This window comes from Chlamydotis macqueenii, chromosome 5 (assembly GCF_036417535.1).
Source record: "Chlamydotis macqueenii isolate bChlMac1 chromosome 5, bChlMac1.mat, whole genome shotgun sequence".
Classification (NCBI taxonomy): Eukaryota; Metazoa; Chordata; class Aves; order Otidiformes; family Otididae; genus Chlamydotis; species Chlamydotis macqueenii.
This window is the reverse complement of record NC_141560.1, coordinates 6,366,517-6,438,605: the sequence shown is the minus strand read 5'-3', so window position 1 is coordinate 6,438,605 and position 72,089 is coordinate 6,366,517. Positions and strand designations below refer to the sequence as shown.

At 41.5% G+C, this 72,089-nt stretch overlaps 1 protein-coding gene and 1 long non-coding RNA gene across 3 annotated transcripts; one reads left to right on the top strand and one right to left on the bottom strand.

Annotated features, from left to right (window-relative positions):
* Positions 1–33,153: 33,153 nt before the first annotated feature.
* On the bottom strand, positions 33,154–68,207 carry PPM1A (protein phosphatase, Mg2+/Mn2+ dependent 1A). Of its 2 annotated transcripts, XM_086750012.1 has the most exons (6): positions 67,834–68,203; positions 52,469–53,320; positions 50,629–50,746; positions 45,526–45,634; positions 42,992–43,049; positions 33,154–40,658 (listed from the first exon to the last, which is right to left on the bottom strand). In XM_086750012.1, the coding sequence occupies exons 2-6, from the start codon at positions 53,300–53,302 to the stop codon at positions 40,629–40,631; spliced, it is 1,149 nt and encodes a 382-aa protein (XP_086606138.1). In that variant the 5' UTR covers positions 53,303–53,320; positions 67,834–68,203; the 3' UTR covers positions 33,154–40,628. The 2 variants fall into 2 exon arrangements, with proteins under 2 accessions (XP_086606138.1, XP_086606139.1); XM_086750013.1 differs by lacking the exon at positions 45,526–45,634 and having other exon boundaries at positions 67,834–68,207.
* Positions 68,208–68,830: 623 nt separating this feature from the next.
* Positions 68,831–70,981, top strand: LOC147600465 (uncharacterized). Its single transcript, XR_015258792.1, has 3 exons — positions 68,831–69,070; positions 69,646–69,725; positions 70,784–70,981. It is a non-coding gene; the product is annotated as an uncharacterized LOC147600465 (long non-coding RNA).
* Positions 70,982–72,089: the final 1,108 nt, after the last annotated feature.

Here is a 72,089-nt window from a genome sequence, read left to right as displayed (position 1 = left end):
TATTAAAAGCAGAAGAAGCTGAGAGAGAGCTTGGAAACCAAGAATGTGGGGGAGGAAAGGTGTCAGATGAGAATAGAGGTGGTCTGTGCTACCTTTTCTTGCTGGAGAGCCTGTTTTTCTGCAGTAATGCACTTCTGGTGAAGGCAAACATGAATGGGTTATGTGATGCTGCGGTTGCTTTCTCTGGGGTTAGAGCTTGCACTCAGGAAAATTACAGCCTTTTAGTTACTTAGCAGGAAGATCCCACTTTTGTCTGCTTTGCCATAACACTTGTGTGTCCATCACCCTTGAGAGTCAGGGAGAGAAAGACAAGAACTTGCTTGTGTACTTAGAGCATGAGCCCGAGGCTGGGGAATGCCATGAACTCACCCCTGTCACTAATAGCATATAATTTAATCATCAAGTTTTCAATATCCATCAATGATTGTGAAGATTGCAACTCAGACTAACTAGTGCACCTGCTTGAATTCATAACCAGTCCCCCAAGTAGGAGCACGGACCCAACTCACCTTCTCCAGGTGGCTTCAAAGAGACTATTTACCTGAGTAAAGGGAGCAGAACTTGATCCACACCACCACACAAAACAGTCGGTGTTTGCTCTACTTGGCCAAAACTCACTGCAAAATGTGTCAGCACAAATGTGGGTGACATACCACTGTGAAGAAATTAGGACATGCTGAACATCACTCTAACAAAACCGTATTGCCACAATACGCTGTACGTGATGGCCTGCCCTCTGGACAGTGCAGCCCACCCCAACCTGCCCCAGATTTGTATGCCTGTCCCAGCACATTTGAACCTGGTACAAAGGCTGAAGAGCAAACTCCGGTCTCAGAGCAGTTGGAAGATCATAAAGCAAAACTGCTTTATTCAACACCGCTGCTGGCTTCCTTGTACAAAAAAAAGGATGAAATTGCTGCAGTTCAACTCCAGACTTCTGCCTTAACTGATAAGATCTTTATATCCTTTTTTTATTTTTTTTTTCTGTCTCCCAAGAAGCTCGTAAGAGTGCAACTAAATGTGTACTATGTTTGGGTTGGGAAGCCTCGGTTGAACTGGTCAATCATTTATGGGTGCTCCCTGTGCGCTTTCCCATACCCCGTGTTTCAAGGCTTGGGTACCAACACGTCCCGTGCCTGTGTCTACTCACCGTTTGCCCTCTCCTGGGCCTCCCTGTTACTGCGTGTGCTGCTCCTCCACACACTTGGCAATTTTTTTTTCTCTCCTTCTCCTCCAGTACGAAGCAGGACTTTGCCCTCGGCTGCTGGGCAGGAGAAACACCACCAAGGTGGTGGGTGAAAGTCCCTCTGCTCACATTCCTGGGCTACAAACCTGAAGTTGGAAATCATGGACATTAAGACGGTGCTTATTATGCTACCGGCCCCCAGTGACCAAATCCGCACTCGGTGGGCCTGTGTCACAGAAGCTGATAGAGCGCGATATAATTTAGAGCTCCTGGTATCAGTAAAGCCTTTTGCACTGGTGAGGAAAGAGTTCCTGCTCAGAAACAGCTACTTAACAGTCTTTGGGATTTTTTTTTTCCCTTTAAATTACCCAAGTTCAGCACTCCCCTGAGCAAACAGGGGACAGTCCCCTCGCAGCAATGACTGCCACCCATTTTCACCAGCAGCACTTCTCACATCTACTTGGCTATTCTTCTTAAATTGCTGTCTAATTTTCAGTATAAAGAGTGGCTAAGGTACATGCTTTCCATGATTGCAGCTTTATTACAAACCTGCAAGAAAAAAAATAAGAGCTTTCATTGTTGTTTTGATTCCTTTGAACTTCTGAATGCAGGTTCCCCAAAACACATGCACATACAATGCAGGGAAAAAAAAGAGCTATTTCAAAGAGCGCCCAGAATAAAGATTGATATGTATTTTCTTGTTATGTTCTAATAAAAACCCAAGCAAATAATCACCTTCCTGCAATTAGGACATTTAGTAAGGGTCATGTATTTTATATCAGCTGTTGGAATAAAAACTAAAATTAAAATAAAAACATTTCCGGAGCAACTGATGGGTGTAAACCAGGGATGTAATTCTTGAATACAGATCCATCCTTGGAATAACAGAGAGCTTCACAAATGTGATGAACGGTTGATCTGCGCATGAAAAATAAGAGTGAAAATAAGCAGGGTAAACACTGTTGTTTGGTAGACTTCTGCCACGACAAATCTAGGCCAGATGCAGCCCTGGGTTTCCAGTCGTTGAAGAAAGAGAGTCATACAAAGAAAATCTATTTTGCAAAATACACAAGTGAAAGAGCTTGGAAGGTCACCAAACCTAAACAGTTAAAAGCAATCGCGTTTCAATTAAGTTGAACTGAAACAAACAGGCTTTAGAAAGAACGGTAAACACAGAAATGTTTCACTGAGCATTAAGATGAACAAAGAGCATATATCTTCTGAGATGCCTTTTAAAAGCTGTCTCAGCCCGGCGCAGACATGAGACATTGCGCCGCACGAAGCTCCCAACTTCTCCCCGCCAAGCGAAGCACAAAAATTAAATAGTTTTTTCCTCTCCGTTCGAGAGTCAATAATGGCAATACAGCCGTCTGAAGCAAAAAGGAAAGAAATGGCTGCACGGTATTAAGAGAGTTAATTATAGATGCAGATTAAAAGGCAAGACGGAGTGGTGGAAGAAAAGGGAAGAGTAACCTCCGGCGCAGAGATACTGACATGCAGCAGTTGTCAGTCACCTAGCAACAAGTTTCCTATCCCTGCTGTGCTCTTTAATTCAGCAAATCTGCTCAGGATGTTGGGCTGTTCTCCTGACAAAACGCATTATGTAGTAGACTAAAGGATACAAAAATCCACTGTACACAACACTCTGCTCCCTATTGACCACTGATCCTTTCTCTCAACCCACAAAAGAGGCTTGCATAATGCTCTGAAAAGAGAAAAGTCTCAACAGAGAAAACATTTGCTTGTAATTGAGATTGACTACATAATGAAAATGATGTTCTTTTTTAAATTCAGCTTGTTGAGGCCATGCTTTTTGTCTCCTGGCTCTCAAAACCCATCCCTGCTGGGAAAAGGGGCAAACATTGTACAAACTCAAACCTGTGGGTTTTTTCCCTTCTTTTCACTGGAAGCACACACACGCATGCATGCACGCACACGCATTTTGTGGCTAAATGGGCAAGACCGGCTCCTAAAGACTTAAACAAGTTTGAAAAAAGAAGAAGACAAATAAGAAAATTGTGCTGTGTTTTGGCATTGGAGGGGAGCCGCCTTCCTTCTGAAGGGAAGCTGGGGTGCGGAGGGCAGAATACATTTTATAATTGTTTTGCCTAATGGAGAGGTGCCAGAAGAAGAAGAGTTGTTTCATTACTAAGTCCATGCAGTAGGTTGTAGGCAAACCCAGGAATCACCTGTGCACCCACGTACAGGCACATCCCCACGTCTGCATTAATGCCACGGTCGTGCTTTGAGCTAAAGATTGTCTGAATAGGAAGAATAAACAGGGAGGTGAGCTGAGAAGACGGAACAGTGAACTGTGTGGTCCATGGCAGAAGTTTGGGTGAGTGCTCCTCACAGAGCAGTGCCACTGCTGCCACCACCAGGACACCTGAGGGTGCTGGACCAGTGTCTTCCTGACACTTATTGGCAGGTCTCTTCTGGAGCCCAAAAGCTAGCAGAAGGAGAGAAGAAGGTAACGGGAGAGAAACTACAGCCCTATCCAACTCACATGGATGCCCACAGCAAACTCAGCAGAAGAGAACAAGCCCTCTGAAGAAGGGTTTGGGCCTGGTTGACACACTCAGCTCTTTGGGATGGAAATGGTACACTTGTCCTGTTTGTGGAGCACCTAATGCAGTGGGGGATCAGCATCCTGGGAGCTCCACAAGTGCAGATAATGGCAATAACACATGACAAGCTTTTCCGTTGAGATCAACCAGTTGACTCTGCAACCGTACAACTCCAGATAAACCAGTGGTAGCTCCAGAAATGATGTGAAGTCCCTTCTGGAATAAGACTAATCAACAGATCTGTGCAGAGCACATCGTTACATCTAAAACTGAGACTGCAGAGGAGAGGAGACTGATCCCCCCAATGAGTCCCAGAGCACAGCACAGGTAGGGAATATAATGAACATTCAGCTTCCTTGGATAACAAAACAGGCTCCCACTGGGCTGGCAGAAGCCCCATGATTTTACTGTCTGGACTGCTGGTGGTGAAGCGGGAACAGCACACCACTTTCCTCCCTGGATGTCAGAACCACCTTCTCTTCGTGCTCCACAGTATAAAAAAAAATCATGTGCCTGTGCACAAGGAAATGCAGCAGTCAGATTTCTCCCCCTAGAAGCTATGCAAGAGACTGAAAAAACATCTTGGTGCCCCAAGATAAGAGAAGATGGGAAAGGCAACAACGTAATTTATAATCTGGTGCTTACAGAACAGCATCACGTGGAGGCTGTAGCAGTCCAGGATAAGGCTGATGGGTACAATACTTCATCCCACCAAAAGAGACCCACTTGGATTTCACTCTAGCTCAGCTGTTTCCACCCTCTGCTCTCCTAGAGAGGGAAGGGATGGAAGGCAAAGGCCATTGTTTACCCAGTGGGTATTTCCAGCAGTGATAAAACACACTCTCTGCTTGTATCTACAACCCCTGGGTGCCCATTCCTGCCCAAATGCTCCCTTTTCTTCGGGGGGCTGAGCACCACCAGGCACTTGCAGGGTGTGTGGCCACCATTGGTGACTGCGAAAGGAGAGAGATTTGGCCTCAGCTCACCTTGTCCTCGACTTTGCTCTGCCCAACCAACCGTCCATATACCTGATGACTTCAGCCATAGAGCCCAGCTTGTCGTACAGGGCTGCTCCGAGCCAGAGCAAGTTGGGGGAAAAAATCGCCAGTGGACGTATCTCAGTTGATAACTTGCACCCAGATATCGGGGTTTTGTTGTGTTCAGCATGGCAGAGCCAGGGGCAATTGGTGGCTTTTCTTAGGGATCATCTCACAGAATAAGGATAATAGCGGAATAACATGTCACTAATAAGACATGGGTAATGCCGAGTTTATTCTCTGGCTTATTGAAACGTTTAACAATTTCTCTTCCATATCAATGCTTTTGCCAGTCTTTTGCATTGTTTTGTGTCTCAAATAACAAGATGAGTTCTTTGTTTCCTTTATTTTAATAGCCATGGCTCTGAAGATAAGGAGGGTTAATGTAAGCAGTATTTACTCCAATGTGAGTAAATACACAGCCTGGTAAAAAATAAAGGATTGGGAAGTGCTACCATGAATGTGTTGTGCACCCAAAACCAATAAAAAGTAGAGGTTTAAAACTTTCTGTCTTAAAAAGGATTGTTCCTTTGAAAAAAAAAAATTAATTTTCAAAATTTTTCTTCCCACTTTTAAACAGAATAAAAATGTATTTCCAACCAGAAAATACAAATTGTGGAAAAATTATGAAGATAATTTCAACTAATAAATATGAACTTAAGGGAGAGCTTCACGAAGCTGGGAATGATCAGAAGGTAAGGTGCAACAGTAGGAAAGTGGGTTGTGTGAACCCTCCCAAAGCGATGCTAAAAACTTGGAATAGTAGGTTTAGAGGAATGGAATGGAAAAAAAAAAAAGCAGAAGACATGAATAATTGTGGTGCTGGTAAAATACATCTTGCTATCTCTAGAAACAGCGTAGTGTTGTTTACTGTAGAATTTAAGGCTCTCTGTCACTCAGACAGTGCCGGCAGATTTCGTAGGAGTTACAAAGAAAATCCCCTGTGAAGGACTTGGATGAAGCGTAGAGTATGTAGGAGTACAAATTGGTGAAAAAAGAGGAAAAAAAGGCAAATATTTAGGCTTAGAAGAAACTCCTAGTACTATAAAATGAAGAGAATACATAGAAGTATTTACACCCATTTCTGGAGCTTTGTAAATATGGCCAAGAGGGCCATTTCATTTAAACCTGCCTGCCAGAACAACCTGAGTAAATCCTGCCCTGGCTTAACTCCGCGTCGCTCCTCTCCCGCTGAGCCAGCGCACACCAGCTGCGGAAGGGACCTTGTCTTCCAAGCGCAGAATTCCTGTTAAGCAGGCTATTTAGTTTTCAGGTACAGTTTTTAGAAAAGTTTTATCTCAGAAAAGATAAAATTAAAGTGGACACTGGGGTCAATGCGGAATAGTTGGATCGCGCCCTGCCAAAAACAGGAATCGCAAGGGATTCTCCTGTTGATATTTTAAACTTTTGTTCGTGCGAGTTTTAATCAATTAAAATGCATTATCTACCCTCTTAACTTTCTCAGAGAGGATTATCTGACATTTACTATTCACCAGTTTTGCTGAAAAGGTTAATAGTTCACAGGCTGGAGTTAGAAGTAAACAGAATTGATCATTCCTGATGCTTTGGCTGAAGCGGAGGGGCTTTGTGTTGACAGGCTGGGAGATGTAATGAGCCTCTAGTACATTCTTAAGGCTTGTTTCATTCCCTGGGTGAATGGGGAAAGTAAAATTATAGTCTATAGGTGTTTTCCATGGTTCTTTTATAAGCAGGCCTCCTGACACCAATTAAAGAGATTATGTCATCAACTGAAAAGAAAGCTATAACCTTGTATGTTAATGCCGTGATTACTTAAGACAGGGTCACTGGACCCAATAGAACAGGGAATGACCTTGGTGAAATTAACTTCGGAGCTCAATTCCTAATTAACTGTTTTCAATGAAAGAATGTGTGATTTCAGGCTATTGGTCAAAATATTCCTTTTTTTTTTTTTTCCTGTACAAGGACTTTGCCACCAGAAGTTCGTCTCCGGTAGCATGAAAAAAAAAAAAAACCAGGAACAAGATTAGGAAATGGCAAACAGCATGTCCAGAGCTTTATGAAAGCAGATATTGTGCCCTGGATATTTTGCCTGAAAAACCTTATTCTTTGGAGGCTTCTTTGCCCACAGTGCAAAAATTACAGTCCTCAGGAGGAAACGACACATTTGAACACACATCCAGGACAGATGAAAGTGAAAAAAAATGGCACCAAAATACTAAGTAGTAGCTATGTATAAAATATAAGATTATATTTATAAATTTTATAATTTTACAATTTTAGAAATGGAACTGCAGCACATACAAAAATCTGGTCAGGGAAACTGTATTTTGTAAAGTCGGAGGAGTGCGAAAAGAAGACGGGGAAGCATTTTAAAGCAGCTCTCTCCCTTCTCTCTTGGGTAAGGTTAGTGATGGTCCAAAAGCAGGGTAGGTTGCCAGGATAGCCCTTGACTTTGTCTGCCTCTAATAATAATCTGATCTGCCTGTAAAAGAAGTCAGTTTAATCTGTCAGCCTTTCAATACTTTCTTAAATAACTGTTTTTAGGTGTGGTCCAAGTCATATTCAAAGAGTCCAAGTTGTGAGGATGCTGCTAATCCAATGCTCCAGCAAATTCCCCTTCAAAATTGCTACAAACTTAATGGCAACTTGCTTAATGTGCAGAAAGACTTTGGATCTGAGCTACCCATATAAACACATTCTGCTTCCATGGGGCTGAATTTGCAGCGTCAAATGTTACGTGTGCCAGCTCAGAGTATGGCAGAGGTTTCTTGCTGGGGGGCTACCCAGGGTGTCGTACTGTCCCCAACCCAGGACGAGGCGTGGGGGTCTGGATCTGCTTCTGCTACTGAATCATGCGATGGAGGCGATTCCTCTCTCTGGCTGCTGTGACGGGATGAACATCAAAGTAGGTCAAGAAGGGGAAGCAAGGACCTCTCCCATCTGCCCACATCTAATTCTACAAGTAGAAGTGATGAGAGAAAATGTCCCAGAGAAAGCCCAGAGTACCTGGTGCTGAGAGACAGCAGAGGTATCTGTGTGCCATGGGCAAAACCCCAAAGGGAGCCTGTAGCAAAGCCAAGGAATGAGCCAGCTTCCTGAGACTCCATCTCTGTTCTCAGACCACATTTGTGCCAACCATACAGCATCGCCGGTTGACCACCGGGCCAGCTGCTCCTCTCCTCACGTAGAACGAAAATCTGCCTGGGCTTGGACACAGACATTCACTGTTCGTGGGAACACTCCGAAATGTCAGAGCGCAAAAAAAAAATCTTTTCCCACGGTCACCAGGTTATAAAGCGGCATGCTTAAATGGGGATCCAGCTCTAGGGGATAGCTTGGGAGGTGAGGGAGATGCACTGGAAATTAAACTGGTGCGATCTGGGTAACATCGCTGACACCTGCCTGGAGATACAGCATGTGGATGGGAAGGCATTAGTTAAACATAAAGCTCTGTGAAACCTGTGACCATGTAATGCAGGTGACACAAAGGATGAAATTCACTTCAAATCTGACCAGATGTGGGCAGCTTCTTTCTCTAAGAACTACGAAAATGAAATCTCGTAGAGCTTTCTGCCTTTATTTCTGTTGCAGGTCAAAAATAGACCTCTCAGCCTGGGCACGAACGTAACCAAGCAAGGCCCAGGGTTGGAGATCACCAACCTCACCGCGAGTTTGGCCTCCCAGAGCACCCTTCAGCTACCCACCTCTCACACTCCGGCCCCTGCCTGACAAGCGGCAAAGGAGCGCTGAGCAAATTCGCTGAAAGGTGCAATTAAAAGCGATAGGGACATTCTGCCCTCTGAGAGCGATGTATTCTTTACCGCTTGTTTGTGGAGGAGGGAAAAGAAAAGGAAAGGAAAAGATTTCTCCCTTCACTCTGGACCACCCATGAAACTTTTTGTCTCCTAATTTCTGACACCAGAAAGAAATGAGATACTCGTTGCTTCCAGCGATGCCTTGAGCTCTCACGTGCGTTTCTCTCCATACAGTAAGGCTATGGGGAGCTAACTGCATGAACATGTTGTCCGAATCAAACCAGGTGTTGCCACACCTGCATTTTCTAAAGCTGAATTTTATTAAGAACCCTTGCATTTTTGGAGGGTCAGATCTTGTGGTTTATGCAGAGGTGATGTTTAAGGGACTGGGGCTGCAGAGAAGCACTGGACAGGAAAGGTTAATAACTTGTACCATGAAACTCTCTAAGTTATTGCCGCCAGACCTAAACCCTGGACGGTGCTGAGCTGCCTGCAGGAATTGGGTACGGGAGCGATTTTCAGAGAGTGGCAGCAGAGTCAGTTGGTGGGATCAACCTCTTGGCCCATGGTCCAGCCTTTGCCTGGACCCGATGGCCATGCTCAGCGCTTCAGAGGATGCAGCGCCTTGGATAAGGCCTCTGAGCCTGTGGGACCAAAGCCAGCAGGCTCTTTGCCGCCATCTTCGTTCAGACGCCAGGTCAGAGTGAACAAGGTAGCTTTTAATGAATAAATATTATGGTTGCAAAGAACATGACAGCAACAACGCTAAGACTGGAAAGCCTCGCAGCTCCTAGGATTTTCTAGGAACAGGTTGCAACTTGTGGGCTACAAATGCTGAAGTGGAAGATCTACTTACTCACATGAGTAAGGGCTACTAGCAGTAGAAAGGACGGCCAGATTAGGCTCTTAAGGGATGAAGTGCTAGTGGGTCTGACGGTGAAGTGGCTCTGCAGTTGCTTACATGGCTGAGGATACGGCCTGCGACGTAACACACTCAGCCATGCAAGCTTCATGTGCACGTGTCCATGTCATAATACCAGCAACTTGCTAAGTGCACACAATCCCTCCCATCAGAGAGTTACCTTCTTGTAAAAAGCAAGTTAAAATCCTGAGAATATACGCTGCCTTGTGCCAACACGCATTCGTGCATTGAATCATGTCGGGGCGGGGAGATACATCCTGGGTGAGATACCCGTACTTCAGCAAGAGCTCTCTCCACCACTTGTCCCTGTTTGCTAGCGTGTTACAGAGTCAGAGCAGCTGGGAAAAGTTTGAAAAGCTCTATTAAATGCAGAAAGATGATTTCCGCGGTGGAGACAGCAGAAGGTGGCAGAGCATCCCCCGTCCAGAGACAAGTTCTGGTGGTGAGGGGGTCCAGAACAGAGATGTTAATGAGGCAAACCACTGAGCAGAGCTGGGTGATCACTAAGATAACTTGGAGAGCTCATTCAAGCATAAGTGGAAATGGAAGGTTTCCTCCTCATGCTACCGGTCCAGGGTTGAGAACATTCAGAAAGTAGTTAAAAATCAGCGTTGCTATGAATGCTCTGTGAGCTTTGGGGAGGTCCTTTTGAGTACCAGGGATGTATTTCATGCAGTGCTTCAAATTAAGACTTAATACTTAATTCTCTTAGTCTCATTATTATTACTAGCCTCATTACTCACATCCAGCCTGATCACACTCACACTCACACTCTACATAAAGTGCTGCACAGTTTCACTCTGGCTCGCTACAGCTTTCAGCCCAGTCAAACCTTTTGCTGAAACTTGCCAGCGGCTGCAAAGAGAAGTGCTTTTTTTTTTTTTTCCCTCCATCCCTCCTGGGTGCAACAAGTTGCCAATCTGGAATGCAGTGCTTCTGCGGGATGCCTTTTGCCCTGGACACACAAGCCAGAAACCCATCACAAGAGAAATAATTTAATTACTTGCATCAATCAAAACATTTATGTTAGTATAGCACATAAAAGCAGTGGCAGGCTCTAAATGACTTCCCCAGAAGGCAGATTTGCCTTGTAATGATTTTGGAATAAAATTTTCCAAGGAGAAATGAGAGATGAGCAGCAGAAATGTTTGACCTCCGTTTCCTTCCTTCAGTTGTGGGCTGTTTTCAGAGAAGACTGATAATGTCTGTCTTATTTGCTTCCCCTGAAGTCCACTTATTTCCTAGCAGATAAGCAGTTCCTTCCTCCTTTCTCACTATTAGCAAGTGCACAGACCCTGCAGAGAGAGAGACCCCTGGAGAGCAGCTGCTTTCTGGGCGTACAAAGACAGCAGTGTCTTTGCACAACTATTTTTTTGCTGGAGTAGCCTTCCCAAAGCAACCTGAGAAAAAAGCCTCCAGCATGGCCAGCTCTTCCCAGAAGATGCTCCAGCAGCAATTCCCACGTGTGCTGACAACAGGAAAACATTGCTCTTGCATAGCGCTCTTCTCACCAGCAGATCTCAAAACACTTTACAATGGCAGCACTATTGTGATCAGAAGCGATCAGTGCCCTGGTCGTTTAGAAGGCCATCATACAACCAAGAACAGAGGAAAAGGCTCTTGAGTTGCCCGGCCATGGCTCCAGCCCCTAGGCCACACTACTCCTTCTCCCCAACAAGAACTAGGGAAGATGCTAAAGCTACTTTCATACTGTTTGATGACGAAAAGTCAAGCCTATGTCATCGTAGCCTTGATATTCACATTTAGGATGCCTCCGATTTAAGTCCTTGGTTGACAGGTCTTCTCCTCTGCCTTGTGGAGCCCAGCCTATGAAGGCAGGGCTTGTGAAACCCGGGAGGCTGTGGGTATGCAGCTGCAGGGTGGCTTGAGGAAAAGAGTGTGGCAGCACGGCTGGTTGAGCCAACCTTCCCTGCCATCAGATGGGATGCTGTGTCTTCCGGAGCTGAGAGCCGGCTGCCGGGGTGCCTCAAAGCCACCAGCTCTCCTGCACCCAGACAAGGCCACTGGCCTGCCTCGTTCAGAGCCGGTGTCTGCCGAGGAGATGAAGACCGAGCCAGGCTGCAGATTGCAAGAGCTGGAGCAGTCAGGGTGAACATCTCTTGACCTTTCCCTAATCTGCCAGTGTCTGAGCAGAAAACCTCAGGCTTTCGTACACGGCATGTTTGCATTCATTTTTACAGATACATTCACACTGTGATTATTCCAGGTCTTTCTGTTTCCATCCCTCAGGGACTGCCGAGCCAGGCACAGCCAAGACATCTTCTGCCAGCAGTTACGCGCTGCTCTTTGTCACCATGCTCCAACACTGCACCGTGAGGGAACCGCTCCTCTCAGCCTTGCTCTGCTCTTTTCATCAGCTGTGAATTTTTTTTTCCTGACAAAAGGAACTGGAGCCCTCTTGTGTTGAGTTTTGAAGCTTGCAACAAATCCCCTCAGAAATCCTTTTCGATGAAGCCACCCCGGCTTCACCTACAATGACTCTCCAAAATAGATTTCACCTTCAAAAGCCACAGACTTAATCATAAAACGATAAATAGAAACATTTTATGACATAAACCCAGCCTACTCCAATCCCAGCTACTGAAAAGGTGGCTTTTTAATCACTGGGGCTTAGTTAATATATGCCAACTACGTAGGAAGCATATATTAGAAAGAGCAGTGATGACCATTGGATTTTCAATTTCATTTGAATTTCAAATCTGCGTGGAATAAATCAATCTCTGTTCATACCCGCTACAGAGCTGTGCAAAATGACTGATTTCCACTGGGGGGAAACTCGGAGTGAGGTTCCCTAAACCTGAGACAGAATCATCAAATCACGGAATGGTTTGGGTTGGAAGGGCCCTTTAAAGGCCATCCAGTCCAACCCCCCTGCCAGGAGCAGGTCTTTCAGTATGTGGCTATGGTAGAACAGCACGCGCGCTTTGGAAGAGGCGGCATCTTAATTGCCAGGATTATTTGAACTTGATATAAATTTGATGTTATTTTTCACTAATTTTATTAATAAATTATGCTTTTCTGCCTCTTTTAGTGATACCAGCTTGACAGTGAAAGCTGATGCTGAAACCACTTTAAATACCACTATCAGTATTTTATTTTGAGAATCTATTATTTATGCAATCACAATCATGTCACTTTTTCAACGTTGGGGAAAACTTAGGATTGTATTTGCCTTAGGTTTGCATGTGAGGAGAAATTTTTATTTGTTGCAATCCCCTTCTGATAAAAGTTGCTATTAAATAAATCTAGTCAAAGACATTTAAGATTGCCTCTATTGCAGACTCATTTAAGACATCCTAAAAAAATTGTTACCTGTGCTCTTAAGTCCTATCTACAGGCTTCCCGCTGTTTCTAGACACGGATCCTTATTTGATATCATGCTTTTTAAGGCCATTTTATGCCTTATGATGTTTTTAGTATTATTATTTCCGGCAAATTGCAATGGTATTTTAGAGACTGGTGAGCTGACAAAGTCCCCACTCCTGTAGTGCTCATGCTCTAGGTCGGAGACACAGGATCTATGGAATAACATCATGTGGTACATGGCCTTGTAAAAACTACCCTACGGCAGTCAGCCTTGAAAGGTCCTACGGAGGAAGAAGTTTCTAAAGAGGGTTTTGGAGGTGGGGGAAAAGGGAGGTCATGTTATTAGCATGAGTGGAGCCCCCTCTGCCACCAGTCCAACACCTGGAAGAATGAGACTCAAGACTTTCTAGGACAGTGTACTCACTAGCAAAGGAGTAGATGCAAATGTTGCGCCTTTCACTGCTCTCACTGCACGTCACCATCTCACCTGTGTTTAAGTCCAATCCAAGACGATGTGTTTCCTGTGTGAAAGAGAGAACCTAAGCTTGGACCAAGATTCTCCGAGCAGCTAGAGCTTTCCAGTTTGTCAGACAATACAGGGACATGGGTTTTTTAAACTGCTGAGACACTCCCTCAAAATTCAGGCCTTTTGAAGATGATTCCAGTTGTTCTCTTGAAAAAAAAAAAAAAGAAAAAGCATTAGTAAAATGCCCCAAAGCATTAATAACTTTAAAAAAATCTGTCTGCATTTGGTTGGCAATGTGGATATGTTCAGTACAGGTGAAGGTCACGTTGGATCTTTCTCCATTTTGCTTCCTGGTTCTCACCGTATGTCAAAGATCACGATTATAATCGGACACAAAAGCATCTTCAGCAAGTGATGCATTTCCTCTGCCTGTGGTTAAATACAACAACACCTACAGACAAAATGGTATTTTATGTTTCAAGAATGCGGTCACAACAACGGGAAGAGAGAACTTACAGGTATTTCGGCTCTTACGGTCTGATTTGCAGAGCGCATTGGAGATTGAACCACAGCGTGCAGCTGCTGACTTTCACCCCGGCACAGCTGAAATGGAAATAATTGATGCCGATAGTACCTTTCACTGGGAGAGACTTCCTAATACCTCACGCAAACAGCAGCTGTGTGTCTGAGAGACACAGTGGTCAGCGAAGCAGAGAAGGAAGGCTCTGACAGAAGACATTACGGTAATGTACTGTAATGGGGCTTGCTGATTTGAATAAAGTAGCATGTTAAACACTCCACAGTCTCCTTACCGTGTGCCATGGCCCTATTTACAACTCTATATTTAAGATATTTGCACTCAATACAATTTGAGACAAGCCAACACGCCCAGATTACAGTATTTTTCCATTTATTTTACTTTTAAAAATTTAAAAAGGATGCATAGAAACTTCGTCCCTTGGTGGAAACCTGACAGCTCTGAACAAGCTTTGCAACAGCATTCACATAATTTACCTCTTGGCTGCATCTTTTGAAATGGAACGTTTGTCCCAAACTCAAGGTTAGCACAAAGTCACCTGTCACTTGTAGAAACACTACTGGTCTTAGAAAATAGCTAACACTTGCTTTTGTAGTCATTAGAGCAAGAAACGTGCTTTATTACCCATTCATAATGGAAAAAAAAAAGCAAACATTAATAAACTTACCTGTTAATAGCTGCAGAGCACCATAACCCATGTTGTATGCATAGCACTGTGCCTCAGCCCAGGCCCTGGTTGCGCACACGTGTTCCTCCTGAGTCAAGCACACACTGTAATAAAAATGGATGATGGCTGCGATGATAACGTACACCATTAAATGACGACAGTCTACTACTCCCCTGCACTGCAGCACTTTGTTCTTCACCCATCTTTTGCAATCCAGCTTCTCCTCCATCCTCCATCCGTTCTTCCTTCTGCTGCTGCACACTCCCCATCCCTGAATATCTCCCTCCATCACCTTCGTCTTCTCAAACATGGTTGTCTTCACCATCGGTACAGAGTCACTCGTGGATGAGGTGCGACCTGTAGATGGCTGACCTGCAGGAAGCTGATGGGGCTACTCCCGCTCAGCGCCCTGAACCGCTGGCCTTGGCCAAGGGAAGAATTAGACCCCAAGGGCCTGATCCTCTTCTCATCCCCTCCGTCCCTTTAGATGGCAGCTTGTGTTTATAAAAGGAGTCATTTTTTTTTTAAGCTACAGATTCCATTTGTAGTTTTAATTGAATCACGTGTTTAACTTGGAATTCGAACTTTTGTTTTCTTCAAAGTTCCTTGGCATAATTTTCCTTAAAATTAACAAAACTTAAAATGAAAAATTCTCAAAGAAATTGAAATATTTATGTTGTTAATGGCAAAATGGCTTTTTATGAACAGCTGTGTGATTCACAACTTTCTGAAATAGCTGTACCAGTAATTATTTGCTTATTTATTTGATATTTGTCTTGGCCAAGAGATTCTGCAGCTGAATCTTCCTCTCTGTTTTACCTACAGACCCTGCTGAGCTCTGCGGCTCAGTGTGTCAGAGAGTCATAGAACCACAGAATGGTTTGGGTTGGGAGGGACCTTTAAAGCCCATCCAGTCCAACCCCCCTGCAAGGAACAGGGACATCTCCAACCGGATCAGGTTGCTCAGAGCCCTGGCCAACCTGGCCTGGAATGTTCCCAGGGATGGGGCATCCACCACCTCTCTGGGCAGTGGGTCAGTGCTCCACCACCCTCAGTGTAAAAAAATTTTTCCTTATGTCCAGTCTCAATCTGCTTCCTTCTGTGTGTCCTGTGTCCTGTTCTTAAAGTATCTCTTGTATTGTCTCCCTGCTCCTCAGACACTGGTTTGTCTATGAAGCTGGCATCTACTCCTTAGTTATTTGACTTTGTTCTGCCTGGTAGGCGCCGTTTAACACATCAGAAGCTCAAGAATGATGCTGCTGGTGGAGTGTTTCTGCATACATATTTAACATCCTCCCTATAGGTCCATAGATTTCCTAAAATACTCCAGTGGAGGTGTGGATTTGGTTGGTCCACAAGAATTTGATGGCTGAGGGTTGTCTCTGGTGCCTGTAAACCAGGAATTCTTGGATTAAGAAGACTGGATGGAAGAACAGGATGCTGAAACCTACCGACCATGGTAAACTAAGAGGAGCTCTGTGTCCAATATTTCTGCCCCTTTTGAGGGGTAAAGATAATCATGAGCCGACACCATCCCTCACAGGATACCACGCCATGTGATATAAAGCTGAAGAGGAGGGCTAACAGCTTGGCATGCCCCACGGAGGCAAGAGTTGGGCAGGACCACACAAGAACCCGTGGTGTGGTGGTCTCCAGCTGCTCACAGCTTTTCTGCTGCGCAAGGAGCCTTCTGCAATGTGGAATAGGATGGCTAGCAGCATCTGGCATGGGGGCGGGGGGAAGCCTGGAAGTCGTGGAGAGCTGTGACACTGCGCTGCAATGTCATGAGCTGCTACTGCTCGTAGGGCCGTGGAGAATACATGAGAATTGACAGTGAGGTCAGGGAGATAATATGAAGGAGCTAAAGCGGCTGGAAACCTGGAGAGAAAATGACAAGTTCTTTTGCACTTTTTGAAGCTGAACCTTATTTACTTCTGGGGACAGATGATCTGAAGGACTGATATAAACTAGTGGGTAAGTTAGGAATTCCAGGAAACGGAGAGAGCGTCCTCTTACAAACATGTGGGTAATGAGTAGCAGAGGGAAAAGAGGCAAGGATAATTTTGGATTTAAAATCAACCTTATTAGAAATTTTCATTTGTTTTAAGGAAATATATGCAGAAGATATCTCATTGGTTAAAAAACCCAACAACAATACAACCGAATGGATTCGTGTGTGACTAGACCTGAAGTGTAATTCTCTCAGTGACACGGTGGTCACCCTGGATTTTTTTTAGCGTATATGGGGGAGGAAGGAGACAGAAGTCAGCCAGTGACAAGGCAAATCTTTCATCTTGCATAAACCTAACGTAATTCCCTTCTTGCCACAGGAACCGTGCCGTGGACACTGAATTCCTGGTTCGTAATGCTCTGTGTTAGAGGGCAGGAAGCGCTCGGCACAGGTTGGGTTTGATGGAGAGGCAATTTGCCGGGTGTCCCCTGTTTAAGCGCATCATGTTTTAAGTTCTGTAAATGTGGGAATGCAAACTGGCTGACAAACTTTTGTGAATTGGACCACAAGTCATGATTAATTTATCAAGCTGTTCTAAATACATCAACTAAAATAATGGAAATATAAACAAAAGTTATGTAATTCCTCCTTGCCTCTGCTTGGGCCCTGCTCGTGATGGCGGAAATATAAACTGAACTAGAGCGTATAAAAAGATTTCCAAGAAAAAGCCTTTGTTTAATGTTTCCTATGCATCAGATATTCCTCTTGCCTCCCAGACGCATATATTCTAAATCATGCTTTTGCTGTCCACAGAAAATTCCTCCATCTATTTATACTTTCAAATCTGTGATCTTATACATTAATAAATAGTAATGAAGTCCTGAAGTAAATACCAACGTTACGGTTTCACTGCAGATCTTGCTGACATTTATAAATATCTGCAGCTTTCATGGTTCAGGACACTGGCAGAGCTTACAGATTCTGTTAAACTTTATCGCGTAATTGTACATATGGTCTCTCTTTTACAAGTATAATGCATGGGGTTTATAGAATATTTCTGTTAGGCAGCACTGCGTGTGTTTGCTCGCTTTATCGAAAGCCATGTTTCTGTGTGGGTGTATCTTAGCTGGCCTCCTAAACCCGGCATTTTTCATCCCAGCTGACATCAAACAGCACACATAGTCTGGACTTTCCCAAGCTATGGAAATATTGCCCTGTTGTGATTACTCACTACTCTGAATTAGTCATCCATTTATATGTCTGTCCATTTGTACGCGAGGAGATAATCCAACAAGATTAATAGCCACTTCACTTCTTGTGTATGCCTTTGTCTATCAACAGGATTACAGGACTTGGTTCCCCGTGGTGGAAAGTTTAGCTCAGTGACCCAAGAAATACTTTCCAATTGAATGCTGTCGTTGCCGTCCTCCAAAAGGTAAGACAGAAGAATTCCAGAGTACAGCCTGGAACTGAACCGGGTGTGGGACAGTCCTGTGCCAGGGATTTTGCTGCTGGGATAAGACCAAGTTGAAGAGCTGAAGAAGCGTTGGTACCAATTGGTTTGAGTCCAGCTTCTCCCACAGATGTTTAAGTGACCAAGAGCAAAGGACTTGGGATGGAAATAAATGTCAGCCTCAGATTCAGGGGTAGCACAGTGATCTCTGAGCCACTTTCTTGCCGAAAGCTCCTAATCATGAACTACTGCCTAACTCTATGCAAAAATACAGATGCCACAACATACATTCCTTCAACAGACAGAGTCCTAAGTACCCAGTATCTTGCATTTACACCAAAAGATGGGGAAGTGGGAGGGAATCCTCCACTCCAGAGGACTCTGTCAAAGTACAGCTTTGCTCCTTGTACAACAGGGAATATCCCCGCTGTCTTTGCTCTCCCAAACGCCCTCCCATCCAAGCAGGAATCAAATAGCTGCAGTCCCTGTTCTCTGCTAGAACTAGTAGGATAACTGTAACTTTCAGGATAAATAAGGGTTAAAGTTCCCTTTTCACATAGTTAAACTTTCAAACTCCAAAAGAATCCCATGCCCAATCGTCCCTCGTCTAACATTAGATTTGATGGAGGCCTCAGGACAGTCAGAATGAGAGGAACCATTCAGAAAAAACTTCCTTGGTTTGTGTGCAGAAGATGTCATACAGATACAGATGCTCCCAGTAACTGCAGTGCCGGCCTGGGCCCCAGACGAAAGGAACTTCTTTCATTTGCTAAATGGATTCTGCCAGCACTTCTGAAGCCCTAACACTACGCACAATTAGAGGAAGGTAAAAATGTTCTGGGATATCTTTTTGGGAAACTTTTAATAGATGAACCTCTGGAAACAGCCACCTTGATGCCCTGCCCAGTCACTAGTGAGGTAAGACCTGTGATTGCCACCGCTGCTGCTGAGGATGAGACCTTGAACAGAACAGTCAAGGCAAGCAGGGTGGACAGCTGTTGAGGTAGACACTAGATCTCAGAAACAGGTGGGATTTTGCTTGCAGGCTACAGGCCAGCAGCTTTGAGCATGCCATGTAAAACCAGCTTTTTAAGAGAATGCATGAAGGACCTTTACACTCTCTTCTCTCCAGATTTCTAGAGATGTATTTATACTGGCCTAAAATAAATGTAACACAAAGAAAGGGAGAACGGCTTGCTGCATATGCCACAATACAGATCAAGTCAAGCGAAAAAGCCAGTGTTGGTGGCACATGAAAAATTAGCTCCCTGAAGCAAAGTAGGCAATGACTTATTTATGCTGACTGGAAAAAACCTGCTTGTTCCATACACTTTATCTTTTCCCACCTACAGCTCTTCCCAAGTAAGGCTAACTGGCCTGGTGATTTTGCGTAGAATCATAGAATGGTTTGGGTTGGAAGGGACCCTCAAGGGTCATCCAGTCCAACTCCCCTGTGCAAGGAGCAGGGACGTCTTTAACTAGATGAGGTTACTCAGAGCCTCATCCAACCTGGCCTTGAATATGTCAGATCTTTTTATGAGACACAATGATGTTTGTAGATGATGGCTAATGTAACGTGGGAGTTAAAGCACTTGGCAGTGAATCATGGGTTAAAACACGTAACTCCATTCCCAATTATCCTTGTTGTGATAAAGGGAGGAAAAGCAGTGATGAAATAATTGTGTACCTAAAGAAAGGCTGTAAGGTCATGTTCCGATCCATATTTAGCAGCGCTAAATTGCAAAATAGCACAATGAAGTCTGCTTACATTCAACAAAAAACTGGAGACAAGTATTTGCCGTAATGTCCAACTTCAAGGACCTGAGAGAGGTTGTGTGGAAGAAAATAAATAACTAAGTTTTTATGTCTGTACAGTTACCAGGAGCTGGCCCAGCAGTGAGTTGAAACTGAGAGGAAAACATCTGAACTGCTTTCAGCTTACACAGTGAGTTTGGTAGGACCCCTGCCACTGCCTCTGCTTTGCCTTCTCCATGGCTGAAGACTTTGTCCAACACACAGACATGTTGTGTATGTCCCCATCGAATCCTTCATGGCACCACGGGGTGCAAAGATTCCGTCTGAGACCCCAGGGCTGGGAGAGGCGGGCACAGTCCTTGCTCTGAAGACCAACTGGTTGGTTTGAAACCAGCAAAAAAAAAAGCGTAGGGTAATGGGAGTGGGAGGGAAAGGTAAATGCAGCTGGATGTGTGATCTCTGTGCCCAATAAAGGGAAAGCCAGCTGAACATTGCTAAAAATCGTAGCTGGAGAAATGAATTTTAAACATCTTTATGTGAACTCATTGAATTTGCACACTCTTTGCTTTATTGGTTGGAACATCTCACTGCTAACCCAATCATTTATTGAGCTTTTGCCTTGCTAACAAGTATAATTACTGCCAGTCCAGATAAGCCCAAAGGTAACGAAATAACATCCTTTCCACTTTTTTTTTTTAATTTTGATTCTCCGGAGACGAGGTCTTTTAAAGGTCATATCTTGACAGAATTCCTTTTTTTTTATCCCCCCTGTTGTGCTAAAATAGATCAGTATTATTGACCTTGACAACAATGCCTGAAAGGTTTAGTGACAGTCTATTCTATATCAACGAGCACACAAAACTGCTTTTATGGGCTGGGGCGCTCTCCGTGTGTGTGATAGCGGGCAGATCGGCTTTTCTTGACAAGGCATCGAGTACAAAGATTTAACGTACCCATCTCGATGTGAATTGGATTGTACCCTCCTGACATGAGATCCCCAGCCCCGGGGAGAGCCGTGCCCAGCGCTGTGTTGCCGCATTAGTCACTTGTAATGGCTACAGGAAGAAACAGAGCATGACAAGAGCTAAATAACATCGTGAGCGGGGAAACGGCCAGGTCTCACCAGCCTCTCTCTGCTGTCCCAGACTTTTTAAACATGAAAAGCAATAAAATGCTTTTAAAGGGGGCTTATTTTTTCTTTTGAAACCGCTCTTTTTGAAGGAGGCTTTGTAAAAGTAGACGTCACACGAAGAATAAGGCAACCACAGGTTCTGTTAAGGATCAGACAAGACCTCTACATTGGCTCTTTCAAGTGGCTTCAGCTTTGGGGTGGTAAAGCAGCAGACCCGCCAACGTTTAACTGCTCTCCTGTTCCTGACTCTGGTTTCCAAGGGGCCAGCCTTCAGTCTGCACACGCTCTTACACCTGCTCTGGGGCAATAGGTCCCTCTTACTTGAATTTTTCCAAATTCTTTTCTTCACGGATGCCCACTCCAAAATAACCAACAAAAACAGAGTTTAAACCCTGTGTTGTGGTGAAACTCTGGGCCAAATGAAGGCGATGCAAACGTGCCAGTGGTGTCAGTGGGGGCAGGATTTCACTTGTTTAGTTTGAAACAGGTTTTGCCAGAATCCTGACTCTTTCCCCTTGAGTTACGGTGATTACTGGGGGAGAGGGGAAGGGGGGAGGGAGAGGGAAGCGCTATAATAGATAAATAGATGAATAAACCATCACACAGTGGGAAAGTGTACAACGGCTGTTGTTCTTCTGGTGTTTTATACTAAAATTTGAAAAGCAAGGCCCATGAAGAAAAGATGAAAAGATGGAAATTAGGAGTTTTGTTTCAGAATTTACATTTCTCTGGTTTAAAGGGTTATAAATAATCCTTGCTAATGGGCTGAGTTACCTCCCATCATTAGTCTTATCTCCACAATGCCTGTTCTATCATGTTGTTCATTTCAGGGTCAAAAAATTCATCTGGAAAAGCTACAACAGAGAGCAGATTTCCCTGAACCCGAGCAGGGAGATTTGTTAACCTGTCCTTTCCCCACTCCACCACTGGGAAGCCAACCAGCGCCTTGTGTATTTGGCCTCAGGGTGTTCTCCCCTGTATTACTGTGCCCCGAAGCGGCGTGGAAGCATCATAGCAACTCTTTGTGATCTCTTCTGGAGATGCAGGATTGCAAGGCAAGCTGGGATTGTCCATGGACCAACAGCTTCTGTATCAGTCCAAAGGCAACCGGTATAATTGAAAACAGCACCTGGAGAGAAAAGGTGGAGCTCACTGCGGCACAACCCCCAGGACTGGAGAAACACTGACTACAGGTACACCGTTCTTCCCACCTGAGTGGGGATGAGGGAGAGAAGCGAGATGAATGTTTGCCTGCGTGCACACGCATCACTGAGCACCAGGAGTTATGCAGAGACCCCTAAAAATCCCATCCTCCGTTCCTTCTCAAAAGAAAGAGCACAGCGTTACTCTCCAAATAAAGGGTGTTTCTGTATTTCATATTTCACCCATATGAGCTTGTTTGATTCCTGCAGTGGCAGAAGGCACAGACAGTTGCCAAAAAAGAGCTTTGTTCATGGTAAGCTCAGCTGTATTATGCATCTTGGTGCACATCAAGGACCACCACCATTGCTCACAGCATCAGTTGAGCGCAGCGTAGTTGCTACAGGTCTAAGAAATCCAACTCAGATGGCTGATAAAGCAAATCCACTGGCAGTCAGATTCCTGCCTCAGTCATTTAAGGGGTAGTTTGCAGATTAAAGGGGTCTTGGAAAAAACAAAGACCCAGGTTATTTGAAATACAGCCTTGGCTGGAACAAGCCACCGCAGGGTTCCTTTCCTTAAGGCAGCCCATACCTCCAGGTGTTGCTCTGGGAATGAGAACAAAAGAGGGAGGTAGTGGAGTATGAACAAAACCCCCCAAAAGTCAAGGAAAGAATGAGGAGGAAAAGAGAAAAGATTAATTGTCCCATCACCAGCAGACTCCTGAGCAGGGCATTTGTTCTTCCTGCACGAAAACTCCTTCCTTTGCCATCCAAAACAATCGCCTGGCATTTAGCTTGGCTTTAGCCCTTTTCCCCCATTGCAAGCATGTAATTATTTACACCAGGTGCGTTGCTTCCACCCATCTCTTACGACCCCATTCACCAGCAAAGGATTGTAATTTGCCAGCCTGCCCTGAAGTTTCTTTGTACAAGTCTCCTACCCCGGGCGTAACGTTACGTTGACAAGCGGCACGGCACAATGGAGAGGGAAATAGAATTTGCCGGGTGAACAAAGGGTATGAGTGCTCCCTGCCTCTCACCCCAGGGGACTGTACAGAGCTGACTGCGGGGTCTCCGGCGAGAGAAGGCTCGGCTGGGATAAAAACGGGGAGTGTGGCAGCAGCGGTGGCGGCAGAGAGCTACACCTGCAGTGGGCCACGCTGCTTTGTGCCGTTACCTCGGGTGAACGCTGAATTAAAATGAATGAAAGATTTTAAGCTGGCAGGGTCCTCGGCGCTGATGGAGGGTATTCAGCTGAAGCAATGTTCACCCTCTCCCATCCCAGCTGCTGACAGAGATTGCCCCGTCGCTGCTGGATCCCGACTGCGTGGCCGGCTTTTTGTGCACAGAGTCACCTGAGACTTTGCTGATGGCTGCACTCGGGATCAGGTGCTGTGAAAACTCAGGTCTCGTGGTACCCGTGATGTCGCCTTTTTGTTTCACTGAAGCTCCCGGAATTTGCCTGTTGCACCCACGCAGGGCAGGACCCGGCCTTTTGTGCTTGGCCAGGAGCTCTCCCTGGCCAGGGCTGATCCATGATGGATGCCCCTGGGCTCTGCTGTAAAACAAACAAACAGGGACAACCATAACGAGGGGAGAGTGAGGAGCTGGGTTATTTCCGTCTGAGCTCCTGTCCTTTGATTTGGTTTGATGTAGCAAGTCCAGCCACGGACAAACCAGGGGATGAAGGGAGTCTGCATCCCCCCACCCTGGCTATGTAACACACGTGCCACTGCACACGAGGCTGCTTCCAAGCACAATCCCTTTTCACCTATCTAAATCAAAGGTTTCTCCTGTTTTTCCCTCCCAGAAAAATCCCAAGGTCACCGACTACACAGAGATGCAAATAAAAATATTGAGACAGTGATGCCAGATAAACACTGTCTCTCCCATCACTTCTCATTGCTTCTCTTCCCTGAGAAGTGTTTGCAATAACCCAAACGAGTCCTGGATGCTCGAGGGGAAAAATTCCTGCTTGTTCAACTTCAGCCTACACCCCCCAGCCTCCGTTGCCTCATCTAGACTCAGAGTGGAGGCAGTGGGAGCCCTGGTCACTTCTTTTTGGAAACAATTCTGGTTCCCAATTAATATGTGATATATTCTGTCCATGCTTTCTTGTGATCCTGCCTCAAATTTGCCCTTTTAAAAGTGCCAGTCTGCTGATCCTAGCCTGGCCTCCAACCAGGAGGCCAGAGAATGGTGCACCAGGGAAGGGTCACCACACCACGGCTCACAGGTCACACCTGAAAAAGCAGTGTACCCCAGGGGTCAATGCCATTTAACCCCATCATTACTGACCTGGGTGATGGGAGAGAGCACACCCTCAGCAAGTTTGCAAGCAATATAACATTTGGAGGAGCGGTTGGTTGATAGACCAGAGGGTTGTGCTGTCGTTCAGATGGAAACTCGGCAGGATGGAGAAGTGGCTCAACAGAAATTTCATGAAGTTCAACAATGGGAAATGCAAAGTCATGTACAGGGGAGAAACAACCCCGTGCGCCAGCACAGGCTGGGGCTGAAAGCAGCTTTGCACAGAAATACTTGTGGGTCCTGTCAGACACCAAGTTGGCCATGGGCCAGGAACCTGCCCTCATGGCACAGAAGGCCAGCAGCCGCCCGGACTGCCTTAGGCAGAGCATTGCCAGCAGGTCAAGGGAGGTGCCACCCAGGAAAGCCCCGTTAGAATACGGGGAAATCTGTCTTGGCCAGGTCGGCTGGCTGGGAGGTTTGCAGCAGCGGCAGCCCTGCCTCAGCAAAGCGCTCTTGGCTCTGCTGCCATACACCCTGCACAGACGCTTGGAGATTTCCAGTCCCACCACAAAACCTCAGCCCTGCTGACATCTGCCATGGGAACTCCCCTTGCACGGCCGTGCAGACAGAGGTTACGGGCAGCGCTGGAGGAGGGATTTCCAGCAGGGACAGGAAGGGTTGGGTGTGCTCCTGCACATATAAAAATCCATTTTTTATATTTTTTTTCCATTTATTTTGGTTTCTAATCCATTGCCAACCGCGCAAAGAAAATTCAGGGGAGGGCAGCGGTACAAAAGTCGCTTCCTCTGAACATCCCATAAGCAGTGGCTTACAACAGACCCGGAGAGCAGCACGCTGCAGCGGCAGGCGGCTTTGCTGAACTCAGCACAACCTTCTGCTAAAGCCCCTTCTGCCGTCTGACGTACCCCTGCTAGAGCACTGCTCCGGCTGACAGCAGCGTGCCCGGTGCTCGCCATGAAACACGCTACTGAGGCACCTTTCTGTTCCTCCTGCAGATGCTTCTGACTCATGCTGATCTACCAAAGATTGGGGAATCCAGCTTTTGAAGTGCTCTGAAACATGTGCTTTAAAAGAAAATTAATTAATTGAAGCAACATTGGTCCCAGCCCTATCAAGGCAGAAATCAGACAGCGGCAGGAGGAACGTCCTTGAGTTTTTTTTCCATGGCTTCCTCTGGCCCGCAGGCTGGAGGAAGAAGTGGGCAGATGTTTCAAATGGAGACATGACATCACTGGGTTTTTATATCCTCCATCTGTAGGAGCTGTAAGACACAAGCAGGGCAAGGCATAATTATCCCTAAAGAAATGAAGGCATGAGCGAGGCACCAAGGTGTAGCTTGCAATACGGGAGAAATTTGGCTTCCCTCTGGGGCAAATGAAGATCTGTCCCTCCTTCCTATCTCCTCCACCTTCTCCCTACAAACTTGCAGGTACCCGTGGAGCTCCCAGGACACCTGGCCATGCACAGGACCATCTGTGCCCTCACTGAGTTGGGTGTTCGTGAGTTAAAACCAAGAGCACTGGAACATAATTTTCTTGAGGGACGCTTTTCTCCTAGGGCATTTGAAATAACAGTCTCAGCCTTGCTGTTTGATGCAGTAGATATTTCTCCCAGGGACAAATTATTATAAATTGGAAAGGAGTAACATAAAAAAAAAAAAGTAAGAAGACCTGCCTATCTCCAAATTGGACTTGATCCCAAGCACTGTAGGAAACAGACCCACCAGTGGGAAGAGAACTCTACTCCATAGGTGAGCCACCACCAGGCTTTTCTCCATGTTTTCCCCACCTCACAACTACTTTTAGAAATTTCTCTCAGCTGCTGAAAGGAAGAGCACAGAAATGAGTAAGAGGCTGTTTTCAGGTTCACTTGGATCCCAGATGTGGGACAGCACGCCTGTCTGGCCCACTCCACCACCCCTCCACTGCCCGACTCTTCCAGGAGCAGCAGTGCAATTTTAGAGCTGAAGAGCAGAATGAGAGACATCCTCCCCTCGCTGGAGACTTCTGCTTCGAAGCATTGCAGGTGTAGGTTTACCATATTGCAACGTCCTGATTTTTGGAGCACACTGCAAATGCAGGGTTCTTATGACACATTTAGCCTGTAGATAAATAGGAGAGCACTAGGTTTTTATTTTCTCTAAGTTTCTATTAATTCTATTTGATTTTCTCTTAGCTTTCTATAAATTTTTCTATGTCAGTTTTCTATTCTGTTTCCTCTGCTATGTTTTCATCGTTCCACATTATAATCAGTTGAGCTGAATAGACAGTTCTGGCATCTTCCCATTTGTTACATGGGATTGTTTTCTTTTTTTATTAACTTGTTTTGCTGCTTTTTGTTCTAGAAAATATACCCTGTCTGCAAAGAGAAAGAGAAGGCAAGTGCAGCATTTTGACCCTTAAATTTTCACCCAAATTTTGACTGGAGCTCAGACAAAAGGCCGGTGCTGAGATTTTGGGACCTTGTCTTCATACTGGCCGCATTTTCTGCTGCTCAGTTTTGCAGCAGCCAGACTTGGTGGCAACAGCCCAGATCCAGCATTCACCACAAAGCAGGAGAAAGAGGCCATCCTATTCTAGGATGAGAACAGGCAGACAATTATTTGAAGCACAGGAGGAAAGAGGGTGAGAAAACTTCAGTAGCGACAGCCTATTTTACAAGCATTTACAAGTCTCATTTATAAAAAGATTACTGCAGGAAAATCCAGTGTTCGCAGCTGGCTGGAAAAATCCCTCAAATATAGTTTCCCTTGACTCCCTCCTTCAACAGTTGGGACTTGGTCTGAAATTCAAATTAACTTTCATACTCAGCCTACAATTCCATTTCGTGCCCCAAAGCAAAATTTCCTGCATAATTGTGTGTATTTAGGTCAGTTCTCCATTGTTTGCTTCTGCAAAGAAAATAGCTGATTTGCTAGTGGAGAAAATTCCTAACGCAGTTTTCAAAAGCACTTTTGCAATTAGAGGTTGCGCTCCTAAATGAGACAGGAACGTAGGCATGGATTTGCTTGGGTACTGCCTTGAGACTTTTTATGTCTGTTTTTTGACAGCACGGCGATTCCCTTTAAACACAGAACGTATTTGACATTTATACTGAAACAAACTGGTTTGCCAAATTGTATTTTAAAAAGTAGTTTTCCTATTTTCATACATCTATCAAATATTAACTGTAAGTATGCAATATGTGCAAATATTAATCTAACTAATTAACATTTAATCTAGAGAAATAACACTTATCTTTTCCTGTTCTCAGGTTCTTTTCACTGGAAGTTTTCCCTACACTTGATTTGTGTGAATTTCTTTCATTTCTAAATTTCTGCTGTGAGAAGTACTCCGTTAGTATCTTCTGTTTGACTGTAAAGCAGCAGCCACACACCTGGACAGATCCGTACAAACATTTTAACAGGTATCAAATTAAAACAAAATATTCTGAGCTGTGTGTAATGAATAAGAAAACTCCCTTGAATGCTCAGCTGATTGGCTTAGACCAGGGATCTACGCAAAGCGATGCCTTTATCTCTGTATCTTGCAATGACGCAAGGAGCACAACTCAAAATGTGTATTTTCCCTACATCTTAGAGACCCATGGTCTGGTCTTGTGGCTTCATAAATATTTTTGTGAATGCGCTGCCAGATCAGTTCCAAACAGTTGGAATACATCATGCAAAGGTCCCATTAGGGCTGCAATTCAGGGCAATGACATCAAAGGTTGGGCGGTGGAAAGCCAAAAGCTGATGCTACATGTACATTTCTAGGCATTAATTAAAAAATCAAATAAAATTTCTACCACCCCACACCCCCAGATGCTTGCAAGGGACAACAAAGCGTGGCAGATCTACCTCAGGATGCTGGGAGAGAGGGGAAAAACAGAATCAGGTCAAAGCACACAATATACAAATCCTTGGGATGCCGTAGGGCACAGTACGCAACGACCTCAGCCTGTTTTGAAAATTGATTACAGAAGGCCTTCAGCTGAATGGAGTCAATGACCCTATCCACGCATGGTAAGAGAAAAACAGCCACATCTTCCCTGAGCTAATACGTACAAGGGTTCCTGGCCCAAGATCCTCACGGTGGCTTGCAGAAGGAGACCTATGGAAACAGCCCTCCCAGCTGCTCTTATTCAGACCAGGAGGGGAAGACTTTGGCTTTCTCTTCATAGATTTGATTTCCATGAGATCAAAATAGACGAACCTCAGTTTTCCTCCTCCCTTTCAAAAAAACATCGCCAGCTGTGCTAGGGGTCACGACGTAACAGACAAGGAACGTGTGTAATTCAGGAACTACAACTGCCTAATGAAATATATGTCAAAAGAGACAGCTGGCCTGAAGGCTTGGGCTGCCCAGTGCCTTTGTCTTAAGGTTCTCTCTAGCTAGAAGCACAGGAGAATTGGGACTGGTGAAAGGGCATGCGTTATATCTGGTATATCCAATTGCCAATGTCTCCTTTTTTTGCAGTTAAGCTTGCATCCTTCAGGATTTGTAACTACTGTCCAGCTAAAGCTGTTCTGCTTCCGCAGCGTAAGCCACAACCAGCGCCTGAGAATGAAGGGTTTTGCTCCCAATGAGCAGAGGGTTCAAACACAGGAGAGAACCATTGAGTGTGATTTGGGTAGCAAAGAAGCAGCAACGTTAAGACTCATGATACTACAATAGACGCAGAAAAATGAGTCTTATTGTGTTACTACTTGGGAGAGACTCTGCTTCCAGTAGCCGTTTCCATCACTCTCATTAGAGCAGAAGTCAAGTTCTTGGTTCAGTGACACACATCGAGTCTGCTCTCTCCATCAGTGCTTAAAGCACAAAAGATATTTATGCTAACCATATAAAAACATTTAAAAACTGATAAAGATGAAGGAATTTGGAACAAGGTTGGAGACTACTGCTTCTAAAGAACTTGTGAATTGGAGCACAGGGATTATATCGCTGAAAAAGACACGCTCTTCAAACATGGAGCACATGATATACCAGCACCAGTTCACTAGACTAAAAACATTTTCCAGGCAATGGTGCAAAAACCTTTTGAAGTCAAGCAATATTGACGTAACAAAAAAAAAAAAAAAAAAAAGCATCAAAAGTAGCCTCATTAATTTTCTTTGCCTTAGCTAACGCAGACAGTACAATTGTGTCTTCCTTTGTTTCACTTTCTTCTTTCAGAAAAACTCATAGCAACAGTAGAGGAAATGAATTGTGGGTTTAGTGCCACAAAAACATACGAATGGGCTTACTTTTAAGCACGCGAGAAGCTCACTGGCTTCAGCTGGGACTGAATGTTCGGCATATGGTGCAGGGCTCTGCCAAGGCGGGACCTACTGGCTGGACACGGACAAAATGTCTACGCGCCGTCAGATAAGCTGAGCCAAGGTATTCACACTACAGCATGAATTAGCTGCCTGTAGAGATGGTAGAAAGAGTTCAGCTTTTAGCAGGGCATCTAAGAGCCACAAACACTGTAAGACCAGGTGGTGTGGAAAAAAAAAGTGTCCCCTATTCCTGATATGAGAAAATGTAGAGAATGCACACGGAAGATGCAAGAGGGAATATAATAACACTGAGAGGATTTGCAGACTTTGGCAGAACAGTCTTGTAGCTTCAGGCCAAAAAGAGATGGATAAGGCAGAAAAATCAAAGGGATGGAGTGTATGCGAGGGGTGGCTGAAGGAATGCGCTGCACTGCGTGCAAAGCAAGAACCAACCACAGAGCAAGACCCAACGGCTTTGTGTACACAGGGAACAGAAGAATTAGGCGAAAGGTTACAGCCTACCTAGAAAGAAGGTGATACGGCGAGCACAGACCCTTATCAAATTTTGCTATGAAAGCTTTGTATGAGCCATCAGATAATGAAAGCTGAGCTGTGGCCTGCAGCAGCTTTCTCCTAGCACTGAACTCATGCCCACGCTGAGGTTTTCAGATGCAGGTAGGTTGAGACCCTCACGCTCCAGCTCAACATCTGAAACCTGGGCAAGGTTCAGCCTCTTAGGCTGGACACCTATTAACATTTCCTAACAGAACAATAAAGTTTTCATATTGAAACTCCTGTAAGTTTTAAGACTATAAAAGCACTAAGCTAATATATTTATGTAACTAAATATTTACATTATATTATTTCAATTCATACTGTACATTTCATTGCTAACATTTTCAGTAAAAGCCTTCTAAAATCAGCCTTCTCTTTTGGGTTTTTTCTCCCACCCTGAAAATGATTCCTGGTATCTTGCCAGTCTCCAGTTCATTACTGGGAGTCGACAACAACCAACTGGAAGATGACTTTGCTTACTTTCCTATTCCAGCTGCATGTAGTCTTCTGAGATAGCTGAAGGTGATCATTAAAAACTCCTAAATAAACAAAATATTGCAGCAACAGCAAAAAAAAAAATAAATCCAAAACTGCTCTGGAGACCACATTTCAGAACACTTAAAATATGAAGTAAAACATATTAGGATTAAAACAGATTTAAATTGATTCTGTCACTTCATATTCTTCAAGTAACAGATTCCCACTATATACATGACATGCGTGAGCACTACAAAACCAGTAAATTACTCTTCTAAAGGAATACTTCAAAAGGCTTCCGGCATTTTGGAAAAAGTAATTTGGATAAGTAGGAAACGCAGAAAAAAAGAAGCACAGCTACAAAAGAGCTGGAAGACAGCCATGTCCAAATATCCCATTCCTACTGTCTAGATCTTAGTCTAGAGACTTCACAGGTTATTTTAAAAACAGACCAAAAAAGCTTTTGTTTCCTTAAATGCCACCTTTTTTTTTTTTTTTTTTTTTTTTGCAACATACCTTGAATTATTTTGCTGAATTATACACAGCTGGTTTATCCTGTACCTTCTCAGAGTTTATGGGATAGGATTCAGGTTTCAGAGGAAGGTGCCTGTTCTCACCAAGTTACACTTGGCATCCACGAGCCAGCAGCAAACTCTGACGTACCATGCCAGAGTAAAGGGGAAGAGCCGCGACGCAGCTTCAGCAGGATGATACTGCCTGAGGAGAATCAGCAGGACACAGGATACAGCATCACAGACACTTTTACTACCAAGGAGTAGAGGTAAAGACAAGAAAACACATACAGCTAATTGTATTGACCTCGTATCTGCTCTACTGTACAAATAATCTCATTGGTTTAAGTGTCTATTCAGCAAACTTTTAATTCAAGACAAGCCTAAGTGGTAGGTCACAGCAAAGTTTTCAGTCTTGTTTAACAGGATTAAAAACCTGGCTAGCAAATATTTTCTTAAAGTAGACTATGAGCACCACAAAAAGTTGCTAGTTGAGAAAATAAATCTCTCACAGCTGTGGCTCACAAGTAGGGTCTCCGCAAGACTGCAGACAATTTTAAGTCCTCCCACTTTCAGTAAAAACATTGGAAAGTTTGCACTGGAATTGGTAAGAACGAATTAACTTAATATATGAATTCTCGTTGTACTGATGAACTTCCCGTCCTGCAGGCTCACAGGTGAGAGCCGTACACCAAGCTCACTCAGCTCCCATACTCTCTTGTGTACGTGTACTTGCAGGGGTAATTGTCTTAGTTGTTTCTATCTGTAACTGCAAACAATTCTTATTGCTCCTCTTTGCCAAGTACGCCTTCATTCCTTCAGAACATCATGTTAGAATAAACTCTTATATTCTTAAAAACTGCTGAAATCTGAAACTCAAATCAGTTAGACTTAACTCAGCTTCAGGGTTCTACCTCATAAATTAGCCCATGTAAATGCTCTCCGATTAAATCCAGCCACAATGAACACCTTAAGTTAGCTTAACATTTCTAGCTAAACAGCTCTGAGGACATTAAACTTTATTATTACACATCAAGATTAAAAAAAAAAAAACAAACACATTTAAATTAACCAACAATGCTATTCAGAGGTATATTATTCTTTGGCTTAGAGAAAAAATACACTAAAATCTAAATTTCCAGTTAGATGAGATGAAACATTATTTTAATAAACTTTGAGCTAGAAAACAAAGGGATATAATTTGTCTCTCATGTTTGCTCCATTAATGTGAATGAAGGCTAACAGTCAATAACGTAACCATTTCAGTTTTTTAATCCACAGAAAATATTCCCTAATTTTGCTTGCCTTAAAGGGATGAGGCTGAATCTTTAGAAAAGACAAGTTTGCAGCAGGTCACAGTTGATAGCAGAATACCCTCCTGCCCGCTCCCCTGGTTTAATTTATACACTTCATGTCAGAATCCTACCTGCTCTCTTGTCTATAAAGATTTCCAGGGAAGGTAAATCTGAACCGGTAACCACATGAACTGATAACATATAGGCTCACTTCCCCTCCAAATCACACCGGCTAAAACCAGTGGAAAGATGATTAGTCTTTAGCATCCTTGAATTCTTACAAATTACATTACAAAAGTCCACTCTGTATTTTACAGTACTGAATCAGGACAGAAGATACAAATATATTTTACTCCTGTATGATCTGGTTTTCCAAAAGCTGGGCATCCTAACCGATCCCTAGCTCTCTTGAAAAGCCCAGACCAGGTAGTCCTTCCGAAGAACCATGCCTGGAGCCAAGTGCATGTGGCTCTATCTTGGAATTTCAACATGTAAGGGGAAAAACAGGTGGAAAAAAAAAGAGGAATTTTTATCACTGTAACCATCAAATGATCAAAATAAACACTCTATTTCATTTTAATAAAACTAGCTTGAATCAGAAAACTGAAAGAAGCCTGCTAAGTTTGTAAATAGAGTGAGAATAAAACAGCTGTGAGAACGGTTTATAGCATACCACTCAAATACACACACACAATGGAATCGCCTGTTTTATTTAGTGGAATCACTTTTGTAGACTAGAAATATTTCCAGCTCCCATTTACTGCAATGCAAGCCTCCACCATCAACAGGCAGTTTGTTCAACTGATTCCAAACCAAGGAAAAAAAAAAAAAAAAAGAAAAAAGAAAGAAAGAAAAAGTACAATCTCAAAAGTTAAGTTAGAAACTAAGTTCACACATTTCCTTTGGGACCAGGAATCTGTACATAGTACAAAAAATACATTTATTGAATTTTCTGTAAACACACAGTTTGAATTGTGTAAAACTGTAAATAGTGGGTGAACTACATGGAGAATAATTTATTATATACTGTTATACATTCTACTTCAGGAAAATAGTTATGCTCTTGTATATTACTCTTAAATTTATAAATTCCATAATGAAGCTGTGTAATCTGCAAACATGCTTTTCAAGCTTAAATCTCTCCATTCGTAACACACATTTATACAGGTCAGCAATGAAAAAAGTTACACTTGCCGTAAAATAGATATAAAGAGGTCATGAATTTTCTAAAAAGACAGGCACAGCATGTCACTACAAACGAGGTTCTTACGGTACGATGTGGAGTCAATTCTGTGAGCAGACAGGTGAAAACTCTCTAATTCAGCATGTTGTACGTGGTCGCAGTAACAAGACAGATGCTAGAAACCAAAATCTCTGCTTTGAAAGGTTTATAAAGCAGCAAACCTCACACTTTTAATCAAATATCCAGTATTCCCTGCTAGGAGAATCCAGGCTTTTCTCTCGTATTAACCCTGCGTCACTAGTAATTAAGTTTTTTGAGTAGCAAACTCCCTGGCACGACTTGCCACGAACATTTGCATAATCCAGCACTTACTCCAAAAACTAGATTCCTGGCACCAAAGAGTTAGATCCAGTTAATAAACACAACTTAACTCTTGGTACTCAAGGTCATGGCGAATCACACCACCAGCAATAAAACGTATGCTAGGAAATCCCAACTTCCAGCATCAAGTGGTTGCATGGCATTAACCCACAGAACGCGTGGCAACAGGTACTGCAGCATCTATGTACTGGGGACTCTGCTGTATTGAAAACTCCAGTTTCCAATTTAAGAGTCTGGAAATTTCAAATTGCAGCAGTCTTGCCAGTCTAGCATGAAACACTCAGCGAGAATAAAAAGTTCCCCTAAAAATGCCGACAAAGATCCTTTCAGCAGGTCCATCACTGGACACGGAAATAATGTGATGTAAATTCGGCACATTTATTCCTAGATTTTTTGGTCTCATCCTTTTATTTATTCTTTACAGCTAAAAGCACTACATCAAAGACCGAACCTCTTAAATTGCACCCTTCTGATGCCTTAAAAGAAAAAAATACTGACTTACATTTTTAGATAATTATGAAATTGTTATCTCCAATTAATCTAAAATCTTGCTTTAACATTACCACGTTCTTCCCTTTGGCTTTGAAAAGCTTTTTGAAAACCAAAACTGAATAAAGACAACATTTCTTTTTCATTCCAAGAAAAGTGGGACAGTTAAGGCTCCAGCAATACATGTGCAAACTTTATATATTGTGAGTGAAGCTCCATCAGCATCAGCCGGATAAGAAGCACAGTACGTGCCTGATTTTCCCAAGACCGCCTTAATTTAATTGTTCCCCGTAGTTTGAACAAAAATGTGCTTCAGCCTGAAATCCCAACAATGAAAATAAAATTGGCTAGTCAGTATTTCCACTGCTCAGACTGGGTTGAATTCAGTAACGCAAGTGAAATTAAACCCTGGACTCTAGTCCATAGGCCTCAACAGAAATAAAAGTATGTAATGTTTTACGACCCGCCAGTCTCAGTTTTCCCATTTTTCTTCTCAAAGATATTTCTCAAAAGAAACAACAATGGCACCTCCTTCGCTCTGGAGGCTTACTCTCAATCTGTATTGAGAGTCCTGTCTAGCTGTAAAAAAACCCCACACTCCCACCAGCTCTTCAGAGCCATACAGTTAATGGAAGCAAAAATGAATTTCAGTTTTGGCTCAATGTTATTGAGCGAGCTGAGAAGTGCAGCTGTAGTGCTCTTAACGGAAAATGTTACTGACACAGCACTCACCCTTGCAAATAAATGGCTGGTTACACAGTAGTAAGGACCCTTGGTTTTATTTTTCTTTTTGGGGAGAAAAAAAAAAAAAGTAGATATGTAGTGATAACTGAAAAAGCATTCGGGCAGGAATCAGTACAAGTTAAGCGTAAAAATCTGGCTAGGCATAAACCAATATAAACTCTAGAAACCTGACCTGCCATCCCACCTCTACTGAAGTTTTGACACTTGCAGAACAAAACTATTTCACTGATTCTATAAAAGGCATTTTTAGATTTAAGCCCACTTTCCCAAATTTTGCGGTTGCCAAGGTTAGGGGTTTTGCTCTTGTTCCATTTAAAGCGAGCCTCCCCAAACCCCCATTCCTAAGACACCGTTACCACCCCTCTTCTCTGAGCTTGGAAGCGAAGACTTTACAGGAGTGTCTGCCTGAGGGCGGTGGGGGGGGGAAGATCTGTTTTACTGCTACTCAGAAAGAACATCAGATAAAAACATACATAGAGCAAGGAAAACAGGTCACTGTAGGCCAACAACTCCGACACAATCAGGAGAGTAAAGCTCCAGACTTTTAAGAATTAAGTAAATAGTAGAAATATATGTAGATTTTTCTGGAAACAAGTACTCAGTGGGAGGTAATGTAAACTCAACTTTTAGCACGCTGTATATATATATATATTTTTTTTTTTTTTTTACTTGAAAGCATTTAGTGGTCCACGAGAACAAAGAAAAGCTTTAAGTTTTCCTACAGCTTCTTGAACTTCTGTGAACAAATGCCACAGTCCAGGTTACTGCTACCTCACAAAGCAACGTTACTAAGCAAAATAAGGCTACAGAGATGTTCGGAAGGGGCATGCCTGGGTCTGCAGGGACAGCTCAGAAAGAGCTCACCAAAAGATCAGATGCTCTGATCAGTATTTCACTGACAGGTCAGTCAAAAGTACTTAGCCCCAGACTGTTAATTTTAAGGTCTCTCCATTTTTACAGCTTACAGCTGAATCGCATTCAGTTTATGCACTACAGCATCCTAGAAATTAATGCGTGGAGCCTGTATTGGTCTATGAAAGCTGGGATTACCATCATTTCAAACACACACAGCTGTAGGAACAAGGAGCTATACTAGTCATCTAGGAGACATCGTTTTCACACCTCATGAAGCTTGGCACAGAGTAATGACACCATTTTCTACAGAAAACTGCCAGGTACAGCTCTATAGCTCTACACAGTTTCTGAACCTAGGCAAGGTACATCAAGTTTATAATAAAATACTGTATTTGCCAAATGATGAGCAAAATAGTAACATTTTACAAAAGGTTAGCACGTTACAGACATGGCCAAGTTTAAACATCAAGAAATTTAAATATACCAAGTCATCTGCACACAATAGCAATTCAAGAAGGTGTAGGTAGAGACGAAGGTGAACACCTCAGCATGACGAAATCTTGATGTACACTGAAAAAAGTAAACTGCAACAACCGTACCATTAACCTCATTGTGGCAGCCATGCCGTCTGTCCCATAGGACAGAGCCACGTACATCTAGAGAAAGCGAACACAAACTAAGTTTGTCAACACGGAACTTGTACACAAGATGACATTAAAACCCAAGTCTCACACTTCCAGTTTTAAGAATGATTACCAAGGCAAAATGTTTGTCTTTAGAGTGGAGAAAGATCTGCAAAGGCTTCGATACTCCCTACACAACTCATTTACCTGCATTTAGGGTGCGGTTCCCCAAATTGCAGCAGAAGGGGTGGTGCAACCATTCCTTTGCTCTTAGTCCCATCTCCCCACTCTGCATCTCGCCTACTATCAGCATCCCATAGCTGGATTATCAACTTACCCAGCTGAGGAGTAGGGATTCTTTTTCTTTCTCCTAACTGCACGGTCAAGATCAGCACGAGTGCTGGCACAAAAAGGGAGCTAGGGGCAAACTTACAGCAATAGTTTAGTCTTGATACAAGTGATCATGAAACCATATCCTTAGTTCATACACTACTGAAAAATGAAACACAATAGGAAGTCTATCCCATCCCAGTGAACCAAATTAAAATAGAATTCTGATCAGGGAATCAATTGAAGTGAAAACTGTTCCCCAATTTTTTTTTTTTAAATCACCTTTTTAATTTCCAATGCTTGAACTGAGCGAAATGGCTCAGATTTTAGCCTATATAGCTGAGACAGTACCAGCTTTTCAATGAACAATTTAATGGATGCTGAAGTCAGTTTACCATAAGCACAGCTGTGGCACCTGCATGAACTGGGAAGGTAAGTGCTACCATTACTCATCTGCTGCTTCATATTCATCAGGCACCTTGCTAGTACGACACAATCCAGGATTACCGTAACTCAGCGTAGTTTAATGACAAGCAAATGAAATTTCTCTCTCCGATTCTGACTTCTGCTGGAAGATTAAAGTGAATGATGGTCACGCATCAAGGTCTTTGTGGTGCTGCTTCCTGAAAGGCCCTGGCTTCCTAACTTGCACGGGACCTGCAGATTTCTGCCCCACCACACGTACCGAAGACTATTGATACAACAGATTTACAAAGCCTTGCAAATCTGGGACCCTACTTAATGTAATCCTATTTAATTAATCCAACATTGCTTTTAAAACACAGTTTAGAAGCCTCTGTCTTGAACATATTTCAATGCTGAATTAGTGAGAATTATTTGAAACAGTTGTCTATAAAGCAGTACAGGTATTCTCCCAGCAAAACATTTAATCTGACTATAACAAAACTCACAGAAACTGAAGCCAGTGAAGCTGTCAAACGTATAAGGAAACAAACTCGCATGGCACACGAAGCAAAGTAGCGTTACAAATGTCATTTCCTTTGAAAAACAAGCAAATCGGGACCATCCTATTTGAACATGTATTTAAAAACACATCTTTTAACATCACACAATTTTCATTTTTGTCACAGAGGAATCTTTTTCCAAGAGGGAAATAAATAGCACACAATACTTAAAAAAAAAAAAAATTGCTGCCTTGCCCCTGAGGTGCTAATGTCTTTAGCATTTAAAAAAAGTTTCTGGTGCAAGAAGGAGATGCACAAAGGTGCAAAAGTGCCTTTTCCTTTTCAGAGCAGTGAAAAGTACAGCTTGCCTCTTTTCTAGGATGCTTTATATACTTAATTCGTGTATTTTCTAATCAAAATCTGTATCTAAAATGGCAGTGTTTATGCATACATAATAGATTCAGTGCTCTGACTTCATCAAAACGCTGAACATAGGCGGGAGAGAGAAAGGCCTGAAACGGGCTTTCTTCCACTACCCTCAAACCTAGTTAAATCGCCTGTAGCAACAGCAGAATTATTTCCTTTCTAACCTTTAGGAGACCTTGTAAGAAGAGGCTTCAAACAGATCATTTGTCACTCAGACAGTTTACGTGATTACAGTTTGAATTATGGCTTTTCACACCACAGTTTTGCTTCCGATTTTTAAAGTTTAAAACTCAAAGGTTCCACAGTCCAGTTCAAAGTTTTGCAGTTTCCAAAACTAAACTTTAGTCTCTATGAAAAAGGACAGAATTTTATCTGCCTAGTCCTAAATCAAGTCTAGCTTTTTGCACTAATACGCCACGTATTATTAAATATGCTTGTTAATTAGGTGCCTGTGAAGCTATAACTTAACATTATCATAGTTTTGCACTCTACAACAAAATTAGACATTTTAAGCATTTATTCATAGGTAGGTAAGGAACTGGTTCTTTAAGCAAAAATTGCTATAAATTTATAAATACAAATAGTGCTTATTTTTCTTCATTCATGCTTGAACAGATTACAAACTGAATACAATGAAGTTACGTTTAAGCACCCCACATAGACAAGAGGGATAAAATAAAAGTCTGCTGGTATATACTATACTTAGTTCAATACACTATAAGTTACTTTTTCACTGTTCAGTGTTCCCTAACACTGCATTAGTTTTAAGGCTATATATACAAATATGTATATTTAAAGTTAGGGAAAGACAAATATAGCAAAATGCATTGTACTACATTTTCCTATCAAAAAGTAATTATACACCGAGTTTTGATTCTGTTTAACTGCAGTAAATGTTACAATCTACTTGTTTCACTGATTTTCCTTTGGGGAATCTGCCTACTAAATGAGTAAACTACATATTAAATACAATATTCTCAACCAAAAAGACAATACAAGGTGCACAAAACAGCAGTTTTGCAAACACTACTGACTTGAAAACTTATTTTTTTTTGTATGCTCAATGGGAGAAAGCTAAGCTTAAATCAAATTAGTTTATTATCTTATAAAATTTTAAATTAGAATTTTAAACAACAACAGTTAAATATTGTCAACATGCTATATCTCAAATCACAAGTACTGTTTAACCACTAGTCTCTCATTCTAAGTAAGTGGGTCAATTAAAAACACACACCATAAAATGTTAAAGATTGTCAGGCTTTAACAAATGTATTTTTATCAAACAGTAGGCAAATTCAAACCAATGCACATCTTCAGTGGGGAAAAAAACAAAAACAAAAAGCCTGAAAAAACCACACTTGTAAAAAACAGGGTAACAGATTAATCCCACATCATCCTCTAGCATATGGCTATGTCTTGGGCAATAGTCAAAATCCTTCCCATTTTAAAAATGGGCTACCAATTAATAAAAATATTCTTCCACAAGTAAAATATCATTTACAATGGCACTGACATTTTAAAAGGCAGGAAAAAAAGGAATTACACATTTATGGATAAATTTCTTGTTTGTTAAATCAAGCTTTATTGATAAAATGGAATTCAAAGTATTTACTTGGAACAGCAGCAGACCCAGCCAATCAGGATTGTAAAAATGCTGCAGACTCCTACTGTATGTAGAAAGCTGCCTGCTCGTGCTCAGTGATTAGTAGTTTCAGGTAAGGGTTAATGAAAAAAGAGGTGCAAAGAATCAAGGCATTCTAATCCCAAGGTTTGTATGCGTATGAACATGATACTATTAATAGGGCATGATTTAACTCCCACTGAAGTCAAAATCAGAACTCCCTTTAACTCAATCTGAGAGCAGGAGTGCGTCCAAGAAAACAAGATACGCTTGTTGAAGAATGTGCACTACTCTTAGTCATTTCTCCATCGCCAAGCAAATTCACACATTAATTTCTGGTAAGTTGCCCGTAAGTTCAGCTTTCATATAAAACAAAGTTATCTTTACAGTTTTGTGCACCTCTTGAGCACCTAGCTGGCTAGGCTGCTGCTCCTTGCAATCCAAAAACCACAACATGAATTTAAAGGGATATATATTGTTGCATCACACAAGCCAAACATTTCTTCTAACCTTTATAGTGATTTAAAGCAGTTCATAATTAAATATGAGCATTTTGTACAAAGACAATTGCACTTTACAAAAACAAAATCATACAACATAAATTGCTGGAGTCTGATTTACAACATGAATTATGGTTTGAAATCACGTTTACAGAAGTCTGTTTTACAAAAAAGATCAGTTCCTGGGCTAGATGTCGTACTGCTGTAGTCACTCTCACCAACACATCACACTCCCTTCTTTAATTAAGGTTGAGGATGGATGTTAAGAAGGGTCACTGAGGCTGGGCTGCACTTTCATTTGAAGGATGCAACGTGAACTCCACAGCTAGATGAGCAGTTTTACCACATATCATCAGTTGAGGCAGAATCCTTAAAGAAAAAAGAAGGAACCCTTTAAAGTTTGGAGTGCCCACAGTTACAGCAGGTTCTGGATAATCCAGACTGAAAAAGGTAAAGACTTAAATCATTTTAGGAGTCTGTTCTTCCCCTCCATTTCAGAAATAGCATTTAAAAGTACCTAAAAACCACATAAGCTGAATTAATGAAGCATTAAGTACCAAGACATGTCAAAATCTAACCAAGTATTTTAGAATGTCCTCACCAATCCTCAAAATAATGTCCTAGGAACGTTACTCAAAAGCGTTCCCAGAGCAGGTAGAAGTAATACAAAATGGATACACTTACGACACAGGTGCGTTGAAAGAGTAGGATGTGCCTCATGTCATTTGTTATTATCATTACCATCTTTTGTGTTCTCAGGATAAGCTCATCAACTGACACCTCGTTAGAACTCAGATCAATTTTAACACTTATAATTTAAGGTTAGAGAGGTGCAGTTTGGGCAACTGCAGGAAATCCTAATTTTGGATGGTCATAAAACCGCAAGAAGAAATGTATTTACAAAAAAACTGGAACCAGAGACCTGCCGTGCTCTAAATCATGGTCGCATGGCCACAGTACATGGCATTACAACCATGCATCCAGTACCTGAGTATCCCTAAAATTTCGTCCATTCAGGCCCACAGGCAACAGTGGATTTTGTGTAACTACCACAGCCCTGAAAAATGTTTAACTGATTCCTGTTACCAGTTTAAAAAAAAAAAACCTAGTACAAATAGAATATTTAATTCTAGTGGTTTTTTTAACCCATTTGCCTTTGTGTCATGTCCATTTCCTTTTCCTTTGCTTAGATTGTTCTATGTTCAGCTTTCTCTAACTGCCTCATCAGTTGGAAACACAGGTTAACACCACAACTAAGAGGTGGGACCACAGCTTGGTAGCTGAAGCAACAGCTAAGTCAGTAGCACAGGCATCAGGGTAAACTGCTGCTGTACAGCAGTCTTTGGTTGTTTCAGCATTACCTGCTACCTTCTCCTAAGCAATTAAGGGCCATGATGGGCTTTAACAACAGTCCATGCCGGTGCTTCCACAGTTACGCTTCCCTATTACTATTATGAAGACTGTAGGAGGTAGAAATATTACCCCTCTGTAGAAGCAAGCCTCACTGATTCCTTTGAGAGAAAAGAGGCTAATTAAGTCTCTAGCAATGCCACACATGACAATTTCTTAGCACTAAAGTTCTGCACCCTTCATTCAAACTTGCACACAGAATTAAATACAAACCATGAAGAACAGTTGGCACGGAGGTGTAGTGAAAAAAAAAAAACAAAATAACTAAAATTACTCTTTGCAAAAGTACCACCTCCAGTTTCTTCTTCAAGACCAGAAGTAGTAGTGGAGAGTAATTATATGAAAGATCAAAATGGTTGCGTTTGTGTCAAGTACAAGGATGAAGAATAAAAGCAGTAGCGAGTAAAAACACAGGAACTGCATGCCAACTATTCAGTATGCAAATTTCTGTATCCAAGTTGCCAACACGATAACAAAACAAAGAAGTTTGTGTACGGGAACATACTACAGAATGTATGTGAAGGTAAAGCATCCCCTTTCAGCTGCTATTTAAGAATTTTCTTCTGAAGATACGAGGACTGCCAAATAAACCAGAACTCAGTTGTAAAGCCAATACACAATTCTTTATGCCTGGATGCATTTCACTTATGTCACATCCAAGCATGTAAGTTAATTCTTGCTGATAGGTGAAGTACTACTTTATGAAGTACAGTACTTTTGGTGACAGAGCGTTGTTTCCAGTGATCGAACCTCAACTGCGATCACTGTTCATATTTTTCAGTTCTGGGGTTTCTTTCCATGTCACTCTGACCACCGACATCTAAGAACCTAAATGGTATGCTTGCTCTAAGACGCTCTGTGCTTAAGAATAAAAGTGTCTCCACAGTCCATTTTGAAAATTAATAGATCCTTGAAGCTGATAGTTACAAATCTGTTTAACCTACAAGTATAGCCTTTCTTTTTCGTATTTGGGCAAAAATGTCTCCCACAAGAGGGGAAAAAAAATTATACACGACTTCCTGCATCACTTGGCAGGAAAGCATTTGGAAACCCAGGCAGGATTCAAATAATGAAATTCCAGAGGACAGATGAACCAACCATACCGGAGTTTTGAGACTACGATCAGCAGCAGAAGGCAAACAATTACAAAACATAGTCCAAAGAGCACATGTTGCTATTGCTTTTTTGGGGGAAGAGGTTTTTTAACAAGAACTAGAAATATGTTTCTTTACAAAACAGCTAAAATAATTGGGGTGGGGGGAAAGATAACATAAAAGAGAGAAGATACTTACAGTATCATCATTCCTGTAGGGGTTCAGTCTGTTATAAACGGCTTCAATCACACTTCGTCTAGAGTTTAAAAAAAAAAAAACACAAGATTTTAAGGCTGTGGTTTTTTTTTTTTTAAAGTCAAGTTCTCCAAGTACAATTTTAATTTAAAACACAAACTTTAAAAGGTTTTAAATTCACAGAACCAAGATTACTGCAAGTTAGCACTAAGCGCCATTAAACATTGAACACAGCTATCATATCCTTCAAAACGAAAAACACAGCTGAATACCATTCAGAGTTCAGTGGCAGAAAAGCACAATTTGACATTCAGATGAAGCTGCGATGCCATTTGGTGATGTATCTTGACTTTGGAAAAAGGCAGAAAACTTCATGGACACTGAATGCCCTGGTCATTTGTATGTCTGATGAACACTGCAGTAGTCCTTCATGTATTACGGCACTTTCATAGGGGAATAGTAGTTTTTTATTTTCCGGGTGCACAAAAACTGCATTCTGAAGTACATTTTTTTCTCATGTTACGTTCTGAAATGTACTTTCTATGTACAAACCTGGAAAAATTATTTCTGAAGCAATAATCTCCTGCCACTTCTCAAGAAAATTTGAACGACAAACAGCAGTTCTATGTATTGTATCTACAGACTGAGAATAATTTTGTCTGGTAAAAAAATATTAAAAAATTAATTCAAACATCTTGACAGTTTTCTCCTTTTAAAAAAATTGCTTAGTAGATTTAAGATTGCTTATAATTAACTTTTGTCTCTGGGATTCTCAGATTTTCTAATGTTGCCAGGAATACTGATAGGAAAAATATTAATAAAATATTAATAGAAAAATTGCAAGCAACACTTAAACAAGTAACAGGATTTTTTTTGTGTTACACAGGGAGAGAAGGCTTTCTTGAAAACCGATACTCAAAAAAATGTGAGGCTGAAGGAAGAGGAAGCCTTTGCCTTACCCAGCATATAAGGAAATAACTTTGGAGGGGGAGTAGGAAGGAAAGAAGGGAGTAAAAGACAGGAATTACAGACGGGACTTTAAAAGCAACTTTCTTCCAGATCCCCTTTCTGCAGAATCAAGTGTGACGAAGCTGCAGACTACAGCTGCGGTACAAAACAAACTTCAAAGAACAACCTTTTAACTGCTCAGGAATGCATGCAGAGCAATCACAAAGGAGTACGTTAGAAGAAAAAAAAAGCAGATGATAGGCTTTATAATCATTCTGTAACTCTGAAAAGTCAGGAACTACCATGCAGCAGTATCAACATCATAGTGAATCTAGTGAATGATTACAGGGCACAGAAGAACAGGCTGAATTTAAAGCAATAAAACCAAGCAGTTACACACCAAGTACATGGCACATACGAACTGGAAAGTTTCCCTTGTCTTTCAAGAAATTGGTATCTTTGATTCTAAATAAAGGTATGTTTCTTGAAAAGCATTATTTTCCTTCCAAACTGGTAGTAGTGAAGTATGCTAAAATCCAATTAAATCCATACTTCTATTAATCCTTATTCAAACTAGCATCACCAAGACATAAAATTCCATGGAAATCAGACACTTCAGCACTTCCTCACAACTATGATGCTACTGCTAGCCAAAGGAGATTGAGAAGAATCAGTTTGTATCTCATATTTCATGAGTAACTGACTCATTGATACGTCAGGACTACAGCAACACATCCTAGGGAGACGCTACCATTATATATGAAATTGTATCTTCTTTTCCTAGTCAAACAGTTTATATAAGAATAATTTTGTTTTGTAGAAGTCACCTTTACAGTTCAGTTATCATTTATTCAATTACATACCTAGAGTCTTCATGTTTCTGTGTAATAATACAAAAAATCATACTCAGAAGGGTTAAAAATAGTCTATACCATACACGCCCAATCTATTTTAACACAGTACAGGTTCATGAACAACCTTTTTAAACAAAAATCCCTTGGTTTGGTGTGCAAAAGACCTAAGCACATTGGTCCCTTAAAGACTGAACATAAATTTGAGACGCCACAGAGCATGATTTTTCTTTTTTGATAGACTTCTATCCAGTTTACAGATTTGTCACAAGCAGAGAGATACAAAAGCAAACTTTTAAGCAATTACAACGATGCTTTAGCTACAGACAAGAAAAGAAAGCTGCCAAGCAAAACATCATACGCATGTCACTTCTTGAAGTGTAGAGCTACATACTCACATAACTACTAAAGTAATGCGTTATTTTTGCATCTTCAAAGGTAACCTCCCACCCAGAAAACCCAGTTAATTACAAAAAACAGACACACTCAGGCCACCCTTAAAAGAACCCTCAGTTCTTCCCAAAACTACAGCTTGACATTTAATTTTAGTAGTGATTCATAGTTAACTCTGTTCTTATGCTTGTCCTTTTCATTCAGAACAACTGAGTAATAAGAATTGGAGAACAGATCTTCACCTTTTGTCCTGTATCCTTCTTCCCTCCCCCCAGTTTTAAGAGTGGCCTTACAGTTAAGTCTCGATTTAAATCAAAAAGCACATTTACAGTGATGTGAACTCACTTGCTCGCCAATTCACCCCCCGGCGGGAGGTTTGGGATGCTCTCAGTTGCTAACGTACGCATCACGTGGACTAAGTCTGGGACTCCTTCACCCTGCTTCTTTATGATCTCTGGGAATCAGAAGTACTTTTTTTGTAAGTGCAGTCCAAATTTAACTTAAAAAGATTGAAACACTCAGTTTTATAAAAAAAGGCAGCTTAATTTCTGTTAATGTAAAAAAAAAAAAGATAACAGACCATATTCAACACAATAAATGTTAAATTTGGTTCCATACGAAAAAGAATCTTTAACAGATATGACAAAGATATACCGCTGTTAACATGCACATTGGTTTTAGAAATACACAACTACCTAACAAAAGTGGGAAAAGGTTCTTTAATGGCTTTCCTGCTATATATTAGCTGTCATAGAAGATGTAATATCTTCCCAACAAAATGCCCTGGGCACGAGGCAGATATTAACATCAGCTTTATCGCTGCAACAGAAGATAAAAGATTATCATTATCACAGAAAGCATAATATTTTCAAGAAACAAAAGGTTAGACATTAAAAATAATTCCCATGGCTGTATGTGTATTAGCCAATACTTGTACCTCACTGCATTACAGCAACATGCAAATTTTAAGAACTGTTATGTACAAATTAAAAGGCAAGGACATCAACATCGAAGGGACAGTTTCATCCTCAACTCACTTAGGGGATAGGTGAATATTGGGCAGTTATTTAAAGCTGATCCACTCCAACTTCTGGGTGAAGAGAATCTGTACTGTAGCCACAGTCATGTTTGCTAAGAAATTAATTCTTTAACTTCATTCTTAGGTCTGCTTCCCCCCCACCCCCAAGTCATAAACACATGATTTTATTTGAACTTAAAGAGATTTCAGATCATACCATCCCCGAAGAGCCACTCTTTAAATAAGGATTTTATGTAATTTAAAGAACAAGCACATGTTAAAAAATATATCTTATCGGTTTCTCTGTAAACATGAGCTCTTAGCAATTAAAAGAGGTATGAATTATTGAGACTTGGCACTGTCAATCTTCAAGAGAACACTGCTGCACACACGCAATAATGTGTGCATACGTGCATCTATATACATGCACATACTACAAGCACACTATTCTTCATGTAATAAAGCACTGACACAGCTTGAAAAGTAGTTCTAATTCATCAGTACCACTCTTGAAAAATACTCTAGCATTCAGTTTTTGCCCTAAATGATAATTTGAGTGCAGCATACCAAGTTTCCATTTTCTAATTTAATTAGTGAAATAAGGCACATTAAAAGCTTTTAAAACCAACATGTAACCAGTCCTTTTTAGATCCAAAATTAAAAACAATTGTGAATTACTTTTTGTGCATGTAAGTTTTTCAGGGCTGCCTGTGTTTACAAAAAGTATCAGCTCTGTTTTGCAGTCAGGCTGTGTAAATTATTTGCAAGATACAGTGGAAACACTCTCTAGTCCTCAACCAATGTCAAACTCTGCAACACAAAGTTTCAAGCTGTTTACTTCCAAACCTACATTTTAAATACCTACATTTTAAATACATGAGACCACACATCATCGACACCTCAAAAACTTGCCATTTCCTCAAAATCTATAGCCAAAATTCATTTTACCATCTAGTATTTAGTAAATAATCTAACACTCTTAAATCTGAATAAGAAGCAAAGATCTCAGATTTGGTTTGCCAAGTTCCTTTATTGTGCAATTTTGAACATCTAGTATATTCTACATTGTGCTAGTGCTAGAGTTCTGCTTTACAAAAATAAGTAATTTATAGTTTACCTAAACTACACAGTTTCACAACCTGTAACTGTAACATTTAACATACAGTCTCCACTAAATGAATACATTTATAATTTGATAAAACTATAGATACAGACTGAATAAACACTGAAGACACAACAAATGGAGTCGGTCTGCTAGCTGTGTTTAATTTATTGGAATTATCTTATTTCAATACATCTTACAACCCTCCCCCCAACCTTTAATTTACTTTAAAACCTTCGACACATTTTCATGGCATCAAGTACTGGAAAATGTACTTACAACCCTGAAATAAAGGTTTCAAAACATATCTGCTTATTCCATATTCTGAATGGGAATCCCACACAAAGTTCAAGAAAAAGTGAGAGCTTTGATTTTGTGAAAATATGGGAAGGAACATGTAACAGCTAACTTAAAATTATCCATCTCTGTATACGTAAAATATTGCAAGGATTATCTATTACGGAATGTTTTTATGTAAAAAACTGAGAACAGAAAAAAGCTTAGACAAGTTTCTTTTTAGAGTCAACACATCAGTAACACATATTAGTGCAAATAATAGCAATACATTTTGGAATGACTCATTACTTCTACCACGAAGTTCACGTGATATTTTAGGAGTAACACTGATTTATTGCAAGTAATGGCACAAAGACGCTTCTCCACACTTGCTGCTTCTTCCATTATTATTTATTGTAGCTGTAATTCTGGACCATGAACACATCAAAATTAGTAAAAGGAGGGCCCTAGGTGGCACGGTAAGTAGAAAACTTTCTACATTTAGAAAAATCTGAAGCTCCTCTCCTTATTCAAGTTGACTATCAGCACTAAGCCCTATTAAGTCTTAAAATTTGCACTACTTAACAGTACAAAGACATTCTTTGGGCTGAGGGAATAAAAGTATGATCAGAAAAAATGCACATCGATAAGCATCAAATCTCATTACTTGTTGGACTACACTCAGTACTGAAGGGCATAAAAATATGTAATGTGGATTTTCACCAAGTTCCCATTTAAATAAATTTTAACTTTGAATTGATACTACAGATTAGTAAAAATCATTCTAGAAGTACTCTTTAAATTTTCTAGTTCCTTCAGCTAAAGATTAGGCTTTTGAAGTTAAGCACTGCCATTGTTAAAGCATCCTAGGATAATGGTAAGATTATTCACTGTAGTGTCCAAAGTTTCAGATGCAGTAGCAGTCCTACCTTACTAGTCAATACTGTATTATCCACTTATACCAGGAAACAATTTGACTGCACAAGAAGTTAAATTTATTAAGTTAAATGTAACAAAGTTAATCGACTCCTGTTCTTGACCTTCTGCTTTAGTTCAGCCTCTCAACTTCCCTCATGAGTAAGACCTAAAAGGTCAAATTCCGCACACAGCTGATACAAATCACGGGTTGATTAGTGTTTACTACATATTCATTAATTTAAATAATATATTTGTGCAATTATAGACAAAAAGATTGAGGATAACTCTAAAAAGGAAGCAAAGACCCTTCAGAGGAAGTACAGTGTATTTCCTCAAGTTGTTCAGATATCATCCCATTAAATTAGTATTAAAGTGCTTTGTAACTACATACAGAATTCTTCTGCCTCTATGCAAGTATCACACTCCGCTCATTCCTGAAATTTTGTATTTGTATAAATGCAAAGTACTGGCAGCCAAATTCCTTGTCCGTACCATACAATAGTACATACGCAGTTCCAGTGTTTAGGTTCTTCATTTACAAAATGAAGTGCCTGTACAAAAACATGAGCTTTCCTCATTGTAATACTTGTGGAGTACAATGAGGTCAGCTCAAGACACAGCCTTAACTTGAATGTATTTTCATATTCTAGGTCATGAGTTTGTCTGAACTCAGATAAGATATCTAAGATACAAAGATAACACTTGCCCAAATTCGGAGAGTTAGCATGCTGTAAATTAATGAGTAAATTTACAGCATACTTGTTCTTCACCAATTCTGTGAGTGGGCATAAATAGTTAGCTCTTCAAATGCCTGGTGCAAAACTGCTCCCTGCTTTGAAATGGAGAAAGCCATCTGACACATAACTCATGCAGTGTTACCATGCACTTGGATATTCCTGCTACGCTGTCAAAAAGATTCACACTACTGCTTACTGTGCACCAACTTCTCCTATTAGGCAAGTGTTAGATTAAAACATAGAAATGCCCATCTGGACATTTGTTCAGGGGCAGAACAGATGTAGTTTGCCAAGACCTTGAGAATGAGACCTTTGAAAAATGTGATACTTTCTGAAGGAGCACCTACATAGGTAGCAAGTGCTGTAAAATTGCACATTAGTTTGTCTGAACCCAGAATTCCCCTGTGAAGCTGCACTATGTTATCTCTGTGCAAGTTAAGGATGAAAAAAAACTACACAACATATTCCTCTAACTTACTGATCACTGATACCATAGTTGTGAAGAACTCCGCGTATCGTGCTCTGTGTGCTATTAAGGATTCTCAGAGTGTATACACGTAACTAGACTTGTAACATATAGGTCTACAGGAGTCCACTTCAAAAACAGACTTAACCTATACAAATACTGCTTACAGTGTGTCTTATGTCTCAGAAACAAACTTCAAGCTGTGGTTGTTTTTAAATACTGAAAGGCACTATAAACACAGTTTTAATAAGAAATCTTTTAAATCAAATTGATTTAAATCAATATAAAAATATAATTGTTAGTCAGGTGACCCAAAACGCCTAAGACTTTCAGTTTTAGTCTACAGTTTAAGAACACCCAAACTAGAAATTTAAAGCAAAATTTTGAAGTTATTATCAGAGTAAGATGAGCTCCCAGCTTTCGCTCATCATGAATGTATAAAGATTAGCTTTGACAAATTTCTAATGTACTTTCAAATGTTAGCAGGTGCCTTAAAGATGACAGTAATGAAGCTGTAACCCCACCATCATTGGGTAATAAAATATTATGGCTAACTTGTACATAACTATAGGAAAAAATGGCACTCAAAGTACCACCTTCACAGACACTTTCCAAGATATTCTGATTATTTAATTTAACTCCATATCACAGGAACCAGGATTTACTGCTCAGAAGTCAATGGACTCATGAAGAACACTGAGCACAAATGAATTCTTTCTCTGCCATCCTGAATAATTTTCAGGGCTATCGGCTGCTGCACTTTCACAGTAGAATATGAGTGCGTTTTTCAGAGATGTACACTAGATGGCCAATAGCACTTGAAGGTCTATTAAAAAGCTCATACACGTTAAGAGTTTAGAAGTTGGCAGGGGAAGGGGGCCAGGGGGTCTGTTTAGAAACAAAGTTACTTATTTTTTTTTAAATGATCCACCTTCTACTCTGCTTTCCAGGTACTTGTCCAACTCTGCCTCTCTTTTCACCGCCTCTGGCGATACCTTTGGTGCATTCGGAAAACAGATCAATATCACACTCATGTTGTCTCGACTTCCCTGGTGGAAAAGAAAAAACGATTTGAGAATGTATACACACCAAAACGTATACACATCAAAGCATTTTATACACAAAAATTCACAAATCATATGGTATTATAATACAACTACTATGGATTAACATTATCATCAGCTCTAATTCCCCCCCACTCCCTTACAGAACTCCATAAGTCTGCCTGTTCATTCAGGACAACTTTTAAAGTCATTTTGGTCTTTCCTCTTTTATGGTCTGAAGACTACATGGAACCAATTACAGACAGCCTACTGTCTTTTTAAAAACTGACATTACTAGTAAGTGATGTGTAATTACAAAGTTGCGTTCCATCTTAAGTACTATCCAATCATTTTGCAAAAACAGATGAGTATTAGTCGAGTAAACAAAGCCATTACTGCTTAAAAGCACCAAGTAGGTAAGTGCTGAATTCAGACAGCGTTTCCACCCCAGATCAGAGCTATTAGGCTGGGTTTTTTTCCTCATTTTCTTTTAAAACAAGAAGAGCTATGAGTGAGAGAATCTGCTAAAAGACCAGCTGGAAGGGGCCCACGCCTTTACGAAAGCTTTCTTTGAAATGGAAACATTTAAAACTCACAACTGAACAGAACCCTAATACTTGAACACATAAAAACACAAACACATTCTGCTTATGAAAACTAACTGTTTAGTTTACTTTCAAAACCCCTGTGCTCTGGTCTACAAACATGCATCCATATACTTAACTTGTAACACCAATTAAATCCACTGAAGTCACAAGGTCAAGAACAAGCCAGTGTTTAAAATGAGAGTATATGGGTGTACGGGGAGGTGCTGAGAGTTGGCTACTGCAAAGCTTACAGCATCTGCAAGCCACTGTTCCTTCCATGGTATGTGTTTCAGGATTACCATACAAAAATTGTAAAGAAAAACACATGCATTATCAATCCACCAAAGTGCTGGAAAGCAATTACTTTTTTCCAAAAGGGAAACAATGACCTTGTTAGCCATGTAGCGAAAATGGAGATGCTGTCTTGTCTCCTTTGTATCAAAAATGTTCGCTTTTTTACATTATGACTTATAGCTTGCCTTAGACAAGTAAGTGTCAAGCTATGAAACTCAATACTTCAAATACCTTCTGTTGCACCATCCTGCAACTTATTAATACAAAATAGAAGTTAATGTAGACAGCTGTATCACACAACACTGAATAAGTACTTAGGACAAAATAAAACTTAACTTAGGAAGTCATATCTTCATAGTAAAGAAGAAATTTTAAACCGCCAAATATAAAGTCAGGGTTAATTCATTCTGCATTTATCTTGGTGTAGTTACAACAGCAATGTTACTACCATATGCCCAAGGAGAGGAAGATTAAAAAGAGAAAGAACATTCTCTAGCATGATTAAGAATTAAGGTTTTGTAAAGTACGTTGTAAAACAGAAAAGGGCAGTTATTGTCCCTGGCTTGCCCATAAATTCCCATCAGCTTCTACTTTCCCAGTGATCACAACATATCTGTACATGATTTTAAACTCTTCATTAATCAACTACCCAGAAAGCCATACTGTTTCTGTTGTGTATTCGTACCCCTCTATCACCATTTCTGTGGGAATCATGGTAAATACTGTCAAAGTCATGTTGACATAAACCATTGGATACTCATAGACTGGAATCAAAACTTATTATTAACTTGTTCATAAACTTATAATAGTGAAAACACAGTAAACTTCTTCTCTCAAGTCTGGCTACCTTGTACAAGCAGGTGTCAACTATCTCATTGCAAACTTTCTCAAGGTCGTCAGTGACTTCAAGTCTGGATCTTACAAAGTCACACAGCTCTTCATTTCCCATAACATCCCAGATACCGTCGCAAGCCAGTATGATGAACTGATCATCTTCTTCTGATCTCTCAATTTCATAAACTTCAGGCTCAGGTGAGACTAGCTGTTCTGTAGGACCTTTCCCATGGACACATTTGTAATCAAAGTCCCCAAGTGCCCTCGAAACAGCAAGAGAGCCATTCACCCGCTGAATCATTACAGAGCCACCTGCATTCTGTATACGCTCCTTCTCCAGTGGATTACTTGGTTTGTGATCCTGTGTGAAGAAGTGAACCTTCCTGTTTCTACAAAGTAAACCTCTTGAGTCTCCACAGTTGATGAAGTATGTATGTTGGGGAGAAATCATGACACCCACAGCTGTTGACCCACTTCTGTCTGCGCCATGTTTCTTCTCGGAGATGACTCTCATGTGTTCATCAATTTGCAGAAAACCTGTTCTGATGCCGCTCTTTACACTTTCCACAGATGGTGGCCCATCTGGCCCTTTAAAATCCTGGTTGCTCGTGATGTGATCTAATAAATGCTCACAGCAGTACTTGGCAACCTGTGATCCAGCGTGCCCATCATATACAGCAAAAAATGACCATCCGTCAAGTCCATTTGGCAAACCAATCACAGCCGTATGTGCATCCTCCATTTCAACTCGCCAGCCTTGCATACTACTCAGACCATAACGAAGCCCATTCCCTTGCCCCTGGGCATTATGCTTCTCCATCTTTGGCTTGTCTAAAAATGCTCCCATGATGACTTTCTTTCAGTTCTAAAAAGAAAAAAAAAAGGATTATTAAGATATTTCTTAAACAACTCTTGTTTAAATTTCCTATTGGAAACTATTAATAGCCCAAATAATGTTAAGATGACACAAATATACAGAGATAAAGCTGACTTTTCTGTGTCTCAAGTCAAATTTGCATTGCTTTCACCTAATTTAAACAAGGACACTGCTACTAGTTGAGCTGCACTTTTCATATTTTTGTAAGTATTTTCAGCTGTTTAATGTGAAGAACTTATATTCCACTATCACCCATGGTTCTGACAAAAGCCTCTAGTACAAATATGTATCAAATTAGTTTGAGAGAGCACCTGTTAACTGGCACACACCTGAACAACTCTGTTCCCTGTGATTGCTGAGCCAATGAAAGACTTCAGTGTTTCCAGGATGGTGGCATTCCCTAGATCCCTACCTGCTGGCCACAAAGTCCTGCTCACATTCTGCTTTTCTGATGGTGGTGGGGAAAGGAAAGTAAATTGATTAGGTTTTCTTTTGGGGGATGAGGTTTGAGGGTTTTTGTTTGGTTGGTGGTGGTTTTTTTACACAGATAAACTGATCTGAACGATCAAGATGATGCCAGAGTCTGCATAAAGGAAGAGGCAATGCTGGATAACTATGAGCAAAGGAACAGAGCAGCTGTCCCTTTAGGCAGCAGCAAGCTATTAGTTTGGCTCAGCCATCTTGTGAAAGCTCATCCTTAGATTTTCAGTTAAATTACGCAGCACACTTCTCAGATGTCTGTGCTGCAGATTTACTTAAAACCTTAATGTATTCATGCTTCACTGAAAGAAAACTGCCCCTGACAAGTCTAAGGAAAACTGCTTGGAAATAAAATCACAAGTATTGTACATCCATGCTTCCTTATGCCCACACCCTATCCTCCTCCACCTCCCATCACTGGGATGTGATGCAGCAAATATTAATGCTTAAGAGAGTAAGAACTATATTTGCAGGCAGCGTAAACTGACTGGTTTATCTTCATGGCTTTCACACCCTAACCATCCAACCCACCCTTCTAATCCACATCAGTTTATTTGTGCATTCATTATTAAAAAAGAAAATCACACAAAATAGGTCACACATTTTACATATTTGCAAATTTTGCCCTGGGAAACACGAAAGAGTGTGCAAATCACTTATACAATACAAGGTAATGGAACAAGACTATGAGCTCTTCTATTTAAAGACAGTGGACAAAAATTAACTGCAAAAAGAGTCTCTGAAATAGATTTTACCTAAGGCCCCAACTAAGTATGTACTAGCAGAAAAGTTAGTATACTAGGGGTTTTAGAAAGTTTTAACTTGTATGTAGAATACATTTCATCAGTTTTCTAAGTGGCAACATCACTTTTTGATAGCATGCTTTTACTGCAATACAGCTCCGGCTATAAAAGACACTACATACCTTAATTTCACATTGCCTCTTCCAGCCACTATCAACCTTTCTAAAACATCTGCATGTTTTAGAATAAACAGTCAAGAAATGTTTATATTTGATCTCACCACAACAGTAATTCAAATGTGAGGCACAGAGACTGGAAATACACTCTTTGCCTCATATGCTTTGTTAACAAAAAGAAAAGCCACACATACTTCAGCTGTACGGAGAGAGATGTCAGCAGCAGTACACCTCTGCTTCCTCTCACCCCCACCCTTCCTCTTAAGTTCTGTCTCTTCTCAAACGAACACAAAATATTGATGCCCACACAAACTGTAACTAGCCAACAGGATACAGTGTACACTGGTCTTGTATCCTAAGCACATGCATGAGGTTCACATTACTGCAGTTGCTAGGAAAAAAAATATGACTTTGACTTTATCTTCACATGCAACTCCAGTGAAGTCAGAGTGATCAAAATAATTACAGAATGCTGTCATAAATCAAACAGGGAATTATTTTGCAGGATAATAACTTTTTATTCATTGCATGATAGCAGCAGCGCTTAAACTAATGCCTAACACTTTCTTATTGTTGAAGAGATCATAAAATAGAACGCAGATACTTGATTATTTCATCTTAGAGCTCAAAAAGCAGAAATTGCCCTGGCAAATACCACATTTCTGTGAAGTATTTTACATTATTACTGTGTTTAAAAGAAAACAAAAGTCAAAATCATTAAGAACAGGTTATAGTTAAACTGACCACAAGCACTGTCAAACTTGGACTAAAAAAGACAGTTTTCCTTCTAATCTCTCACATTACTAGGTGCACAGTATTGAGTTGTGCTTTGTAAGCTGTTCTTCCCTCTCAGTAGTTTGTCACGTAAACCATGATTAAAAATACATACAGACAGGTCATACGCAGTTCTAGCAACTTACACAGAACTGCTAGCACACTTCAAAAATTAACAAATCCACTCTCCATTTAAAATCAAGTTGTCTTATCCCTTCCCAGAAGGTAAACTGAAAGCTGTTGCTATTCTAAATTAAGCCTTGTAGGTGAGATGTCGACACATGATTCTTCAAGGGTGCGAGATACCCGCTGTAGATGCGAATACAATCAGACAGAAGGATAACCACAATGTGGTCACACAACTTCTACTTAGGAAATTATTCACAGCCCGTAGCATAAAGCAGTCACCTTCTGAAAACTGCAGTATCAAACTGCAGTTGCCTTCCTTGCAACACTCCAGCTAATCCACCAGAATGCCAGCCTAAACCTGTAAGAGTAGGTCAGGTTTTCAAAATCCTTGCTGTATCTGAAGGGAAAGCACAGATTACTTGTGAATGAATACGCCAGCTCTTTAGTGGTGGTTTTTTTTTTTTCAGATTTTCAATTCTTGTTCACAAAATGCTGAGTTTAATATGATCAGTCTGTGAATTCCTATGAATCAGAGGCTACCTGTTACTTCTCTCGCCTCACTCTTATGTATGGCTAAAACCTGAAGAATTTAAAGAGTCTTAGTTATAAAAAAAATTTAGAAAAATCTTAGTTTTAAAAGAAGGGGGAAGTCAAAACACATATGAAAAGGCCTCCTTCCTACTAAAAATATCTTTTAGATCTGTTTTTGAGTCCCTATCTACGGAAACATCTTTCACAAATGAGTGTCTACGTAAATTGCTAGTATGCTTTTCATTCTTTCACAAGGTGGTTTGTGCACTATACTGATAAAGTTGGAACGACACCTTTCGTTAAGCATGTAACTCTGTATGCAAATCAGATTAACCTACAACAGCGCAAGCACCCAAGTTACAGCGTGACTTTGTTATGTAATAACACTAAAGAGAGATGTCAGACCCAGAACCGTCGGTATGCATGATGTGCAATAAAGCAACAGATTCTGAACATGTTTAACTTAATCCTCTCCTGTATTTCTTTAGTCATCTTCCCAAACAGGAGTCCTCATCTTATGACACTTATTTGCCAAATAATTTTATTACTCTTCCCCTTGTCCTTCTTATACCCAGCCACATTTCTGCAATCATGTTAGAAAATTGCAGTCTCATAGTGGGAGACAGAATCAGTCTTCTACTCTGTAAGGCTCAACTTTGAGGACACTTGAACAATGTGCATACGTACTAAAGGAGACAGACACTCTTCCTATTAAAGCCAAAGTAAGAGAAGATGCACTTTAATAATGGAATTTAGTGGCAAATGTACACCATCCACTATTTCTTTTCTCAGAGGACAATTCTGAACAATTCTGTAGCAGCGATGTCCTGTAAAGAGATGAGAGGTGCAACATTTTCTTCAGAAATGGTACCTCTAAAACATCATTTGGCATTGTAACTGCCACGATTAGTCAAGCAAACTTCAATTTTTAACCTAATTGATTCACCATCTCCCTATCTGTGACTTCCACCAGTTTCTCCTAAAAGAGAAGAGCTTTCTGCAAAGTTCCGAAGTTTTGGCTCTGGAGAACAGAGAGGCTTCCGAACAAAACTCAAAGTGAAAACGGAACCCTATGCATAAAAACAAATATGCAGGAGACAGATCCATGCATCTATGAGTGCATCTAAACCACGACTTCTGAAATGCTGATTTTGTGGAGGTCAAGCTGAAGGACAACCTCTACAGCAAGTGCACAAAAAATTCAAGCAGCAGTTTGCAGACAGAAAAGCAAGAATACAGTACAGGGCCTAGAAAAATCACCATCAGTAACAAGATCTTGGATAAAACACAAGAGTGCCAAAATTCAAAGGACTGCAGCATTAGAAACAAAACTGAAATAATGAATGGAGCATGCCAAAGAGTCAGTAGCTAAACTCCTAGAAAATAGATGCAACTGGAGAACAGAGTGGCAAAGAAAAAGAGGGTAATTAGTATACCAGGCCATGGAGAACCACGGACAACCGCAGATACATCACTGGAATGCATGAAATCTCTTTGCCCCTTGATTTGTCCCTCAAATTGTGCTATCCAGACAGCACAACTATATTGCCTTCTGATACACACCAAAATAAATTTAATGTTTTGCTATTTCCTTATTCATTTGCCTGAAGGTTCAAATGAAGATAAGTCTTAAATTGATCACAAAAGACAGTTAACATAACTCCATGTACCCCTGTAAAGACATAAATTGTCTTTTTCCAAGGAATCCAGACAAGGATTTGATAGTCTTATCCAAGAAAATCAACCACCCCCCTCTGAAACTTGTACTTTAACAACATGTAATTTAATAATCCTTTTTAAACAATGTTCGAGTTGTATTCCTTCCACTAGGATAAGCTGCTTATATGAACCACACTGAAGTCACAGGCACTTGTTCAAACTAAGTTGAGAAATGTCCCCATACTCCAATTTCCTGGAACAATTCTCCAAGTGACATTACACCCTGTGTGTTGTAACGAGCACCATAAAGAAAGATTACAACCTTTACTTGAACTACAGGACACAGAACAAGTCACCAAATTAAACAGACTGCTACTGAACAGAAAAAGGGCATTTGATCACTCAGCTCCAATCTGATCCATGGTACTTTCCCCCCCTGCTTCAAGCAGGCTGGATGCAGTAGCCAGTCAGCATGTAATCGTGCAAATGTGGAAATGTTTTCAGATGTTAGCGCCTGTCGAACAAAAAACCTGACAGTACAGACTGGGTGCCCCAAATCAATTCATGTTAACAAAAAACATGTCAGAGATCATCCCAGGGATCGGAAGAATTACTAAAATAAAACAGAACACGCAGATGAGGAGACATAATTACACCACAGTCATGGGCTGAATGAAGTCATGAGAAAGCTTCTTGCCAATGAAACTATTTAAAAACCATTGGAGGCTATAAGATTTGAGTTCTGGCACTCATGGTTTAACATAATAAAATACTGAAAATTACAGCTGATGTTTTTTGATGTTTACTTTCAGACACAGGAATACATGGCCAACTAGGAGACGTGAATTGTCTATGAAAAATAAATAAAATACAGAAATGGGGCTATTTTAATAAACACGGACTAATACACAATTTCCCACCAGAATACTTGCTTCTCAGAGATGCAGATGTAGTCTGTGTTGTATTTCAATACAACAATTGCAAACAGAACATGAGAAGAAACTACTCATGGGATAAGAAAGTTTGAAATAACATCACCAATTTTTTGTTTTAGGATAGATGTAGGAGCTATGGCATATAGCAGACAAAGGGAACAGGAAAAGTTAGACAGCTGGAAACATTATTTTAGAGAAAGTAAAAAGAAATACCAAAGCTCTCAGAAACAGGCCTTCAGACAAACAAGAACGTCTACACATGGACGCAAGTGAGACAGAGGAAAAAAAACCCAAAGGTAAGCAACGTAATGACTCTGTGTGTACAAGGAAAAGTATGAACAGTTTCAACCCCTTCCCACTTACCTTTCCTCTCTCCCTGTAATTAATATGTAACAGTGATTACAATTATAATGTCATACCACAGCAGAAAACACTAAATCCCTGCACCTGATACAGACACCTATGAGCTCTGACCTCGATAGCTGGTCCACAGGCACTGCCATTTCACCGAGCCAGGCTGTTTTGTGAGTTTGTTTGTTTGTTTTTTTTTTTTAAACAGAACTTCTCTTCTGCTTAAAATCCTTTCTCCTTGCTAGGAGCTGACAGCCTTTCTGAATGCCTCTCCATACCAAGCAGAAAAATATTTTATCCCATTTGTTTTCCTATGGCAATTTATTTTTCATGTGTCTGTATAGTAGAGTAGGTAGGATTTTGGAGAGGATTCATAAAGCCTCCAAAAGTCTTCTGGAACACAGAAGGTAACCACTTCTAAGTTAACATCCTCCCTCCAACAACATGTTTCAGTTTTTTTCTTAAAACATCTTTTTCTGCTCCTACCTACCTTTCCTGCAGACAACTAAGCCTGTTCCAAGGTTAAACTAGGAGCTGCCAGTCTCCATATGAATGTACTTTGGCTGACGTTCAAACTCCCTCCAAAGGAGATGTATGCAATCTGATTTCTGAAAAAGAAAGCCCTGAACATTGAAAAAGATAATTCAACTCTCTAACAAATCGTTCCTGCAGAAATCTGAAAGATGATGATGTAGTTTCAAGATTTCTTTGCGGATTTGTTTTCAATTTGCTCTATGGCCAGTTACTGAAGAAAATAACTTCCTTCCAGAATCACTAGGACCACTGATGAGAATAGAAAAATCACTGAATTGATTTTGAGAGGATATACAACTTGCATTCAGACAGACCAGTCACTCATCAGGATCCTAACATGACTGGCATCCTCAGAACACAACTAAGGCAATATTTCTTGGCCCAGACAGAATTCTTGCTTCTTTCTAAATACTTTTACTACAAAGTAGAGGTGGGAAAGCATAAGGAAAAAAAGCACTAGGCAGCAATATTCAAGTACAAGCAGCCCAATCGCTATGTAAAACTGTGCGGACAACCAAAATGGCATTAACAAGTACTATGAAAATCAATGAGGTAGCTCTGCATAAATTCATATGCTGCTGTCTGAACAGTATGAGAATGAAAAAGCCAAGGTCCTTACTTGAAAGTATTAATAAGCAGAAAACATGCCCATGCTGGTGTTTATTTCAGCACCTTTCTGGTTATACTTCATTTTCCAAAGATTTCTTACTTAAAAGTGTTGGAAGATAAACAAAAGAGAGCCATTTCAGACACAGAGATTAGACAACTGCTTTGTTAACAGCACACAAACTCCTGTAGACTCCAGCCAAAATCCAAAGCCTCACTGAAGCAAGCACTGTAAAAAGGAACTGGAAGAACCAAGGAAGCTGCAGTCTATGTAGACAGAAGCCAGGAGAAAGAAAGGCCTTGCTTCATTTTCTATATCAATGAGATGCATTAAGATTCAAGTTTTTTTAAAGAGCAAGGCAAACAAATGAAAATAAGAATTCCAACTAAACTGCCCATGTCAGGAAGCGGATACAGTGCTATGCAGCTATTCCAACAGAACTATGCAGAGCACCACAGTTTTACCAGAAAGAAAATATGGGCAAAAAGGAAACAAAAAAAGACAACACAGAGGGAGTTATAGTAAGTCATAAAAGTTGAATTAAATTTTTTTCCTAGTATATATAATACCAAGAGTGCTCTGCCACTGTCATCTACCATCGTAACAGAACGCTATCCCACTCCTAGACATCGTGGGCCTAATCCACAATTCTCATGCAAGTTCAAGCCACTGAAAGTCCAAGGATCGAACAGATCTGAACATATGAAATGCTTCAAGTAATAGCTAAAACCCCCCTTTAGGTTTTTAGGGTTTTTTTGATCTATCATTCACAGCTTGAAGTCTCAGCATCTCCATTCATTGCTAGTATGATCAATCAAACAATGCCCACCATAAAAAAAAAGTTGAAGATTCATAGAGGAAGGTCTTTTTTTAGTGGAAGAACCAACCTATTTCACTGCTATTTCTGTGTCAGGAAGAAAAAAGAAAACACCAAACAAAAAGCATTTTGCTTTTGTATTAAGTGCAGCTAAGCCTATTCAGAGAAATCAGACAGAATTGGAGCCCTAGCCCATCCTGCCACTACCCAAAAGAGGAAAGTGAAGTTCCTGGGTAAAAACCCTCCAGACCAGAATGACTTATTAGAATGACCAGGACTGTTCAGGTTGTTCAAAAGCCACTGGAGTGAAGTCAAGCTACTGCCAATTTGTCTTTGTCAGTGTTTTAGCTGAAGTGTTAAAATAAACTAGGAAAAAGATGCTACATGGAAAAAGGTCCCAATGGGATTATTCACTGGGACTCCAAAAACAAAGGGAGGCTTGAATAACAATAATTTTTTAAAAAACAACAGAACACTAATTGCATTAATTGAAGCATTCCTGAAACATAGCAAATAAAAAAAAAAATAAAAAAAAAAAAGACACTCTCACAACACAGTCTCTCCCTCTCATCTGTGGTAAAGAAGTTCAGAAAACTGCCACTTTTTTGCAGTTAACATAATTTGGTATTGTCACCTGTGCTAACATGTACAAAGCCTGTGGTAACATGTACGAATTCTTACAGAATCCTCCTATCCTTCTGTCACATGGTTTCACTGATAACCTCACCACAAGCATCTTAACATCTAAGTCAATACAGTCCTATATACCTTAAAGAAAACTGAACACGTGGAATCATCACACTTTAGTCTTTGTCTCCAGTTGCTCACCAAGGTAACCTGCCCTTTAAAAAAAAAAAATTATTTAAAGTTTTCAAATTTCAAATCTACCTAATGTCAACAGTAAGCACCAGCCATCCAGCTCTGATCTGCCTTATGCATTAATTTCTTTATCAACATGGAAGAGTAAAGTCCAAGGGAAAATAAAGTTTATACAGAGTGTGCTTGGGAGTAAAATAAAAATAAGCTATTTAGAGAAAACACAAGCAGCATTCACCCAATGATCAAAAGATGATGTTTGCATGAAGGTCCCAAAATTTTCTGTTCAGCCAAGTACTCAATATTATGAAATAATTCAAAGTACGATACATAAGCAATTTCCTAGATCCTTCATTTTACATGAAAATATTGGTGAGGTTCTAATCTCAGCAACATTACCACTATTCTGGTAAGGACACAGGAAAAGTAGCATATAGCAGACTTAAAACCTGATGACTACACATAGGAATAAAGTAGGAAATGTTCTGAAGTGTACAGCTGTAACCTGGCTTTGCTTGGAAGGAAATTACATTAAAACTATGCCAGAAGCACATTAAGACCTGGAAGTCAAATCCTCAAAGCTTAGGAAAAGCCAGAGTTTGTTCATTTGTACACACACAGAGCTTTTATTTACAAAGCTATTTTGCCCTCACATCCCCAGCATTCCTATCTCATTAAAAGAACAAGGACAGAGGATGACTGGTGCAATAAAGCAGATTTTTTCCCCCAAGACTACATCAAAATAGAAAAAAAGAAACCAAGGGAAAAACACTGTTGTTTTAGCCTTTTATGCAGACAATAACTTTCAGGACAGAAGACTTTCCTCTGAGGGTCCCACTGATTACCAAGTTCACTTCTATCACTATCAGTGCAGAGCTGACAGATTTGCCTATGATGAACAAGGCAGTAAAGTGCTCTCCTGAGTCCAAACTTAAGTTCATTGCAGCTCTAAATATTCTGGTCACTGAACTACGACATTATCGAATTCACCTGTTCTTCAAAACATAAGCAGTGCTAATGCTAGCATTTCCTAAGCTTACAGGGCCTCATTCTGCAGCCTCAGGATGGTTCTTCACAGAGAGCAGGAGTACTAGATTTTTAAGAAAAGTCTGTCCAAATATTTCCTGTAGTTGATTGGGGGAACCAGAAAATTATTTACTGACAGAAATTGGCTCTTTCTTCATAAAATGTTCTTACAATTCAATACTAACCACTTCGCTGCCCACATTTTTCTGCATTCTGCATCCCTTCCCAAAGACTGGGTTTTACCTGACTTGGCAGACACAGCTGGAGAACTCCTTAAACTCATCTCCAAACACAAAGAGCTTAGGCACAGTTTACACAGTTCTCGTGGCTATTGCATTTTAGAGTATTTCAGAAGTAAAAAACACAAAGGAATTACATGTACAAACAGCTATGACGTATGGTCAAGAAGAATACAGGCTACAATTCAGATTCCAGATCAAAAGTACAGCTGGCAGTTAAAATGAACCCTATGCACAGATACAGAAAATCCATCAAGTTACAGCTGAGACCCAAACATGAAAGCACGTTTCATCCTCTAGGTCACAATCCAGCAAGGCATTTAAGCATGACAGCAACATCATACATCTGAGTAGTCTCTCATAATTCAGTTGCACGTGGTGTATCAGTGTAAGCACATTTAAGTGCTTTCCTTTATTTAAACTGCACCTATCAGAATACAAGTCACGTTACACTTGAGTTTCTTGGGTTTGTAAACTATTATCTTAGAAGACTTTAGAGACCTTTTTATCTACTAAAATATTCTTACCCGAACTGAGAACTCAGATGTTAGTGCTAAGGAGGCTTATGTACTTTTTCCTCTATGTGTATACTGCTAGCATTTATCTACATTTCAATATTGAAACCTGACCAGCCAGTTCTGTTTTTTTTTCCTTTGCATCACTCTTAGACGCTGTTATGCTAGTACACTGCTATAAAGTTTACACTCTAAACAGCAAAAGTTGCTTCATTGGAACTAACTGTATATGAAGGAAGTTTTTATTCTGTTGTTTTAGCCACATATAAACACCTTTGTAGAAGAGCTGTTAAAAAAATCTGAGCAACTGTTTCACATATTTATAAACACACTCTGTTCTGTAGACTTCAGTAGCAAGCTGAAATATCCATTGGTTAATTTTACCAGTACATGAAAACAAAAAAAAAAATAAAATGAACACCCAGTAAAACAAAGGCTTGTTCAGTTTAAACACAAACAGAAATAATAAAAATAGTGACTTAACAGATATCTGTAACTTAGTATGGCTTAACATGGAGCAGTCTAGCAGACAGAAAAATAGAAAACCAGATCTTATAGAAGACGAAATATAGAAAAGCAGACCTTAGAGCATTAATTTAACACAAGTAATACTCCAGCTGGATACTACCTCTCTATCCAGGAACAAAAAACAGTCTACTCAACTCCTATGGTATCACACTCGCCGTCTTCTCCTGTCCCAATCACAATTTCCTTGGTTTAAACATTCTTCCTAGTCTGAAGATCCAAATGATATGCTCTAGCAATATTAAATCTTAATAAATCCTAAATTGTTCCTTCACAGACAGATAGCAACAGAAGCAACATAAGAAGCTACAAGGAGATAATGCTATTCCCTCCAATATCCCTCTCAAACAACTTTTTCATGCACTGGCTAATGGAATGTACCTAAAATGCCACAAAATTCACATTTTAGGTACATCCCCCGGACCTTCTAAATATCCTAACACTGGCATTTTTTCAGGGATTACATACTGTTTACGCGGACTTTATACTTTGCAATTTGCCATTCTTTCAATGAAGAGCACTGTAGTTAAGCATGTTTAAACTTTACAGAAGTTTATCTCTTATCCTAGTATTTTTAACTGAGATTTGGATCATGACTAAAACTACAGAGATCAGTAAGAATTCAGCAACAAAGTAGTACCCAAAAAGAGTTTAATTTTCAAAATAACAAATGAGACAACAGGTTGCATCATTTAAAACCAGTTACAGATGATATACCAATGTTTCAAAAAATGTAAGTGAGGTATGATTTCTGAGAAAAAAAGGAGCAAAAATGACAGAGGGCCACATGCAATAGTAAGGATGAGCATTGTCTGGCTCAGGTGTAGCTATGCTAAGTCACTATTGCCTTGACTTCAAACATTGTTACTATTAAAAGTCCTTAAAATGAGTTATAGGTCTGCAGAGACAAAGTGAATAAAATTATTTTATGGTACTTCCCATTCCAAAACTTGCTTATTTAATAGCACAAGCTGCATTGTTCAGTCACTTAATTCCAATGCAGTCCTGCTTAGCCAATTACGTAAAAAAATATTTTTACATCAGAATAGACTTGAACTTGTAACAATTAAGTCAATAGCAATGTCAATATTTTAGTAAGAAATACATTATTGTTAGATGACTTATATTTAGGTCATCTTGAGAAAGCAGCTACTTTATATTCCCTAGTTCCACTAAAAAGGAAAAGTGCAATAAGATCTCTTATTGACAGCTGCATTCAAAAACATAACAGTTACATAAGTTTGCAAATTACACTGTGCCAGTTAAACATCTAAGCATTATAACGACAGTGCTTAAAATGCTATCTCAGCAAGAATGACTCAACTTCACTGCATAAGCTGCACTCCAGATAAAAGGCAACTAGCTTGATTTTACAGAAAAAACTTTTTTTTTTTGTATTCTGCTTCAATTCAAATTGCACCAAGTGAGCTCTGCTTGTTTAGACCTGCAAGCTTCACCAGTCACTTGGCATTTCCATCTCTGCTCCTCGGTTTCAACAGAAATATCTCAAGCTTACCTACAGACAGTTAAGTAAATACTTGGAAAGCAGGTACAGTTTTGTACTGTACCTCAAGGGGAGAGATTCACCAGACAACCACCAACCAAAGGACTAAACCCATAAACCAGAGCTAGGCCTTGTCTGTATACAAGAAAAACATGGCTATGCCAGAAGAGCGAGAGGGTACAGACCAGCTCTCTCCAGTACAAGCTACATTTATCAGACATCTATGCCTGTGAGGAAAACATTAATAACTGGCATGATGCATCAGCAAGTCTTTTACTCTTAGCCCAGTCTCATATACAAAAGTTAGACCAAGAAAGGCCTGGAAGGGAAAGCTTTAGGAGCAGGGAAAAAATGCTGGCACACCTATCAAAACTGCTTTCCTTTGCCTGCTGCTTTGATAAGTAGAATGTGAAATTTCCCTGACCCATGTTTTTTCCCCCCATCCTTCATCTCTGATGTTATTCATAGATAAACTATGAATAGTAACCGAAGGGAAGCTATCAGAGAGGAAATGTGGGTAGAACTTGCACACAATTCTTGGTTATTTGGTAATTCACACAGGGTCCTGAGTAACAGCAGCCCTCTTGCTTCAGTTTCACTAGTCCTTCACAAATCCTGCTCCAGCCACCAGACCTCTGAAACTGTCCATGTACAGGCTCAAGAAAGTGCTACACAGGCTCATATTTGGAAAGCAATTTCCTAGAATCACAAGAGTTAGAACTTCTACTTTATAAAATGATTCTACTTACTGTAATGCTCAGCATCACAACCTAAGGAAAACGTATCACTCACCTTCAAAGCTACTGGTATCAGAATCTAAAACTGCCTTCTGCTTAAAAAAAAAGAAATAAAAATCCTCTGTATGACACACTGAACCTTAAACCTTAAGGCTACCACACAGGCTATCTGAATGACCAGCACTTTCTCATTTGACAGAAGGTACAACTAAAAAAAAAAAAATTAGTTCCTCACAAGTACTACTGTAAACTTAAATGTTTGTTTTGCAACAACATTTTGCCGTATACATGGCAACACTGAAGTAGTTTAATTGTACTAAATAAATACAAATACATATCCAAGAGATGTCAACAAAATCAATTCTTCTGAAACTATTAACCTGCAGCCCTAAAGCTGTATCATATCTGCTAGAACACAGGCTAACGTAATAAAAAGGTTAGATGTCTGCTCAGAACCTCTGGCATTTAACACACAAGCCCAATTATCCAGAACAGCACTGGACAACTTTTTAACTGAGAAGATCGTTTTCTTCTCTCTACTTTTAACGTGCATGCTACGACAGATCACAGATCATCAGCGTAACCTTTGCTCACGAGACTGTTTTCAAAGGCAGCGAAATTTCTCTCAAACTTTAAACGTCTGAAAGGCGTTGGCAAGGGAAAACTGCCCGCTGCATAATAATGTCACTATTTGGGGAGTGCTCGATGCTCCGACCCTCGCTAGGGTGGGGTGCTTTATAAATAGATGCGGGTTTTTTTTTTTCCCCAGTGCTGTGCCCCAAGCGTTTGGGTGGCGATGGGAGAGGAGGCTGTTTATAGCCATTATTAAATGAACTCTGAATCGACCAAGAAAGGCGGGGGGGAGGGGGGGGTGAAGCTGCTGCTACCTGAGCCGGGCCCAAACCCCTCCGCTCACCCTCCTCCTCCCTTTCTCGCCCCATGGCCAGCCCCAGGGGGCTGCCGTGCCACCTCCCACCCTTTTGCGAAGCCGCCTGCAATGCAGGGGCTGCGCAGCGAAGCCCGGCGACCAGGCTACCCTCAGCCCCAGGGCGATGGGGGGGGGGTGGGGGGATCCTGGCAGCATCTTCCCAAACAGGCTCGCACTCGCACCGCCCCCCTTCCCATTTCCCTCCCTCCTGCCGCCCGGACCCGGTACCGGCTGCTACCGCCGGGGATGGCGCCTCGCTCCTCACCCGGGATACCGGAGAGACGATCCCCCCGCCCCCACCGCAGAGCCGAGAGGGAGAGCGGCCCCCGCGCCGGCCACCCCCGCTTATTTACAGGCCCCAGGCGCCGGCGGCCGCGGCCCTCCAGCTCCTCGGCGTAGCCCGGCCCCGCCGCCACCCCCTCACCCCGCCTCAGCCCGGCCCGCCAGAGGCCCCGCACTGCGCAGCGCCACTTACCCCCGCCCCGGCCGCGGCGGACGGCGCCGGCTGTGGCGGGCAGGGCCGCGCTCCCGAAGGTGCGTGGAAGCGGGGGGCAGGGAGACCGGGGGCAGGCGGGGACGTCCGCGGTGGGGCCGGCGGCAGGCGGGCCGGCCGGGGGAGAAGGGGAAGGAGGAGGGGGGGGGGGGGGGGGGCACCCGGCTGGCGGCCTCGCCTCAGTTCATTCACAGGCGGCGGCTGTCGAGGGCGGCTCTCTGCCCAGGGGGAGCCCAGCGCTCATCTCGCCTCCGCTCCTCTCCCCCCCGTCCTCGCTTGGCCGCCGCCGCCGCCGCCGGCCCCCCCCCTCCCCGGCCGCCTCCTCCCGCCCGCCCGAGCTCCGCGCCCACTCGCGCAGCGCCGCGGAGCGTCCTCCGCCCCCCCCCTCCCCGCCTCTCGCTCGCTCGCGCACACACACGCACTGCGCCGCTGCCGCCGCCGCCGCCTCCTCCTCCTCCCTTCTGCGCAGGCGCGCCGGGAGCCGCCGCTCCCCTCCCCCACCGCGCGCGCGCGCCGCGGGGGAAGGGAGGCGGAGGCAGGAGCGAGTGCGCGCGCGCGCGCGTCCCCTCGCCCTTTCCCTGTTCGGCGGCGGCGCGTGCGCACGCGCCAGCCGCCCCTCCGGTTTGAAAAAAAAAACAAAAAAAACCAAAAAAACCACCAAAACCAGCGAACAACACCAAAACGCGACAAACGCTGCTCTCCAAGGGAAAAATCCGCCTCTGGCGGAGCGAGCGCAATACCCGGATGTTGGGGCCGGGAGAGCTGCAGCGGCCGGGGAGGGGGGCGGGAAAACAGAACGAGGCCGTTAGGGGTATGACGTCACCAGCGCCCCGGAGCTGGGCTGTACTGAGCACGCGCGGAGGGCGTGGGCGGGGCACGAGCTCGGGCGGGGTGGTGGGGGGGAGCGAAGACCAGGCCGCTGCCCTGGGGGGAGAGGCCTCCGGTCACGGTCGCTGCTCGGGGCGGGGCGGGGCGGGGCGGGGCGGGACCAGCCGCCATGGCGTGTCTCGTCTCCCTGAGGAGAGCGACGCCTCTTGCTCCTCGGTGGGGCCTTGCTGAGGAAAAGCTGCCCTGCTCGTGTCCCGTCCCCACAGCCGCGGGCAGGCCGCAGGGACGCGCTGGGATATGCTGGAATATCCTCGTTACCCGCCTAAACCGGAGCCCTGCAGGCTTCCCGGCGGAAAGCGCAACTGCTGGCAAATTCAGCAGCGGATTACCAGTAGTGAACGCGTAATGGGCTTAATAATCCCGTGATTTTCGGCTATGCTTTGATGAAGGGCTGGCCTTTTGACAAAAGGGGACGGGAGTGTGTTCAGGGAGCGACCCCCCCCCGAGTCTGCAGGGAACGAATTTAGAAGACGAGCTATTAGACAAACCTCTGTTTTGCCTCCCAGAGGGAGATGCTCAAGGAGGTAGGGATGGGAGTAAGGCCTGGCTTCGAGAGGAATGACCCCTGGGTGGGTGAATGCTCTGTGAGGCTTAATTCCAACAAACCAGGGTTAAATCACAGGGCTGGGGATTTTTGAACATGGAGTGGATGGGAGAAGGAGCGCTTTTAGAGGGAGGATTGGGGATGCACTGTAGTTCTGAGGCTGTGAAGAAGAAATTGGGTACAGGGAGAGATACTGAAGAGGGCTGGGGAAAGGTGAAGTGGGTACTTGGCTAAAGAATCAGAAAGGTTGTCTACTTTAGATAGTTTCCATCGTTAATAGCAATCAGAAAACAGCTGTATGTTAAGGTTTCCCTAAATAGGATGTTTGGAAAGCTCTTAAATTGTTGCTTATATTCCCCTAGCCATTGTAGGTAACAATCAGTGGAGCTTCAACCAAAGTGTGCCAGCAACTGAAGGCAGTCAATGGAGGGCTCTTGCGCGGGTAAGACCTACAAACCAGCAAAGCCCTACCTGGAGACAGCTAAAAACGCTGTAACAAATATAACAAAACCTCATTGCTGTAGGACTTTCCCATAACAGATAAACTGGCCGTGTTTCCATGTGATTACAAAGCCTCCAGTTCCCATTGCTGACTACGTGATACTGAACACCACTCAGTAGCGCTCAGTGTTGGGTTAACTGTTTCAGGCCTTTGAACTGTAGTTAAATGCTGAAAAATTGGTTAGCGGAAACAAACCTTTAGGGAGATTTAAATGCAAAATATTCTAAAAATATGTTGCGAAGGAGCAGAGCATAGGCAGCATATTCCACAATGAAAGGGAAATTTCATAAGGTCATGGAGTAATTCCCATAGTCTTCGTCAATGCAATTTTGAATTTCTTCTTCGTGTCCAAAGACAATTATTTACAATTCTGATGCAGTTCAGATTTTCAAAACTGCATTTCATTTTTAATACCCCAATACTTCTACAATATACAGATAAGGTAGAAATTATGCAGAATTGTTCCTGCAGGCATGTGCCATGCTTCTTTAGCCTCTGCACTTAAACAAATTTAATTTTTCACCCTCCTTTTCCCCTTTAAGAAATTTCTCCTAACATTTTGAATTATATACAATTGTGGCTTTCGTTTAGATTCTATTTAGTGTTACCTACAGCTGGGTTTTGTGTGGTTTGTTTTTTTTTTTAAATAAAAGTGAATGAAAACACGGCTCAGCTTTTTTTTTTGTGATGCCCTAGTTTTAAACTGCAGGAATGTAATGACAGCAGAGTTTGCTGCTGTCATTTTCTATTTATATGTTTTTCTTGGGAAATTGGATGGAGTCAAATTACCACAGTATTTTCTTAAAGTGTAACTTTCATTTAGTTTGCTAGTTTTGCCTGGCCTGTTGTACTGACAATGGTAATAAATATTTACAAAAAATTCAAACATCACATTTAATTAGAATAAAACAGCTGTGTGTAATGTTTTCCTCGGCTATCCATATTTGTGGCTGATGAGACTACATCTCCCAGCATACAACTCTCTATTTTCCCTTCAGCTGTAGATGAAGATGGGATACAGCTGGTTTGGACCTGTAGTCACTCCAGTGACCACAGTCAAGGAGGCAGTCACAAGAACCACTGTGAAACCCTTTCAACGCTGCATCATAAGCCACGACTGAATTACTGAGAAGGATCACATTTCGCTGTTTGGAACAAGAAATTTCTGTTAGCATAATAAAGCATATTTAAAGTGACACGCTGTTCCACAGGGTATTTTTAGATAATATTATTTTTAGAAGTTTTTTTTTTCTGCTTCCTGTTAAACTTAACATCTTTAGATAGATGGTACTTGCAAACAGTACTTTTTAAAAATCTGTGTATCTAAACAAATAGATATGTACCATCTAGGCACATTTAATTATTGCAGGCAGGAGGATGATTTTGTCCAATGTATTCATTAAAACTGTCAATTTAGAAAATTCCACAGTGTTGAATGGAGCTGCTCCCAATGACGTCATTTCCCATAAAAAGATAATATGGGACTGCTGTGGCTACTGGGATCACATGGCAATTTAACTGCATTTTGGAATCAGTTTCCATTGTAATGGCCATATTCTGTGGGAGTCTTCGCCTTCTGAAGGTGACTTTTTCTCTCCTGTAGTTTCTGTGATTACGGAAGAAGCTGAGAGGACCACCTAGACCAGATCCTTAATTTTTAGATGGCTAAAATTAATTAATTACCTGTGGTGCTTAGAGGTTCTCTAATAGAAGTCTTTATATTATTTATATTTATGTGTGGCCTGTAATAGTGTGAACTTGACAGAACTTTTTACTTGGCTTGTGAAGTACTGATGCCCTGCCCCATCTCCTCCAGTGGACTGTTCCTATTTTTGGAATCTAAAAGCCAGCTGGATGACTGTGCTGCAGGCTTTACGTCTTCTTGGTACTATTCCTGCAACACCCCGGCGTGATGACATCTGTAGGTATCTGCTCAGGCAGCTGTGCCATTGGGAACTCCATAAAATGCCAGTACTGTAGCTATGATTAATAATCACAAGATGTTTAAATCATCAAAAGCACACACCTAGGGTGTATCCTGTATCCACACTGAATTTATCTGAAAGATGTCACAAAGACTTTGGACTTTTGAAGAACATGGTATGCCAACATTCCACATCCTTGAAATGCAGCAGTTCTGATAATACTTGCTTTCTCCTAGAGTCTTGAAAAGTGCTACGCAAACTGACATTTTGGCCTCTCTGAGAGGAGATTTGTCCTCTCCTGATAGCTTTTTAGAACATCAAACAGTTAGGACATTTGTTAAAAACAAATGCTGGTAGTTTTCAAGCTACAAAATTAGGT

Excerpts from the sequence above, each read along its gene's own strand:
- PPM1A (XM_086750012.1), bottom strand. The coding sequence starts at position 53,302 with ATGGGAGCATTTTTAGACAAGCCAAAGATGGAGAAGCATAATGCCCAG. Across the intron at positions 50,747-52,468 it reads TTGACACCTGCTTGTACAAG|GGAAGTCGAGACAACATGAG; the intron begins GTAGCCAGACTT and ends CTTTTCCACCAG. Across the intron at positions 43,050-45,525 it reads GGGGGTGAATTGGCGAGCAA|ACGAAGTGTGATTGAAGCCG; the intron begins GTGAGTTCACAT and ends TTTAAACTCTAG.